Source organism: Aulostomus chinensis, chromosome 1, assembly GCF_037954235.1.
Source record: "Aulostomus chinensis isolate RoL2024-O1b breed Wild chromosome 1, RoL_Achi_v1.0, whole genome shotgun sequence".
In the NCBI taxonomy this organism is placed as follows: domain Eukaryota; kingdom Metazoa; phylum Chordata; class Actinopteri; order Syngnathiformes; family Aulostomidae; genus Aulostomus; species Aulostomus chinensis.
In genome coordinates, this window is record NC_141320.1 from 9,743,098 (window position 1) to 9,808,919 (window position 65,822).

Genomic DNA, 65,822 nt, shown 5'->3' on the forward strand with positions numbered 1-65,822 from the left:
ACTCTTACTACATAACTGTCAGCATCACTTTGAAGGTTTTCGAAACACTTACTACATTACTGTAAGCATCACTGAGTTTATTAGCAACTTTTACTACATGACTGTCAGCATCACTTTGAGGTTGTTCGAAACTCTTACTACATTACTGTAAGCATCACTGAGTTTATTAGCAACTTTTACTACATGACTGTCAGCATCACTTTGAGGTTGTTCGAAACTCTTACTACATTACTGTTAGCATCATCTTGAGTTCATTAGCAATTCTTACTACAAGACTGTCGCATCATTTTGAGATCATTAGCAATTCTTCCGACATCACTGTCGCAATATTTTGAGTTTCGTATTAACTCTTACTACATGACTGTCAGCATCAATTTGAGGTTATTCGAAACTTTCACTCCATTAATGTTAGCATCATTTTGAGTTCATTAGCAATTCTTACTTAATCACTGTAGCATCATTTTGAGATCATTAGCAATTCTTCTGACATCACTGTCGCATTTTTTTGAGGTTCGTAGCAACTCTCACTACATTACTGTCAGCATCACTTTGAGGTTGTTCGAAACTCTTGCTACATTACTGTAAGCATCACTGAGTTTATTAGCAACTATCACTACATTACTGTTAGCATCATCTTGATTTCATTAGCAATTCTTACGAAATCACTGTCGCATCATTTTGAGTTCATTAGCAATTCTTCCGACATCACTGTCGCAATATTTTGAGGTTCGTAGCAACTTTTACTACATTACCGTTGCATTATTTTGAGGTTCGTAGCAACTCTTACTACATGACTCTCAGCATCACTTTGAGGTTATTCGAAACTTTCACTCCATTACTGTTAGCATCATTTTGAGTTTATTAGAAATTCTTACTAAATCACTGTCGCATCATTTTGAGATCTTTAGCAATTCATCTGACATCACTGTCGCAATATTTTTAGGTTTCTTAGCAACTTTTTCTACATTACTGTCGCATTATTTTGAGGTTCGTAGCAACTCCGACCACATGATCGTCAGCATCACTTTGAGGTTATTCGAAACTTTCACTCCATTACTGTTAGCATCATTTTGAGTTCATTAGCAATTCTTACTACATCACTGTCGCATCATTTTGAGATCTTTAGAAATTCTTCTGACATCACTGTCGCATTATTTTGAGGTTCGTAGCAACTCTTACTGCATGACTGTCAGCATCACTTTGAGCTGTTCGAAACACTTAGTACATTACTGTAAGCATCACTGAGTTGATTAGCAACTATCACTACATTACTGTTAGCATCATTTTGAGTTCATTAGCAATTCTTCCGACATCACTGTCGCAATATTTTGAGGTTCGTAGCAACTTTTACTACATTACTGTCGCATTATTTTGAGGTTCATAGCAACTCTTACTACATGACTGTCAGCATCACTTTAAGGTTATTCGAAACTTTCACTCCATTACTGTTAGCATCATTTTGAGTTCATGAGCAATTCTTCCGACATCACTGTCGCAACATTTTGAGGTTCGTATTAACTCTTACTACATGACTGTCAGCATCACTTTGAGGTTATTCGAAACGTTCACTCCATTACTGTTAGCATCATTTTGAGTTTGTTAGCAATTCTTACTAAATCACTGTCGCATCATTTTGAGATCTTTAGCAATTCATCTGACATCACTGTCGCAATATTTTGAGGTTTCTTAGCAACTTTTTCTACATTACTATCGCATTATTTTGAGGTTCGTAGCAACTCTTACCACATGACCGTCAGCATCACTTTGAGGTTATTCGAAACTTTCACTCCATTACTGTTATCATCATTTTGAGTTCATTAGCAATTCTTACTACATCACTGTTGCATCATTTTGAGATCATTAGCAATTCTTCTGACATCACTGTCGCATTATTTTGATGTTCGTAGCAACTCTTACGACATTACTGTCAGCATCACTTTGAAGTTGTTCGAAACACTTACTACATTACTGTAAGCATCACTGAGTTTATTAGCAACTCTTACTACATGACTGTCAGCATCACTTTGAGGTTGTTCGAAACTCTTATTACATTACTGTAAGCATCACTGAGTTTATTAGCAACTATCACTACATTAATGTTAGCATCATCTTGAGTTCATTAGCAATTCGTACGACATCACTGTCGCATCATTTTGAGATCATTAGCAATTCTTACTAAAAACTGTCGCATCATTTTGAGATCTTTAGCAATTCATCTGACATCACTGTCGCAATATTTTGAGGTTCGTCGCAACTTTTTCTACATTACTGTCGCATTATTTTGAGGTTCGTAGCAACTCTTACTACATGACCGTCGGCATCACTTTGAGGTTATTCGTAACTTTCACTCCATTACTGTTAGCATCATTTTGAGTTCATAAGCAATTCTTACGACATCAGTGTCGCATCATTTTGAGATCATTTGCAATTCTTCTGACATCACTGTCGCATTATTTTTTAGGTTCGTTGCAACTCTTACTACATGACTGTCAGCATCACTTTGAGGTTGTTCGAAACTCTTACTACATTACTGTAAGCATCACTGAGTTGATTAGCAACTATCACTACATTACTGTTAGCATCGTTTTCAGTTCAATAGCAATTCTTCCGACATCACTGTCGCATCATTTTTTATTTACTCGCAACTCAAACCACATGACTGTCAGCATCACTTTGAGGTTATTCGAAACTTTCACTCCATTACTGTTAGCACCCTTTTGAGTTCATTAGTTGTTCTTACTAAATCACTGTAGCATCATTTTGAGTTCATTAGCAATTCTTACTAAATCACTGTAGCATCATTTTGAGATCATTAGCAATTCTTCTGACATCACTGTCGCATTATTTTGAGGTTCGTAGCAACTCAAACCACATGACTGTCAGCATCACTTTGAGGTTATTCGAAACTTTCACTCCATGACTGTTAGCACCCTTTTGAGTTCATTAGTTGTTCTTACTAAATGACTGTAGCATCATTTTGAGTTCATTAGCAATTCTTACTAAATCACTGTAGCATCATTTTGAGATCATTAGCAATTCTTCTGACATCACTGTCGCATTATTTTGAGGTTCGTAGCAACTCTTACTGCATGACTGTCAGCATCACTGTGAGGTTGTTCGAAACACTTAGTACATTACTGTAAGCATCACTGAGTTGATTAGCAACTATCACTACATTACTGTTAGCATCATTTTGAGTTCATTAGCAACTCTTCTGACATCACTGTCGCATTATTTTTTAGTTTCGTCACAACTCTTACTACATGACTGTCAGCATCACTTTGAGGTTATTCGAAACTTTCACTCCATTAATGTTAGCATCATTTTGAGTTCATTCGCAATTCTTACTAAATCACTGTAGCATCATTTTGAGATCATTAGCAATTCTTACTAAATCACTGTAGCATCATTTTGAGATCATTAGCAATTCTTCTGACATCAATGTCGCATTATTTTGAGGTTCGTAGCAACTCAGACCACATGACTGTCAGCATCACTTTGAGGTTATTCGAAACTTTCACTCCATTACTGTTAGCACCCTTTTGAGTTCATTAGTATTTCTTACTAAATCACTGTTGCATCATTTTGAGTTCATTAGCAATTCTTACTAAATCACTGTAGCATCATTTTGAGATCATTAGCAATTCTTCTGACATCACTGTCGCATTATTTTGAGGTTCGTAGCAACTCAAACCACATGACTGTCAGCATCACTTTGAGGTTATTCGAAACTTTCACTCCATTACTGTTAGCACCCTTTTGAGTTCATTAGTTGTTCTTACTAAATCACTGTAGCATCATTTTGAGTTCATGAGCAATTCTTCTGACATCACTGTCGCATTATTTTGAGGTTCGCAGCAACTCTTACTGCATGACTGTCAGCATCACTTTGAGGTTGTTCGAAACACTTAGTACATTACTGTAAGCATCACTGAGTTTATTAGCAACTATCACTACATTACTGTGAGCATCATTTTGAGTTCATTAGGAATTCTTCCGACATCACTGTCGCAATATTTTGAGGTTCGTAGCAACTTTTACTACATCACCGTCGCATCATTTTGAGATCATTAGCAATTCATCTGACATCACTGTCGCAATATTTTTAGGTTTCTTAGCAACTTTTTCAACATTACTGTCGCATTATTTTGAGTTTCGTAGCAACTCCTACCACATGATCGTCAGCATCACTTTGAGGTTATTCGAAACTTTCACTCCATTACTGTTAGCATCATTTTGAGTTCATTAGCAATTCTTACTACATCACTGTCGCATCATTTTGAGATCATTAGCAATTCTTCTGACATCACTGTCGCATTATTTTGAGGTTCGTAGCAACTCTTACTGCATTACTGTCAGCATCACTTTGAGGTTATTCGAAACGTTCACTCCTTTACTGTTAGCATCATTTTGAGTTTATTATCAATTCTTACTAAATCACTGTCGCATAATTTTGAGATCTTAAGCAATTCATCTGACATCACTGTCACAATATTTTGAGGTTCGTAGCAACATTTTCTACATGACTGTCGCATTATTTTAAGGTTCGTAGCAACTCTTACTACATGACCATCAGCATCACTTTGAGGTTATTCGAAACACTTACTACATTACTGGAAGCATCACTGAGTTGATTAGCAAATATCACTGCATTACTTTTAGCATCATCTTGAGTTCATTAGAAATTCTTCTGACATCACTGTCGCAATATTTTGAGGTTCGTAGCAACTTTTACTACATTACTGTCGCATTATTTTAAGGTTCGTTGCAACACGTACTACATGACTGTCAGCATCACTTTGAGGTTGCTCGAAACTCTTACTACATTACTGTAAGCATCACTGAGTTGATTAGCAACTATCAATACATTACTGTTCGCATCGTTTTGAGTTCAATAGCAATTCTTACGACATCACTGTCGCATCATTTTGAGATCATTAGCAATTCTTCCGACATCACTGTCGCAATATTTTGAGGTTCGTATTAACTCTTACTACATGACTGTCAGCATCACTTTGAGGTTGTTCGAAACGTTCACTCCATTACTGTTAGCATCATTTTGAGTTTATTAGCAATTCTTACTAAATCACTGTCGTATCATTTTGAGATCTTTAGCAATTCATCTGACATCACTGTCACAATATTTTTAGGTTTCTTAGCAACTTTTTCTACATTACTGTCGCATTATTTTGAGGTTCGTAGCAACTCCTACCACATGATCGTCAGCATCACTTTGAGGTTATTCGAAACTTTCACTCCATTACTGTTAGCATCATTTTGAGTTCATTAGCAATTCTTACGACATCACTGTCGCATCATTTTGAGATCTTTAGCAATTCGTACGACATCACTGTCGCATCATTTTGAGATCATTAGCCATTCTTCCGACATCAGTGTCGCAATATTTTGAGGTTCGTATTAACTCTTACTACATGACTGTCAGCATCACTTTGAGGTTATTCGAAACTTTCACTCCATTCATGTTAGCATCATTTTGAGTTCATTAGCAATTCTTACTAAATCACTGTAGCATCATTTTGAGATCATTCGCAATTCTTCTGACATCACTGTCGCATTTTTTTGAGGTTCGTAGCAACTCTTACTACATTACTGTCAGCATCACTTTGAGGTTGTTCGAAACGTTCACTCCATTACTGTTAGCATCATTTTGAGTTCATTAGCAATTCTTACGACGTCACAGTAGCATTAAATTGAGTTCATTAGCAACTCTTACTACATTACTGTAAGCATCACTGAGTTGATTAGCAACTATCACTACATTACTGTTAGCATCGTTTTCAGTTCAATAGCAATTCTTCCGACATCACTGTCGCATCATTTTTTATTTACTCGCAACTCAAACCACATGACTGTCAGCATCACTTTGAGGTTATTCGAAACTTTCACTCCATTACTGTTTGCACCCTTTTGAGTTCATTAGTTGTTCTTACTAAATCACTGTAGCATTCAATTGAGTTCATTAGCAATTCTTACCAAATCACTGTAGCATCATTTTGAGATCATTAGCAATTCTTCTGACATCACTGTCGCATTATTTTGAGGTTCGTAGCAACTCTTACTGCATGACTGTCAGCATCACTTTGAGGTTGTTCGAAACACTTAGTACATTACTGTAAGCATCACTGAGTTGATTAGCAACTATCACTACATTACTGTTAGCATCATTTTGAGTTCATTAGCAATTCTTCCGACATCATTGTCGCAATATCTTGAGGTTCGTAGCAACTTTTACTACATTACTGTCGCATTATTTTGAGGTTCGTAGCAACTCTTACAACATGACTGTCAGCATCACTTTGAGGTTATTCGAAACTTTCACTCCATTAATGTCAGCATCATTTTGAGTTCATTCGCAATTCTAACTAAATCACTGTAGCATCATTTTGAGATCATTACCAATTCTTTTGACATCACTGTCGCATTACTTTGAGGTTCGAAGCAACTCTTACTACATGACTGTCGCATCATTTTGAGATCATTAGCAACTCTTCTGACATCACTGTCGCATTATTTTTTAGGTTCGTAGCAACTCTTACGACATGACTGTCAGCATCACTTTGAGGTTATTCGAAACTTTCACTCCATTAATGTTCGCATCATTTTGAGTTCATTCGCAATTCTTACTAAATCACTGTAGCATCATTTTGAGATCATTAGCAATTCTTCTGACATCACTGTCGCATTATTTTGAGGTTCGTAGCAACTCTTACTGCATGACTGTCAGCATCACTTTGAGGTTGTTCGAAACACTTAGTACATTACTGTAAGCATCACTGAGTTGATTAGCAACTATCACTACATTACTGTTAGCATCATTTTGAGTTCATTAGCAATTCTTCCGACATCAGTGTCGCAATATTTTGAGGTTCGTAGCAACTTTTACTACATTACTGTCGCATTATTTTGAGGTTCGTAGCAACACAAACCACATTACTGTCAGCATCACTTTGAGGTTATTCGAAACTTTCACTCCATTACTGTTAGCACCCTTTTGAGTTCATTAGTATTTCTTACTAAATCACTGTAGCATCATTTTGAGTTCATTAGCAATTCTTACTAAATCACTGTAGCATCATTTTGAGATCATTAGCAATTCTTCTGACATCACTGTCGCATTATTTTGAGGTTCGTAGCAACTCAAACCACATGACTGTCAGCATCACTTTGAGGTTATTCGAAACTTTCACTCCATTACTGTTAGCACCCTTTTGAGTTCATTAGTTGTTCTTACTAAATCACTGTAGCATCATTTTGAGTTCATTAGCAATTCTTCCGACATCACTGTCGCATTATTTTGAGGTTCGTAAAAAGTCTTACTACACTACTGTCAGCATCACTTTGAGGTTATTCAAAACTTTCACTCCATAACTGTTAGCATCATTTTGAGTTCATTCGTAATTCTTACGACATCACAGTAGCATTAAATTGAGTTCATTAGCAACTCTAACGACATAACTGTCAGCATCTCTTTGAAGTTTTTCGAAACACTTACTACATTACTGTAAGCATAACTGAGTTTATTAGCAACTTTTACTACATGACTGTCAGCATCACTTCGAGGTTCGTAGCAACTCTTACTACATTACTGTCGCATTATTTTAAGGTTCGTTGCAACACGGACTACATTACTGTCAGCATCACTTTGAGTTTGTTGGAAACTCTTGCTACATTACTGAAAGCATCACTGAGTTTATTAGCAATTATCACTACATTACTGTTAGCATCATCTTGAGTTCATTAGTAATTCTTACGACATCACTGTCGCATCATTTTGAGATCATTAGCAATTCTTACTAAATCACTGTAGCATCATTTTGAGATCATTAGCAATTCTTCTGACATCACTGTCGCATTATTTTGAGGTTCGTAGCAACTCAAACCACATGACTGTCAGCATCACTTTGAGGTAATTCGAAACTTTCACTCCATTCATGTTAGCATCATTTTGAGTTCATTAGCAATTCTTACTAAATCACTGTAGCATCATTTTGAGATCATTCGCAATTCTTCTGACATCACTGTCGCATTTTTTTGAGGTTCGTCGATACTCTTACTACATTACTGTCAGCATTACTTTGAGGTTGTTCGAAACGTTCACTCCATTACTGTTAGCATCATTTTGAGTTCATTAGCAATTCTTACGACGTCACAGTAGCATTAAATTGAGTTCATTAGCAACTCTTACTACATTACTGTAAGCATCACTGAGTTGATTAGCAACTATCACTACATTACTGTTAGCATCGTTTTCAGTTCAATAGCAATTCTTCTGACATCACTGTCGCATCATTTTTTATTTACTCGCAACTCAAACCACATGACTGTCAGCATCACTTTGAGGTTATTCGAAACTTTCACTCCATTACTGTTAGCACCCTTTTGAGTTCATTAGTTGTTCTTACTAATTCACTGTAGCATTCAATTGAGTTCATTAGCAATTCTTACTAAATCACTGTCGCATCATTTTGAGATCTTAAGCAATTCTTTTGACATCACTGTCGCATTATTTTGAGGTTCGTAGTAACTCTTACTGCATGACTGTCAGCATCACTTTGAGGTGTTCGAAACACTTAGTACATTACTGTAAGCATCACTGAGTTGATTAGCAACTATCACTACATTACGGTTAGCATCATCTTGAGTTCATTAGCAATTCTTCCGACATCACTGTCGCATTATTTTGAGGTTCGTAGCAACTCTTACAACATGACTGTCAGCATCACTTTGAGGTTATTCGAAACTTTCACTCCATTACTGTTAGCATCATTTTGAGTTCATAAGCAATTCTTACTACATCACTGTCGCATCATTTTGAGATCATTAGCAATTCTTCTGACATCACTGTCGCATTATTTTGATTTTCGTAGCAATTCTTCTGACATCACTGTCGCATTATTTTTTAGGTTCGTAGCAACTCTTACTACATGACTGTCAGCATCACTTTGAGGTTGTTCGAAACTCTTACTACATTACTGTAAGCATCACTGAGTTGATTAGCAACTATCACTACATTACTGTTAGCATCGTTTTGAGTTCAATAGCAATTCTTATGACATCGCTGTCAGCATCATTTTTTATTTCCTCGCAACACAAACCACATGACTTTCAGCATCACTTTGAGGTTACTCGAAACTTTCACTCCATTACTGTTAGCATCATTTTGAGTTCATTAGCAATTCTTACTAAATCACAGTAGCATCATTTTGAGATCATTAGCAATTCTTCCGACATCACTGTCGCAATATTTTGAGGTTCGTAGCACCTTTTACTATATTACTGTCGCATAATTTTAAGGTTCGTTGCAACACTTACTACATGACTGTCAGCATCATTTTGAGGTTATTCGAAACTTTCACTCCATTACTGTTAGCAGCCTTTTGAGTTCATTAGCAATTCTTACTACATCACTGTCGCATCATTTTGAGATCATTAGCAATTTTTGCGACATCACTGTCGCATTATTGTGAGGTTCGTAGAAACTCTTACTACATTACTGTCAGCATCACTTTGAGTTTGTTCGAAACGTTCACTCCATTACTTTTAGCATCATTTTGAGTTTAATATCAATTCTTACTAAATCACTGTCGCGTCATTTTGAGATCTTTAGCAATTCATCTGACATCACTGTCGCAATATTTTGAGGTTCGTAGCAACTTTTTCTACATTACTGTCGCATTATTTTGAGGTTCGTAGCAACTCCTACTACATGACCGTCAGCATCACTTTGAGGTTATTCGAAACTTTCACTCCATTACTGTTAGCATCATTTTGAGTTCATTAGCAACTATCACTACATTACTGTTAGCATCATCTTGAGTTCATTAGCAATTCTTACGACATCACTGTCGCATCATTTTGAGATCTTTAGCAATTCTTCCGACATCACTGTCGCAATATTTTGAGTTTCGTATTAACTCTTACTACATGACTGTCAGCATCACTTTGAGTTTATTCAAAACTTTCACTCCATTAATGTTAGCATCATTTTGTGTTTATTAGCAATTCTTACTAAATCACTGTCGCATCATTTTGAGATCTTTAGCAATTCTTCTGACATCACTGTCGCATTATTTTGAGGTTCGTAGCAACTCTTACTACATGACTGTCAGCATCACTTTAGGTTGTTCGAAACACTTAGTACATTACTGTAAGCATCACTGAGTTGATTAGCAACGATCACTACATTACATTTAGCATCATCTTGAGTTCATTAGAAATTCTTCCGACATCACTGTCGCAGTATTTTGAGGTTCGTAGCAACTTTTACTGCATTACTGTCGCATTATTTTGAGGTTCTTAGCAACTCTTTCTACATTACTGTCAGCATCACTTTGAGGTTATTTGAAACTTTCGCTCCATTACATTTAGCATCATTTTGAGTTCATTAGTAATTCTTACTACATCACTGTCGCATCATTTTGAGATCATTAGCAATACTTCCGACATCACTGTCGCATTATTTTGAGGTTCTTAGAAACTCTTACTACATGACTGTCAGCATCACTTTGAGGTTAATCGAAACGTTCACTCCATTACATTTAGCATCATTTTGAGTTCATTAGCAATTCTTACTAAATCACTGTCGCATCATTTTGAGATCTTTAGCAATTCATCTGACATCACTGTCGCAATATTTTGAGGTTCGTAGCAACTTTTTCTACATTACTGTCGCATTATTTTGAGGTTCTTAGCAACTCTTACTACATTACTGTCAGCATCACTTTGAGGTTGTTCGAAACTTTCACTCCATTACTGTTAGTATAATTTTGAGTTTCCTAGCAATTCTTACTAAATCACTGTCGCATCATATTGAGATCTTTAGCAATTCTTCTGACATCACTGTCGCATTATTTTGATGTTCGTAGCAACTCTTACTACATTACTGTTGCATTATTTAAAGGTTCGTAGCAACTCTTACTACATTACTGTCAGAATCACTTTGAGTTTATTAGCAACTATCACTACATGACTGTCTGCATCACTTTGAGGTTATTCGAAACTTAACTAACATAACTGTTAGCATCATTTTGAGTTCATTAGCAATTCTTACGACATCACAGTAGCATTCAATTGAGTTCATTAGCAACTCTTACTACATGACTGTCAGCATCACTTTGAGATTGTTTGAAACTCTTACAACATTACTGTAAGCATCACTGAGTTTATTAGCAACTATCCCTACATTACTGTTACCATCATCTTGAGTTCATTAGCAATTCTTACGACATCACTGTCGCATCATTTTGAGTTCATTAGAAATTCTTCCGACATCACTGTCGCAATATTTTGAGGTTCGTAGCAACTTTTACTACATTACTGTCGCATTATTTTAAGGTTCGTTGCAACACTTACTACATGACTGTCAGCATCACTTTGAGGTAATTCGAAACTTTCACTCCATTACTGTTAGCATCATTTTGAGTTCATTCGCAATTCTTACTACATCACTGTCGCATCATTTTGAGATCATAAGCAATTCGTCTGACATCACTGTTGCATTATTTCGAGGTTCGTAGAAACTCTTACTACATGACTGTCAGCATCACTTTGAGGTTATTCGAAACGTTCACTCCATTACTGTTAGCATCATTTTGAGTTCATTAGCAATTCTTACTAAATCACTGTCGCATCATTTTGAGATCTTAAGCAATTCTTTTGACATCACTGTCGCATTATTTTGAGGTTCGTAGTAACTCTTACTGCATGACCGTCAGCATCACTTTGAGGTTGTTCGAAACACTTAATACATTACTGTAAGCATCACTGAGTTGATTAGCAACTATCACTACATTACAGTTAGCATCATTTTGAGTTCATTACCAATTCTTACTGACATCACTGTCGCATTATTTTGAGGTTCGTAGCAACTCTTACTACATGACTGTCAGCATCACTTTGAGGTTGTTCGAAACTCTTGCTATATTACTGAAAGCATCACTGAGTTGATTAGCAACTATCACTACATTACTGTTAGCATCGTTTTGAGTTCAATATCAATTCTTACGACATCACTGTCAGCTTCATTTTTTATTTACTCGCAACTCAAACCACATCACTGTCGCATCATTTTGAGTTCATTAGCAATTCTTACGACATCACAGTAGCATTCAATTGAGTTCATTAGCAACTCTTACTACATGACTGTCAGCATCACTTTGAGATTGTTCGAAACACTTACTACATTACTGTAAGCATCACTGACTTGATTAGCAACTACCACTACATTACTGTTAGCATCATCTTGAGTTCATTAGCAATTCTTCCGACATCACCATCGCATTATTTTGAGGTTCGTAGCAACTCTTACTACATTACTGTAAGCATCACTGAGTTGATTCTCAACTATCACTAAATTACTGTCAGCATCACTTTGAGGTTATTCGAAACTTTCACTCCATTAATCTTCGCATCATTTTGAGTTCATGAGAAATTCTTCTGACATCACTGTCGCAATATTTTGAGGTTCGTAGCAACTCTTACTACATGACTGTCAGCATCACTTTGAGGTTGTTTGAAACTCTTACTACATTACTGTAAGCATCACTGAGTTGATTAGCAACTATCACTACATTACTGTTGGCATCATTTTGAGTTTAATAGAAATTCTTACATCACTGTCGCATTAAATTCAGGTTAGTAGCAACTCTTACTACTTTACTACTGCATGATTTTAAGGTTTGTAGCAACTCTTACTACATGACTGTCAGCATCACTTTGAGGTTATTCGAAACTTTCACTACATTAATCTTAGCATCATTTTGAGTTCATTAGCAATTCTTCCGACATCACTTTCGCATCATTTTGAGATCATTAGCAATTCTTCTGACATCACTGTTGCATTATTTTAAGATTCGTAGGAACTCTTACTACATGACTCTCAGCATCACTTTGAGATTGTTCGAAACGTTCACTCCATTACTGTTAGCATCATTTTGAGATCATTACCAATTCTTCTGACATCACTGTCGCATTATTTTGATGTTCGTAGCAACTCTTACTACATGACTGTCAGCATCACTTTGAGGTTGTTCGAAACACTTACTACATTACTGTTAGCATCACTGACTTGATTAGCAACTATCACTACATTACTGTTAGCATCATTTTGAATTCATTAGCAATTCTTCCGACATCACTGTCGCAATATTTTGAGGTTCGTAGCAACTTTTACTACATTACTGTCGCATTATTTTGAGGTTCGTAGCAACACTTACGACATGACTGTCAGCATCACTTTGAGGTTATTCGAAAGTTTCACTTCATTACTGTTAGCATCATTTTGAGTTCATTAGCAATTCTTACTACATCACTGTCGCATCATTTTGAGATCATTTGCAATTCTTCCGACATCACTGTCTTATTATTTTGAGGTTCGTAGCAACTCTTGCTACATGACTGTCAGCATCACTTTGAGGTTATTCGAAACACTTACTACATTACTGCAAGCATCACTGAGTTGATTAGCAACTATCACTACATTACTGTTAGCATCATTTTGAGTTCATTAGCAATTCTTACTTCATCACTGTCACATCATTTTGAGATCATTAGCAGTTCTTCCGACATAACTGTCGCAATATTTTGAGGTTCGTAGCAACTCTTACTACATTATTGTTGCATTATTTTAAGGTTCGTAGCAATTCTTACTACATTATTGTCAGCTTAACTTTGAGTTTATTAGCAACTATCACTACATTACTGTTAGCATTATTTTGAGTTCATGAGCAATTCTCACGACATCACTGTAGCATTATTTTGAGGTTCGTCGCAATTCTTACAACATCACTGTAGCATTATTTTGAGGTTCGTAGCAACTCTTAGTACATGACTCTCAGCATCACTATGAGGTTATTCGAAACGTTCACTCCATTACTGTTCGCATCATTTTGAGTTGTTGAGCAATTCTCACGACATCACTGTAGCATTAAATTGAGTTCATTAGCAACTCTTACTAAATGACTGTCAGCATCACTTTGAGCTTGTTCGAAACTCTTACTACATTACTGTAAGCATCACTGAGTTTCTTAGCAACTATCACTCCATTACTGTTAGCATCATCTTGAGTTCATTAGCGATTCTTCCGACATCACTGTCACAATATTTTGAGGTTCCTAGCAACTTTTACTACATTACTGTCGCGTTATTTTGAGGTTCGTAGCAACTCTTACTACATGACTGTCAGCATCACTTTGAGGTTATTCGAAACTTTCACTCCATTACTGTTAGCATCATTTTGAGTTCATGAGCAATTCTTCCGACATCACTGTCGCAATATTTGAGTTTCGTATTAACTCTTACTACATGACTGTCAGCATCACTTTGAGGTTATTCGAAACATTCACTCCATTACTGTTAGCATCATTTTGAGTTTATTAGCAATTCTTACTAAATCACTGTCGCATCATTTTGAGATCTTTAGCAATTCATCGGACATCACTGTCGCAATATTTTTAGGTTTCTTAGCAACTTTTTCTACATTACTGTCGCATTATTTTGAGGTTCGTAGCAACTCTTACTACATGACTGTCAGCATCACTTTGAGGTTCTTCGAAACTTTCACTCCATTACTGTTAGCATCATTTTGAGTTCATAAGCAATTCTTACTACATCACTGTCGCATCATTTTGAGATCATTAGCAATTCTTCTGACATCACTGTCGCATTATTTTGATGTTCGTAGCAATTCTTCTGACATCACTGTCGCGTTATTTTTTAGGTTCGTAGCAACTCTTACAACATGACTGTCAGCATCACTTTGAGGTTGTTCGAAACTCTTACTACATTACTGTAAGCATCACTGAGTTGATTAGCAACTATCACTACATTACTGTTAGCATCGTTTTGAGTTCAATAGCAATTCTTACGACATCACTGTCAGCATCATTTTTTATTTCCTCGCAACACAAACCACATGACTTTCAGCATCACTTTGAGGTTACTCGAAACTTTCACTCCATTACTGTTAGCATCATTTTGAGTTCATTAGCATTTCTTACTAAATCACAGGAGCATCAATTTGAGATCATTAGCAATTCTTCTGACATCACTGTCGCATTTTTTTGAGGTTCGTAGCAACTTTTTCTACATTACTGTCGCATCATTTTGAGGTCCGTAGCAACTCTTACGACATGACCGTCAGCATCTCTTTGAGGTTATTCGAAACTTTCACTCCATTAATGTTAGCATCATTTTGAGTTCATTGGCAATTCTTACTAAATCACTGTCGCATCATTTTGAGATCATTAGCAATTCTTCCGACATCACTGTCGCAATATTTTGAGGTTCGTAGCACCTTTTATTATATTACTGTCGCATAATTTTAAGGTTCGTTGCAACACTTACTACATGACTGTCAGCATCACTTTGAGGTTGTTCGAAACTCTTACTACATTACTGTAAGCATCACTGAGTTGATTAGCAACTTTCACTACATTACTGTTAGCATCGTTTTGAGTTCAATAGCAATTCTTACGACATCGCTGTCAGCATCATTTTTTATTTCCTCGCAACACAAACCACATGACTTTCAGCATCACTTTGATGTTATTCGAAACTTTCACTCCATTACTGTTAGCACCCTTTTGAGTTCATTAGCAATTCTTACTACATCACTGTCGCATCATTTTGAGATCATTAGCAATTTTTCCGACATCACTGTCGCATTATTATGAGGTTCGTAGAAACTCTTACTACATGACTGTCAGCATCACTTTGAGGTTATTCGAAACTTTCACTCCATTACTGTTAGCATCATTTTGAGTTTATTAGCAATTCTTACTAAATCACTGTCGCATCATTTTGAGATCTTTAGCAATTCTTCTGACATCACTGTCGCATTATTTTGAGGTTCTTAGCAACTCTTACTACATGACTGTCAGCATCACTTTGAGATTGTTCAAAACACTTACTACATTACTGTAAGCATCACTGACTTGATTAGCAACTACCACTACATTACTGTTAGCATCATCTTGAGTTCATTAGCAATTCTTCAGACATCACCATCGCATTATTTTGAGGTTCGTAGCAACTCTTACTACATTACTGTAAGCATCACTGAGTTGATTAGCAACTATCACTACATTACTGTTGGCATCATTTTGAGTTTTATAGAAATTCTTACATCACTGTAGCATTAAATTCAGGTTAGTAGCAACTCTTACTACTTTACTACTGCATGATTTTAAGGTTTGTAGCAACTCTTACTACATGACTGTCAGCATCACTTTGAGGTTATTCGAAACTTTCACTCAATTAATCTTAGCATCATTTTGAGTTCATTAGCAATTCTTCCGACATCACTGTCGCATCATTTTGAGATCATTAGCAATTCTTCTGACATCACTGTTGCATTATTTTAAGATTCGTAGGAACTCTTACTACATGACTCTCAGCATCACTTTGAGATTGTTCGAAACGTTCACTCCATTACTGTTAGCATCATTTTGAGATCATTACCAATTCTTCTGACATCACTGTCGCATTATTTTGAGGTTCGTAGCAACTCTTACTACATGACTGTCAGCATCACTTTGAGGTTGTTCGAAACACTTACTACATTACTGTAAGCATCACTGACTTGATTAGCAACTATCACTACATTACTGTTAGCATCATTTTGAATTCATTAGCAATTCTTCCGACATCACTGTCGCAATATTTTGAGGTTCGTAGCAACTTTTACTACATTACTGTCGCATTATTTTGAGGTTTGTAGCAACACTTACGACATGACTGTCAGCATCACTTTGAGGTTATTCGAAAGTTTCACTTCATTACTGTTCGCATCATTTTGAGTTCATTAGCAATTCTTACTACATCACTGTCGCATCATTTTGAGATCATTTGCAATTCTTCCGACATCACTGTCTTATTATTTTGAGGTTCGTAGCAACTCTTGCTACATGACTGTCAGCATCACTTTGAGGTTATTCGAAACACTTACTACATTACTGTAAGCATCACTGACTTGATTAGCAACTATCACTACATTACTGTTAGCATAATTTTGAGTTCATTAGCAATTCTTACTTCATCACTGTCACATCATTTTGAGATCATTAGCAGTTCTTCCGACATAACTGTCGCAATATTTTGAGGTTCGTAGCAACTCTTACTACATTATTGTTGCATTATTTTAAGGTTCGTAGCAACTCTTACTACATTATTTTCAGCTTAACTTTGAGTTTATTAGCAACTATCACTACATTACTGTTAGCATCATTTTGAGTTCATGAGCAATTCTCACGACATCACTGTAGCATTATTTTGAGGTTCGTCGCAATTCTTACAACATCACTGTAGCATTATTTTGAGGTTCGTAGCAACTCTTACTACATGACTGTCAGCATCACTATGAGGTTATTCGAAACGTTCACTCCATTACTGTTCGCATCATTTTGAGTTGTTGAGCAATTCTCACGACATCACTGTAGCATTAAATTGAGTTCATGAGCAACTCTTACTAAATGACTGTCAGCATCACTTTGAGCTTGTTCGTAACTCTTACTACATTACTGTAAGCATCACTGAGTTTCTTAGCAACTATCACTACATTACTGTTAGCATCATCTTGAGTTCATTAGCGATTCTTCCGACATCACTGTCACAATATTTTGAGGTTCGTAGCAACTTTTACTACATTACTGTCGCGTTATTTTGAGGTTCGTAGCAACACTTAGTACATGACTGTCAGCATCACTTTGAGGTTGTTTGAAACAGTTACCACATTACTGTAAGCATCACTGAATTTATTAGCAACTATCACTACGTTACTGTTAGCATCTTTTTGAGTTCATTAGCAATTCTTACGACATCACTGTCAGCATCATTTTTAGGTTACTCGCACCTGTAGCCACATGACTGTCAGCATCACTTTGAGGTTATTCGAAACTTTCACTACATTACTGTTAGCATCATTTTGAGTTCATTAGCAATTCTTACTCCATCACTGTCGCATCATTTTGAGTTTATTAGCAATTCTTACTCCATCACTGTAGCATCATTTTGAGATCATTAGCAATTCTTCCGACATCACTGTCGCATTATTTTGAGGTTCGTAGCAACTCTTACTACATTACTGTCAGCATCATTTTTAGCTTACTCACAACTCGAACCACATGACTGTCAACATCACTTTGAGGTTATTCGAAACTTTCACAACATCACTTTTGGCATCATTTTGAGTTCATGAGCAATTCTTCAGACATCACTGTCGCATTATTTTGATATTCGTAGCAACTCTTACTACATTACTGTTGCATTATTTTGAGGTTACTAGCAGCTCTTACTGCATGACTGTCAGCATCATTTTGAGGTTATTCGAAACTTTCACTCCATTACTGTTAGCATCATTTTGAGTTCATTAGCAATTCTTACTCCATCACTGTCGCATCATTTTGAGTTCATTAGCAATTCTTACTCCATCACTGTAGCATCATTTTGAGATCATTACCAATTCTTACTACATCACTGTCGCATCGTTTTGAGATAATTAGCAATTCTTCGGACATCACTGTCGCATTATTTAGAGGTTTGTAGCAACTCTTACTACATTACTATTGCATTGTTTTGAGGTCAGTAGGAACTCTTACTACATGAATGTCAGCATCACTTTGAGGTTGTTCGAAACTCTTACTACATTGCTGTAAGCATCACTGAGTTTATTAGCAACTATCACTACATTACTATTAGCATCTTTTTGAGTTCATTAGCAATTCTTACTACATCACTGTCGCATCATTTTGAGATCATTAGCAATTTTTCCGACATCACTGTCGCATTATTATGAGGTTCGTAGAAACTCTTACTACATGACTGTCAGCATCACTTTGAGGTTATTCGAAACTTTCACTCCATTACTGTTAGCATCATTTTGAGTTTATTAGCAATTCTTACTAAATCACTGTCGCATCATTTTGAGATCTTTAGCAATTCTTCTGACATCACTGTCGCATTATTTTGAGGTTCTTAGCAACTCTTACTACATGACTGTCAGCATCACTTTGAGATTGTTCAAAACACTTACTACATTACTGTAAGCATCACTGACTTGATTAGCAACTACCACTACATTACTGTTAGCATCATCTTGAGTTCATTAGCAATTCTTCAGACATCACCATCGCATTATTTTGAGGTTCGTAGCAACTCTTACTACATTACTGTAAGCATCACTGAGTTGATTAGCAACTATCACTACATTACTGTTGGCATCATTTTGAGTTTTATAGAAATTCTTACATCACTGTAGCATTAAATTCAGGTTAGTAGCAACTCTTACTACTTTACTACTGCATGATTTTAAGGTTTGTAGCAACTCTTACTACATGACTGTCAGCATCACTTTGAGGTTATTCGAAACTTTCACTCAATTAATCTTAGCATCATTTTGAGTTCATTAGCAATTCTTCCGACATCACTGTCGCATCATTTTGAGATCATTAGCAATTCTTCTGACATCACTGTTGCATTATTTTAAGATTCGTAGGAACTCTTACTACATGACTCTCAGCATCACTTTGAGATTGTTCGAAACGTTCACTCCATTACTGTTAGCATCATTTTGAGATCATTACCAATTCTTCTGACATCACTGTCGCATTATTTTGAGGTTCGTAGCAACTCTTACTACATGACTGTCAGCATCACTTTGAGGTTGTTCGAAACACTTACTACATTACTGTAAGCATCACTGACTTGATTAGCAACTATCACTACATTACTGTTAGCATCATTTTGAATTCATTAGCAATTCTTCCGACATCACTGTCGCAATATTTTGAGGTTCGTAGCAACTTTTACTACATTACTGTCGCATTATTTTGAGGTTTGTAGCAACACTTACGACATGACTGTCAGCATCACTTTGAGGTTATTCGAAAGTTTCACTTCATTACTGTTCGCATCATTTTGAGTTCATTAGCAATTCTTACTACATCACTGTCGCATCATTTTGAGATCATTTGCAATTCTTCCGACATCACTGTCTTATTATTTTGAGGTTCGTAGCAACTCTTGCTACATGACTGTCAGCATCACTTTGAGGTTATTCGAAACACTTACTACATTACTGTAAGCATCACTGACTTGATTAGCAACTATCACTACATTACTGTTAGCATAATTTTGAGTTCATTAGCAATTCTTACTTCATCACTGTCACATCATTTTGAGATCATTAGCAGTTCTTCCGACATAACTGTCGCAATATTTTGAGGTTCGTAGCAACTCTTACTACATTATTGTTGCATTATTTTAAGGTTCGTAGCAACTCTTACTACATTATTTTCAGCTTAACTTTGAGTTTATTAGCAACTATCACTACATTACTGTTAGCATCATTTTGAGTTCATGAGCAATTCTCACGACATCACTGTAGCATTATTTTGAGGTTCGTCGCAATTCTTACAACATCACTGTAGCATTATTTTGAGGTTCGTAGCAACTCTTACTACATGACTGTCAGCATCACTATGAGGTTATTCGAAACGTTCACTCCATTACTGTTCGCATCATTTTGAGTTGTTGAGCAATTCTCACGACATCACTGTAGCATTAAATTGAGTTCATGAGCAACTCTTACTAAATGACTGTCAGCATCACTTTGAGCTTGTTCGTAACTCTTACTACATTACTGTAAGCATCACTGAGTTTCTTAGCAACTATCACTACATTACTGTTAGCATCATCTTGAGTTCATTAGCGATTCTTCCGACATCACTGTCACAATATTTTGAGGTTCGTAGCAACTTTTACTACATTACTGTCGCGTTATTTTGAGGTTCGTAGCAACACTTAGTACATGACTGTCAGCATCACTTTGAGGTTGTTTGAAACAGTTACCACATTACTGTAAGCATCACTGAATTTATTAGCAACTATCACTACGTTACTGTTAGCATCTTTTTGAGTTCATTAGCAATTCTTACGACATCACTGTCAGCATCATTTTTAGGTTACTCGCAACTGTAGCCACATGACTGTCAGCATCACTTTGAGGTTATTCGAAACTTTCACTACATTACTGTTAGCATCATTTTGAGTTCATTAGCAATTCTTACTCCATCACTGTCGCATCATTTTGAGTTTATTAGCAATTCTTACTCCATCACTGTAGCATCATTTTGAGATCATTAGCAATTCTTCCGACATCACTGTCGCATTATTTTGAGGTTCGTAGCAACTCTTACTACATTACTGTCAGCATCATTTTTAGCTTACTCACAACTCGAACCACATGACTGTCAACATCACTTTGAGGTTATTCGAAACTTTCACAACATCACTTTTGGCATCATTTTGAGTTCATGAGCAATTCTTCAGACATCACTGTCGCATTATTTTGATATTCGTAGCAACTCTTACTACATTACTGTTGCATTATTTTGAGGTTACTAGCAGCTCTTACTGCATGACTGTCAGCATCATTTTGAGGTTATTCGAAACTTTCACTCCATTACTGTTAGCATCATTTTGAGTTCATTAGCAATTCTTACTCCATCACTGTCGCATCATTTTGAGTTCATTAGCAATTCTTACTCCATCACTGTAGCATCATTTTGAGATCATTACCAATTCTTACTACATCACTGTCGCATCGTTTTGAGATAATTAGCAATTCTTCGGACATCACTGTCGCATTATTTAGAGGTTTGTAGCAACTCTTACTACATTACTATTGCATTGTTTTGAGGTCAGTAGGAACTCTTACTACATGAATGTCAGCATCACTTTGAGGTTGTTCGAAACTCTTACTACATTGCTGTAAGCATCACTGAGTTTATTAGCAACTATCACTACATTACTATTAGCATCTTTTTGAGTTCATTAGCAATTCTTACTACATCACTGTCGCATCATTTTGAGATCATTAGCAATTCTTCCGACATCACTGTCGCATTATTTTGAGGTTGGTAGCAACTCTTACTACATTACTGTTGCATTATTTTAAGGTTCGTAACAACTCTTACTACATTACTGTCAGCATCACTTTGAGTTTGTTCGAAACACTTACTAGATTACTGTCATCATCACTTTAAGTTTATTAGCAACTATCACTACATTACTGTTAGCATCATTTTGAGTTCATTAGCAATTCTTCTGACATCACTGTCACTTTATTTTTAGGTTCGTAGCAGCTCTTACTACATTACTGTAAGCATCACTTTGAGGTTATTCGAAACTTTCACTACATTACAGTTAGCATCATTTTGAGTCCATTTCAATTATTACTACGTCACTGTCGCATCATTTTGAGATCATTAGCAATTCTTCCGACATCACTGTTGCATTATTTGGAGGTTCGTAGCAACTCTTACTACATTACTATTGCATAATTTGGAGGTAAGTATCAACTCTTACTACATTACTGTCAGCATCACTCTGAGTTTATAGCAACTATCATGACATTACTGTTAGCATCATTTTGAGTTTATTAGCAATTCTTCTGACATCACTGTCGCATTATTTTTATATTCGTAGCAACTCTTACTACATTACTGTTGCCTTATTTTAAGGTTCGGAGCAACTCTTAATACATGACTGTCAGCATCACTTTGAGGTTGTTCGAAACACTTACTACATTACTGTAAGGTTACTCGCAACTCTAACCACATGACTGTCAGCATCTTTTTGAGATTAGTATCAACTCTCACTACATCACTGTCGCATCATTTTGAGATTTTAAGAAACTCTCACCACATCACTGGAGCATCATTTTGAGGTTCGTAGCAACTCTTACTACATCACTGTAGCATCAATTTGAGATTTTTAGTAACTCTTACTACAGTACTGTAGCATAATTTTGAGGTTCGTAGCAACTCTCACTACATTACTGACAGCATCATTTTCAGGTTAGTAGCAACTCTTACTACATCACTGTAGCATCATTTTGAGATTTTTTGCAACTCTTACTACATCACTGTAGCATCATTCTGAGGATAGTAGCAACTCTCACTACATGACTGTCAGCATTATTTTTTAGCATAGTAGCAACTCTCATTACATCACTGTAGCATCATTTCTTAGGTTAGTAGCAACTCTCATTACATCACTTTAGCATCATTTTGAGGTTAGTAGCAACTCTCACTACATCACAGTCAGCATCATTTTGAGCATAGAAGCAACTCTCACTTCATCACTGTAGCATCATTTCTTAGCTTCGTAGCAACTCTCATTACATCACTTTAGCATCATTTTCAGGTTAGCAGCAACTCTCACTACATCACTGTAGCATCATTTCTTAGGTTAGTAGCAACTCTCACTACATCACTGTCGTATCATTTTTGATTTCATAGCAACTGTCACAACAAAAATGTAAGCATCATTTTGAGGTTTTTAGCAACTCACTACATGACTGTAAAACTGACCGTTACCATAGAGATGGGAACAGAAAACTCAAATGGAAGCTCAAAAGGGGACTTAGCTCCAATGGTAGAGTGCTAGCTTAGCATGTGAGAGGTAGAGGGATCGATGCCCTCCTTCTCAGAATACTTCAGCTTGTTCTGTTGATCAGAGGAGCTGTTGGGTGATGAATGCTGATGTTTGTCCACTGCTGTGATAAAGTGTCCCCTGTTACTGAGATGTGGATGAACACCTGCTCAGGTCAAAGCTGCAATGAAGTCAAGTCATCACCCTGTGAAGCACCAAATAACAACAAAAGTTACACTTTACAAGAAGAACAGGTCCAGTTCAACACTCCCTAAATGAATTTACACCCAACAATTCCCACGGACGCTTATTAAGTTCTATCTTTGATCAAATATAAGAAATGTAAAATAATTCAACATTGATTGCATTTCCCTCCTTTCTTTGGTGCCCTCAGACTTTCTGAGAACTGTAGGGAGAACTGCTCTCTTTTCTGTGTTTGTTCTGCTCAATGGAGGAAGGAACGGAGCTCTAAGTTTTCCAGTTCCTACATCAGTGAATGGACTTTCTGTGCTGCAAGGAGCCAAAGCTACTAAGGAGGATTACAGAGTTTGTCCTTGCAGGAGTCAGTGACTTAATAGAGTCTAACTAAGGGTTGAACCTGAATGAGACAGTCACCCTTCAACATGGGGCCATGGCAGAGTGAACCAAGAACACTACAATGGGGGTGAGAGTGGAGCCATGATGGATTCACAGTTCATCACCTCCACCATCATGTGGACCACCTGATCACCTCTCCCTCAACCTCTAAATAACTCATTCCCTGACCGGGAATCGAACCCAGGCCGCGGCGGTGAGAGCGCCCAAACCCATCCTTGACCCACTCAGACACAGTCACCCATTCAAGCTGGGCCTGGTACCACACTGCTGTACAGACAGAGAGAAAGAAGACACACGGGATCCTTTGAAGAAAATGCATTAAAGACAGGAAGCCCCATCACATTGTCAGTGTTTCAGTGACTGGCATTGTGAAGAGACTGAGACAAAGTCAGTTATGAATGGAGGGCTGAGTTGGAGCAGAGGGGGGCAGGATCCTGGGGGTGCACTGGTTTTAGGAGGCTGAGGTGTCTGGTGGTCTTGGTGGACCCTCTGCATCTCAAGCTGAGACCACAGAGTCCTGTGTTCTTGAGTCATTGTCTTTAGTATAGACAATGACTCAAGAACACATTGTCTATAGTATAGACAATGTGTTCTTGAGTCATTGTCTATAGTATAGACACTGAAGTCACTAGTCACTGAAACACTGACAATGTGATGGGGCTTCCTGTCTTTATTACATTTTCTTCAAAGGATCCCGTGTGTCTTCTTTCTCTCTGTCTGTACTGGAGTGTGGTACCAGGCCCAGCTTGAACGGGTGACTGTTGTCTGAGTGGGTCGAGGCTGGGCTGCAGGTATTGGGAGGTTAGAACCCATCTGTGAGGCTCCAGGTGGAGCGATCACCTGTGAGGGTCCAGGGACAGCAGGAAGCTGCACAGATGGTAAAGACATGGAGGGGAGACAGGTGGTGCTGGAGCAGTGACAGGAAGTGTCTGGCATTTTGGTTCATCCTGTGAGATGACGTGAGGTTGTGGTTTTGCCTCCAGCCTCACCTCCTCATCAGTGTTCAAAAGGTTCAAAGGTGAAAAAATGGGATTCAACCAAACAGCTGGAATGAAGAGTTGGTAACACTTGCAGAGCTGCAGGGAGCTGGACAGGTCTCACCGTGGGGGGATTTGTCCCACAGATCCTGCTGAAGTGGCTCCTTCTCCTGAGACCTGCAATGCTGGCTGGACATTTGGAAAAAGAACACAACAAATCTTCATAAACATTTACTTCAGCAGGAACACACAAGAAGGTGGGACTGGTTCCTTTTTCATGTTCACTATTTTGTCGTCTTGGTTCATGTTTTGGTTGTCAAAGTTAATTCTGAATATTTGTGGAAAGTTCGCCTGCCTTTACTTGTACCAATACTTCCTTTTGTAACAAATTAAAAAGCTCAAGCTAAACTTCAGTTGGGTCAGTTTAGAGCTGTCAATCAATGTTAATAATTGATCTTAGCATCTGGAGATTATTTTAGGAACACAAATACTTTACTTCATTCTGAGGATGAGCAGACGTTCAATATCATGATTATTTATTCGTCAAAGACTCCTGCCAGTCAGAGAGGATCTGGGCTGGATTGTAAAGCTTCTGAGAGGGAAACCTTCACTCTGGACTGGACTGAGAACGGAGCAGCCTCAGCTTCCTGGAGCCTGACTTGCCTCTGTGGTCTAAGGTTGTGTGGGCTGACATCACAGTGAAACTACTGAGATCACAGAGCCTTTGAGATCACAGGCTGACTTCCTTTTTAATCCCTAAAATGAAGAATAAAAATGTTGTGTCTGTGTTTGTGTTGCTGCATCAGTTAAACAGTGACTGTGACAGAGGGGGTGTAGCTCAGTGGTAGAGCGCATGCTTTGCATGTATGAGGCCCCGGGTTCAATCCCCGGCATCTCCAGCTGGTCCTTTGGAGCCTTCATCTTATCAGCTCAAGTGATCCATAAATGTGACAACAGTTGATAACAAACTACCAGAAGAGAAACCAGTCTGTTGCATATCAAAGTATTTGTTGCAGGGTCAGTGTGACTGTGAGCCTTCATAGCCAGCATGAAGGAGCTGGTTTTATCTTTGCTGAGGAAATCCCACACACAGCTGCTCTCAGTTCCAAAAGTGTGTGTCCTCACTCCTCCGTCCTCCTGCTGCCCTCAGAATACAGACACAATTCAACCTGGCAAGTTTGGAGCATAGAAGTGCTCCTGAAGAGATGTGTGTCAGCCCACAGCTGGCTGTTCTTACCTGGAACCTCAAGATGAAACTGCTTCCACAGATTGGAAATGAATCTGATGTTGACTTTTGGACAAATCACCTGTTCATCAGTTCATCATCACTTCCATCCATTTCTACTGCTTATCTTGTTATAGAAAGGAGTCTATCTGCTGTGTGACTGAGGCAGTTACTGTGAGCTGCTGCATGTCTCAGTGTGTGTGTGTGGGGGGGGGGCTGTGTGTGACTGGTCGGCTGCCAAGGATTATTGATGAGATCAATCATGATCAGCTCAGAGATCACGGCACAGAAGAAGGAGACTTTTTGATTTTTGGGGGTTCAGTTTCTAAGTCAGACACATCATCACAATTTGAAGTTTTCCTCCAGTAAAAAACAAAACAACACAAAACCAAACAAAAACATGATTTGACTTTTGATGTCTACAATTTTTGGAAATTGTGAGTCCAACAAGCAGGAGGCCGTTTGAGCTTGGAAACTGTGAAGCATCACCAGTAACTGCTGGTTAATTTACAGGTGTTTCCTCCAAAAAGTTTAAAATGAACTCAATGCTGAATCCCTCGTCGTCATCACTGAGCTGCAGAACTGGTCCATGCAGGAGGCTGAGCAGGTCTTCCTCTCTGGTCCAGTGTCTCAGCACAGGTCAGAGTAGAGAACTAAAACATGAACACAAATCTTTATCAGCTATTTACTGACATCAGTGACTACCTTCAAGTAAGAGTGTTAGTGAATGGACCCTTTTTAAAGTTTATGTTATAATGTTTGAAAAATGATGCTCACAAAAACACAATAAAAGTGTTTGTGGTAAAATGATTCCAGTAGATTTTATTGCCATTTTAAGAGTTCAAGCATATTTTGATGACATTGTTTGATGTCATGACTCTCAGTTACTTTAGCAGGACCATCGTGACATGAAATCTTCCTCATCATCCCATATCGACCCTCAACCCCTCACACAGAACCAGGAGCCCTCAACTGAAGGAACCTTTAAAACTGAGAAGTTGGACAGAAAGCAGTATTTTGGTGGAATGAACCTTTAAAACTATAAATTAGAAAGTATTTTGGTGGAATGAACCTTTAAAACTATAAATTAGAAAGTATTTTGGTGGAATGAACCTTTAAAACTATAAATTAGAAAGTATTTTGGTGGAATGAACCTTTAAAACTATAAATTAGAAAGTATTTTGGTGGAATGAACCTTTAAAACTATAAATTAGAAAGTATTTTGGTGGAACGAACCTTTAAAGCTCTCTGGTGCTGCAGGATCTCCTCTTGAAAAGCCTCACAGTTCAGAGTCGTTCCAGAATCTAGGAGCAGAAACCAAAGTCTCCTACGACAAGGATGGGATTGGAACCCACGCCTGCAGAGCTCAATGGATCAGCAGTCCATCACCTTAACCACTCGGCCACCTCGTCTCCTGACCACCATGATGTGCTGCTTTCTCTGAGCCTTTGAAACAGTGAACTCTTTGGAGCCCATTTGTCAGAAATGGACCCAGCAGGAGCCACTGAACACAACTCTGACATCATCAGGCTTCTTCCCAGCAGCTTGGTGCTCCAGAAGGAAGAATCCAGACCATCGCTACATCATCAGAGTGAACACCAGCTGATGTTGACCAGTTTAACAAGCCTTTGACTGCTAAATGACATCCAAGCTCAGATTCTCTTGTCCTGGTAGAACAAGTCAGTGTTGAAGAAGATGAGAGCACCAGTCTCTTTCATCCAATGCTGGAACAGCGTTAGACTGAAGGTCTGAAGGTCCCTGGTCTGGTCCAGGTTTCAACAGGGGACCAGCATCAGCCAGCATTTAAATGTGGACAGCAGTGGAGGTGAAGCCCACATCAAGGAAACCAGCCTCCTATCACTGTCCTGTGCTGAGTTTCTTTATAAAATGTGAGACAACCTCAAGAGTTTCTGTTTCCTGTGTTGGACTTTGCCTCAGAGAATCAGAGACAATCAAAAGCTTGTTGGTCTTGGATGCTGGTCATCAGGAGCAATGAGGGGCTCAGTGTCTTGCTCAAGGACACTTCAACATGGTCACCAGCTGAAGTGAGAACTGAACCAGCAACTCTGCTAGACGGCCACTCTGCCTCCAGGCCGTGCCCCCTAACCTGAATCATCATGATGTCATTATTTGTTGCTTTAATTCACCAAATGTGTGACGTGGTGAGTTTGTCAGGAGTTTAAAGACCAAAGTTGTGAACACACAGAGAAGTAAACCTGTCAAAGCTGCTTCACTTGATGAGTGAAACTGAGGAACTGATAGAAGAGCAACAAAGAAAATGGAGTCAGAAGGTCGTCTTCTTCACTGCTCAGTCACAACACTGGCACACACACACACACACACACACACACACACACACACACAAATAGTTTGTCTTTGAGAGAGGACAAAAAATATTTGACTGTGCTGACATGAACTTTCATTGTCTAATTTCAGTCTCCTACAAAAGTGTGTGAATGTGGTCGTTGTGGCCGAGTGGTGAAGGCGATGGACTAGAAATCCATTGGGGTCTCCCTGCTCAGGTTGGAGTCCTGCCAACAACGTTAAACTGTGGACAATTTAAATTTGACTCATTTTTCCTCCACACTGTCCTTCATCACAGCATTTAACATCAGGACTGCTCCCAGATCAGCTCCATGACCTCATCCCTGCACCAGAGTACCGCCCAAGTTCATCAAAAACGGCCAAGCATAAATATATCATATGTATATAATGTGAACACACCTGTACAGGTGCGTTAACGTGCTTAATAATAGAGAATGAGTGAAGGGTTTGTTCAGAGTGGAGTGCAGTACCACAGTCAGGCCAGCAGGTGGGGCTTTCGTTGGTGCTGTCTACCTAATTGCGGTATCTGTACTCTGCCAGCAGAGTTCGTGCTTCACCACCAATCTTCTCGGGTGTCTGAGTGGTGCCGCCATGTTTAGGTCGTAGCAGGAGGACGTAGCTGTAGGTCGTAGCAGGAGGACGTATGTTGGTACTTGGCAGTTCGGATGTAGCGAAAGTCACGTTATGAATGGAGGGCTGAGTTGGAGCAGAGGGGGGCAGGATCCTGGGGGTGGACTGTCTTTAGGAGGCTGAGGTGTCTGGTGGTCTTGGTGGACCCTCTGCATCTCAAGCTGAGACCACAGAGTCCTGTGTTCTTGAGTCATTGTGTATAGTCTCTGTTGTTGGAGAGCTCAGTGTGGTCCCTGATGGTCTAGTGGCTAGGATTCGGCGCTCTCACCGCCGCGGACCGGATTTGATTCCCGGTCAGGGAATGAGTTATTTAGAGGTTGAGGGAGAGGTGATCAGGTGGTCCACATGATGGTGGAGGTGATGAACTGTGAGTCCATCATGGCTCCACTCTCACCCCCATTGTAGTGTTCTTGGTTCCCTCTGCCATGGCCCCATGTTGAAGGGTGACTGTCTCATTCAGGTCCAACCCTTTGTTAGACTCTATTAAGTCACTGACTCCTGCAAGGACAAACTGTAATCCTCCTTAGTAGCTTTGGTTATTGATGATCTGCAATGTAAGTTTATCTTGAAGACGTTTCACCTCTCATCCGAGAGGCTTCTTCAGTTCTAGTGAAGAGTGTGGAAACTCCAGCTTATAAACCTATGTGGGAGTGGTCAGTGCTATTGTGGTGGAAACGACCCTCCCGAGACTCACCTGGCCTCTCCAAACGACAGTCGTTGTGCGGTGTCAGGGAGTTTCAGGGGTGGTCGTTAGGGGGTATCACCGACCACTCAGATGCTAATGGGCTGTGCTGGCAGCAGCCGTTCCACATGGGTCTTTCAGCTGAACTCTTTGGGGAAGCTTTGAAAGGACTTGAGAAATTAAGGAGAATCTATAATAAGCACCGCATCCCTGTGTCTTTTAAACCAGACAACACTCTGAGACAAAGGCTGGTTCACCCCAAAGATCCCACCCCTCACAGCCAGAAAAGCAATCTGGTATACGCTGTCAGATGCAGTGAGGCCTGCACGGATCTCTACATAGGGGAAACCAAACAGCCCCTCAACAAGCGCATGGCCCAACATAGAAGAGCCAACTCTGGAGGACAGGACTCAGCGGTTTTCCTCCACCTCAAGGAGGAAAGCCACTCCTTCCAGGACGACCATGTCCAAATACTCGACAGAGAGGACAGATGGTTTGAAAGAGGAGTTAAAGAAGCCATCCACGTCAGGATAGAGAAACCATCTTTGAACAGAGGAGGTGGACTGCGACATTTCCTTTCACCTATTTACAACCAAGTCCTTTCAAAACTTCCCCAAAGAGCTCAGCTGAAAGACCCATGTGGAACGGCTGATGCCAGCACAGCCCATTAGCATCTGAGTGGTCGGTGAAACTCCCTAACGACCACCCCTGAAACTCCCTGACACCTCACAACGACTGTCGTTTGGGGAGGCCAGGTGAGTCTCGGGAGGGTCGTTTCCACCACAATAGCACTGACCACTCCCACACAGGTTTATAAGCTGGAGTTTCCACACTCTTCACTAGAACTGAAGAAGCCTCTCGGATGAGAGGTGAAACGTCTTCAAGATAAACTTACGTCCAGTTGACCAGATTTTACTTCGCTTCGATCTACGATGACCTGGATGAATGAGAACCTACACAGACATCTTACTACATTACTGTCGCATTATTTTGAGGTTCGTAGCAAATCTTCTTAAATTACTGTCAGCATCACTTTGAGGTTATTCGAAACTTTCACTCCATTATTGTTAGCATCATTTTGAGTTCATTAGCAATTCTTACGACATCACTGTCGCATCATTTTGTGATCATTACCAATTCTTACTACATCACTGTCGCATCATTTTGAGATCATTAGCAATTCTTCTGACATCACGGTCACATTATTTTAAGGTTCGTAGTAACTCTTACTACATTATTGTTGCATTATTTTAAGGTTCGTAGCAACTCTTCCTACATTACTGTCAGCATCACTTTGAGGTTATTCGAAAGTTTCACTCCATTACTGTTAGCATCATTTTGAGTTCATGAGCAATTCTTCCGACATCACTGTCGCAATATTTTGAGTTTCGTAGCAACTCTTAGTACATGACTGTCAGCATCACTTTGAGGTTATTCGAAACTTTCACTCCATTACTGTTAGCATCATTTTGAGTTCATTAGCAATTCTTACTACATCACTGTCGCATCATTTTCAGATCATTAGCAATTCTTCTGACATCACTGTCACATTATTCTGAGGTTCGTAGCAACTCTTACTACATTATTGTTGCATTATTTTAAGGTTCGTAGCAACTCTTACTCAATTACCGTCAGCATCACTTTGAGGTTGTTCGAAACACTTACTACATTACTGTAAGCATCACTGAGTTTCTTAGCAACTATCTCTACATTACTGTTAGCATCATCTTCAGTTCATTAGCAATTCTTTCGACATCACTGTCGCAATATTTTGAGGTTCGTAGCAATTTTTACTACATTACTGTCGCATTATTTTGAGGTTCGTAGCAACACTTACTACATTATTGTTGCATTATTTTAAGATTCATAGCAACTCTTACTTCATTACTGTCAGCATCACTGTGAGTTTATTAGCAACTTTCACTACATTACTGTTAGCATCATTTTGAGTTTATGAGCAATTCTCACAACATCACTGTAGCATCATTTTGAGTTCATTAGCAATTCTTACTAAATCACTGTCGCATCATTTTGAGATCTTCAGCAATTCTTCTGACATCAATGTCGCATTATTTTGAGGTTCGTAGCAACTCTTAGTACATGACTGTCAGCATCACTTTGAGGTTATTCGAAAGTTTCACTCCATTACTGTTAGCATCATTTTGAGTTCATTAGCAATTCTTACTACATCACTGTCGCAATATTTTGAGGTTCGTAACAACTCTTACTACATTACTGTCGCATTATTTTGAGGTTCATAGCAACACTTACTACATGACTGTCAGCATCACTTTGAGGTTATTCGAAACTATCACTCCATTACTGTTAGCATCATTTTGAGTTCATTAGCAATTCTTACGACATCACTGTCGCATCATTTTGAGATCATTACCAATTCCTAATATATCACTGTCGCATCATTTTGAGATCATTAGCAATTCTTCTGACATCACGGTCACATTATTTTAAGGTTCGTAGTAACTCTTTCTACATTATTGTTGCATTATTTTAAGGTTCGTAGCAACTCTTCCTACATTACTGTCAGCATCACTTTGAGTTTATTAGCAACTATCACTACATTACTGTTAGCATCATTTTTAGTTTATTAGCAATTCTTACGACATCACTGTAGCATTAAATTGAGTTCATTAGCAACTCTTACTAAATGACTGTCAGCATCACTGTGAGGTTGTTCGAAACTCTTTCTACATTACTGTAAGCATCACTGAGTTTCTTAGCAACTATCACTACATTACTGTTAGCATCATCTTGAGTTCATTAGCAATTCTTACGACATCACTGTCCCATCAGTTTGAGATCATTACCAATTCTTCTGACATCACTGTCGCATTATTTTGAGGTTTGTAGCAACACTTACTACATGACTGTCAGCATCACTTTGAGGTTATTCGAAAGTTTCACTCCATTACTGTTAGCATCATTTTGAGTTCATTAGCAATTCTTACGACATCACTGTCGCATCATTTTGAGATCATTAGCAATTCTTCCGACATCACTGTCGCATTATTTTGAGGTTTGTAGCAACTCTGAGTACATGACTGTCAGCATCACTTTGAGGTTATTCGAAACACTTACTACATTACTGTAAGCATCACTGAGTTGATTAGCAACTATCACTACATTACTGTTAGCATCATTTTGAGTTCATGAGCAATTCTTCCGACATCACTGTCGCAATATTTTGAGTTTCGCAGCAACTCTTACTACATGACTGTCAGCATCACTTTGAGGTTATTCGAAACTTTCACTCCATTACTGTTAGCATCATTTTGAGTTCATTAGCAATTCTTACTACATCACTGATGCATCATTTTCAGATCATTAGCAATTCTTCTGACATCACTGTCACATTATTTTGAGGTTCGTAGCAACTCTTCCTACATTATTGTTGCATTATTTTAAGGTTCGTAGCAACTCTTACTACATTACTGTCAGCATCACTTTGAGTTCATTAGCAACTATCACTACATTACTGTTAGCATCATTTTAGTTTATGAGCAATTCTCACGACATCACTGTAGCATTGAATTGAGTTCATTACCAACTCTTACTAAATGACTGTAAGCATCACTTTGAGGTTGTTCGAAACTCTTACTACATTACTGTAAGCATCACTGAGTTTCTTAGCAACTATCACGACATTACTGTTCGCATCTTCTTGAGTTCATTAGCAATTCTTCCGACATTACTGTCGCAGTATTTTGAGGTTCGTAGCAACTTTTACTACATTTCTTTCGCATTATTTTGAGGTTTGTAGCAACACTTACTACATGACTGTCAGCATCACTTTGAGGTTATTCGAAAGTTTCACTCCATTACTGTTAGCATCATTTTGAGTTCATTAGCAATTCTTACGACATCACTGTCGCATCATTTTGAGATCATTAGCCACTCTTCCGACATCACTGTCGCATTATTTTGAGGTTTGTAGCAACTTTTAGTACATGACTGTCAGCATCACTTTGAGGTTATTCGAAACACTTACTACATTACTGTAAGCATCACTGAGTTGATTAGCAACTATCACTACATTACTGTGAGCATCATTTTGAGTTCATGAGCAATTCTTCCGACATCACTGTCGCAATATTTTGAGTTTCGCAGCAACTCTTACTACATGACTGTCAGCATCACTTTGAGGTTATTCGAAACTTTCACTCCATTACTGTTAGCATCAAATTGAGTTCATTAGCAATTCTTACTACATCACTGTCGCATCAGTTTGAGGGTCATACCAAGTCTTCCTACATTATTGTTGCATTATTTAAAGGTTCGTAGCAACTCTTACTACATTACTGTCAGCATCACTTTGAGTTTATTCGCAACTATCACTACATTACTGTTAGTATCAGTTTGAGTTTATTAGCAATTCTTTCGACATCACTGTAGCATTGAATTGAGTTCATTTGCAACTCTTACTACATGAATGTCAGCATCACTTTGAAGTTGTTCGAAACTCTTACTACATTACTGTAAGCGTCAATGAGTTCATTAGCAATTCTTACTACATCACTGTCGCATCACTTTGAAGTTGTTCGAAACTCTTACTACATTACTGTAAGCGTCAATGAGTTCATTAGCAATTCTTACTACATCACTGTCGCATCATTTTGAGGGTCGTACCAACTCTTACTACATTACTGTCAGCATCACTTTGAGGTTGTTTGAAACTCTTACTACATTACTAGTTTATTAGCAACTATCACTACATTAGTGTTAGCATCATCTTGAGTTCATTTGCAATTGTTACGACATCACTGTCCCATCAGTTTGAGATCATTACCAATTCTTCTGACATCACTGTCACATTATTTTGATGTTCGAAGCAACTCTTACTACTTTACTTTTGCATTTTTTAAGGTTCGTAGCAACTCTTACTACATGACTGTCAGCATCACTTTGAGGTTATTCGAAACTTTCACTCCATTACTGTTAGCATCATTTTATGTTCATTAGCAATTCTTACTACATTACTGTTGCATTATTTAAAGGTTCGTAGCAACTCTTACTAAATTACTGTCAGCATCACTGTGAGTTCATTCGCAACTATCAGTACATTACTGTTAGCATCATCTTGAGTTCATTAGCAATTCTTCCGACATCACTGTCGCAATATTTTGAGGTTCGTAGCAACTTTTACTACATTACTGTCGCATTATTTTGACGTTCGTAGCAACACCTACTACATGACTGTCAGCATCACTTTTAGGTTATTCAAAACGTTCACTCCATTACTGTTAGCATCATTTTGAGTTCATTAGCAATTCTTCCGACATCACTGTCGCAATATTTTGAGGTTCGTAGCAACTTTTACTACATTACTGTCGCATTATTTTGACGTTCGTAGCAACACCTACTACATGACTGTCAGCATCACTTTTAGGTTATTCGAAACGTTCACTACATTACTGTTAGCATCTTCTTGAGTTCATTAGCTATTCTACCGACATCACTGTCGCAATATTTTGAGGTTCGTAGCAACTTTTACTACATTACTGTCGCATTATTTTGAGGTTCGAAGCAACTCTTACTACATGACTGTCAGCATCACTTTGAGGTTATTCGAAACTCTCACTCCATTACTGTTAGCATCATTTTGAGTTCATTAGCAATTCTTACTACATCACTGTCGCATCATTTTGAGATCATTAGAAATTCTTCCGACATCACTGTCGCATTATTTTGAGGTTCGTAGCAACTCTTACGACATGACTGTCAGCATCACTTTGAGGTTGTTCGAAACACTTACTACATCACTGTAAGCATCACTGAGTTGATTAGCAACTATCACTACATTACTGTTAGCATCATTTTGAGTTCATTTGCAATTCTTCCGACATCACTGTCGCAATATTTTGAGGTTCGTAGCAACTTTTACTACATTACTGTCGCATTATTTTGAGGTTCGTAGCAACTCTTAGTTCATGACTGTCAGCATCACTTTGAGCTTATTCGAAACGTTCACTCCATTACTGTTAGCATCATTTTTATTTTATTAGCAATTCTTACTAAATCACTGTCGCATCATTTTGAGTTCATTAGCAACTCTTACTACATGACTGTCAGCATCACTTTGAGGTTTTTCGAAACACTTTCTACATTACTGTAAGCATCAATGAGTTTATTAGCAACTATCACTACATTACTGTTAGCATCATCTTGAATTCATTACCAATTCTTCTGACATCACTGTCGCATTATTTTGAGGTTCGAAGCAACTCTTACTACATGACTGTCAGCATCACTTTGAGTTTATTAGCAACTATCACTACATTACTGTTAGTATCAGTTTGAGTTTATTAGCAATTCTTACGACATCACTGTAGCATTAAATTGAGTTCATTAGCAACTCTCACTACATGACTGTCAGCGTCACTTTGAAGTTGTTCGAAACACTTACTACATGACTGTCAGCATCACTTTGAGGTTGTTCGAAACTCTTACTACATTACTAGTTTCTTAGCAACTATCACTACATTACTGTTAGCATCATCTTGAGTTCATTAGCAATTCTTACGACATCAGTTTGAGATCATTACCAATTATTCTGACATCACTGTCGCATTATTTTGAGGTTCGAAGCAACTCTTACTACTTTACTGTTGCATTTTTTAAGGTTCGAACTGTGGCAAGGCGAGCGGTGGGGAACAGTTGCCAACAACGCCACCTGGGGGCTTTCACCCCAGTATATAAACAAAATTTCAAAATGACCAGGCTTCCACTTGAACAAAGGCACACAGTTCGAGAGATACAACAGGACAGGACCGTGATTTCCAATTATAAAAATACTTTTATTAGAAAAATAGTTTAAAATGAGCAACAGACTAAATGAATACCAATGGATATAATAAGGAGTGCAAGAGGAATTACCGAAAGGAAAAGGGGACAGGGCTGGGGCTTACCACGACAGCGGTCACGAAAAGGGAGGGATCCAAAAAAACTACACTGCACCCGTGACACAGCAAACCAAAAAAACATGAATAAGGAACCACCACCAGGGGGACCGCTGCCGATCTGGGCCCTCCACACCTGTAAAAGAAAAGAAAAGAACACCATCAAAAACATGAAATCAAGGCAACCCTCACACACGAACTAAATATCACTACCACAAATAACCCAGCAGAAACTGTTTTAAATCCAAATGATCAAAATGGGGAGCAAAAGGCTATGATAATAATAATAATAATAATAATAATAATAATAATAATAATAATAATAATAATAATAAGGGTTCTAAACAATAAATCAAATGTAACCCACAAAAACTAACAGTAATAATTCAAAGAAAGAAATAACAAATAGAAAAGGAATAAACTCAAGTAATTAAGGAAATGTCTGCCCCTCTAAGTAAAACCAGTCTCCAAGGGGGATGGCTCAGCGCCGATGAGGGTCGGGATGCCCTCTCTTGGCCCACGTTGAGGCTCTTATAAAGGCCGTAGTGCACGGCTTTAACCGCCGTTACTGGGATCAGAGCCGTTATGAGCCGAATCAGCAAGAATCCAGACTGAAGAAGAAGAGGAAGAACCAAAACAGCAGCGAGGCTCACAGCAGCAATTGACGGCTGCGCACTGCAAAATAAACAAGTTAACCTAATTAAAATGTGGATGAAGGTCATTACAGAATAACAAAAGCTAAGAATAAACATTTCCTACCGGAGAGCAGAATCGTGGCGTCAGACGAGGTAGGAGGAGGAAGTCCGCAGCCCAGACTACACAAACGATGGCCGGGAGAGGATAATCAGAACACCACAGATCATCGGCAGCTTGATATGAAAGGCAGACAACTACGCGTCTTACCCACAGAAAGCGCACCACGCACACACTGGCCCAAGGGAGACAGCCCAGCTCCCAGTAACACCACACCGCTGGACGGAGCAAAACTGGAGTAAACAGGGGGCCCATGACACTGAATAATGGAGCAGAGCAAGCATGCATACCTTTGTTTGTAACCAATCTGCTGACCAGCGAGACGCCACCACGCACGGCTGTCGGCTCCGTAAAGGAGGGAGAGGAAGTGGAAAAGACGAAGAAGGGTCGGACCAGGTCTACTTCTAGGTGACCACTCACTATCGTCTGCCACACTGCCCCTCACGGTGGGGAGTGTGGCGCTATCCTGCCACAACACACACACTCACACACACACACACACACACACACTGAGACATGCAGCAGCTCACAGTAACTGCCTCAGTCACACAGCAGATAGACTCCTTTCTATAACAAGATAAGCAGTAGAAATGGATGGAAGTGATGATGAACTGATGAACAGGTGATTTGTCCAAAAGTCAACATCAGATTCATTTCCAATCTGTGGAAGCAGTTTCATCTTGAGGTTCCAGGTAAGAACAGCCAGCTGTGGGCTGACACACATCTCTTCAGGAGCACTTCTATGCTCCAAACTTGCCAGGTTGAATTGTGTCTGTATTCTGAGGGCAGCAGGAGGACGGAGGAGTGAGGACACACACATTTGGAACTGAGAGCAGCTGTGTGTGGGATTTCCCCAGCAAAGATAAAACCAGCTCCTTCATGCTGGCTATGAAGGCTCACAGTCACACTGACCCTGCTACAAATACTTTGATATGCAACAGACTGGTTTCTCTTCTGGTAGTTTGTTATCAACTGTTGTCACATTTAATGATCAATTTAGCTGACAAGATGAAGGCTCCAAAGGACCAGCTGGAGATGCCGGGGATTGAACCCGGGGCCTCATACATGCAAAGCATGCGCTCTACCACTGAGCTACACCCCCTCTGTCACAGTCACTGTTTAACTGATGCAGCAACACAAACACAGACACAACATTTTTATTCTTCATTTTAGGGATTAAAAAGGAAGTCAGCCTGTGATCTCAAAGGCTCTGTGATCTCAGTAGTTTCACTGTGATGTCAGCCCACACAGCCTGAGACCACAGAGGCAAGTCAGGCTCCAGGAAGCTGAGGCTGCTCCGTTCTCAGTCCAGTCCAGAGTGAAGGTTTTCCTCTCAGAAGCTTTCCAATCCAGCCCAGATCCTCTCTGACTAGCAGGAGTCTTTGACCAGGAAATGAGAATTATATTGAACGTCTGCTCATCCTCAGAATGAAGTAAAAGTATTTGTGCTCCTAAAATAATGTACAGATGTTAAGATCAATTATTAACATTGATTGACAGCTCTAAACTGACCCATCATCACTATACAGTTGCAAACTGAGGACTGAAATATTTAGAAATCCACAGATGCTCATAACAACTGGTAGTACAAGTACACAGTAGAGACGACTGTAGGAAGTAGCAGTAGTGAGCCTTGAAGAAAATGCAGTAAAGACAGGAAGCCCCCATCACATTGTCAGTGTTTCAGTGACTGGCATTGTGAAGAGACTGAGACAAAGTCAGTTATGAATGGAGGGCTGAGTTGGAGCAGAGGGGTGCAGGATCCTGGGGGTGGACTGTCTTTAGGGGGCTGAGGTGTCTGGTGGTCTTGGTGGACCCTCTGCATCTCAAGCTGAGACAACAGAGTCCTGTGTTCTTGAGTCATTGTCTATAGTCTCTGTTGTTGGAGAGCTCAGTGTGGTCCCTTATGGTCTAGTGGCTAGGATTCGGCGCTTTCACCGCCGTGGCCCGGGTTCGATTCCTGGTCAGGGAATGAGTTATTTAGAGGTTGAGGGAGAGGTGATCAGGTGGTCCACATGATGGTGGAGGTGATGAACTGCGAATCCATCATGGCTCCACTCTCACCCCCATTGTAGTGTTCTTGGTTCACTCTGCCATGGCCCCATGTTGAAGGGTGACTGTCTCATTCAGGTTCAACCCTTTGTTAGACTCTATTAAGTCACTGACTCCTGCAAGGACAAACTCTGTAAAGTATATCCATGGTGAGGCCTCCCTCAGGAACTAGAACACCAAAGATGAACTGCACTTCATCCGTCAAGCTCAGTTGTGTTGGTGTTCTATGAAGTACTGCCTTCAGAAAGGCACCAAGGATGTCTTGTTGGTCCTCACTGTCCAGGTAGACAGGCTCAGGAAGAGGATCACACAACTAAAATACAGTACAAATAAATACATCCATCCATCCATTGTCTTCCGCTTATTCCTACACATTAAGGGTCACGGGGGGGCTGGAACCTATCCCAGCGTCAACGGGCGAGAGGCGTGGTTCACCCTGGACAGGTCGCCAGTCCATCGGTGGGCCAACACATAGAGAAACGAACAACCATTCACACTCACATTCATACCTACGGTCAATTTAGAGTAGTCAAAGTACAAATACATATTTATTTTTAAGAATCAATGTATTCCAAGTACGTTCAGGAAAAAACTAACCAAAATGTTCTTAAAAAAACAAAACAAAAATGTTCTTAAAAAAACAAAACAAAAATGTTCTGAGCAAAAACCTCTTCACCGTGTGTGTACCGCACATCTGTAAAGTGAGTGTGTGAGAGTGTGTGAGCGTAAGTGTGTAACAGTCAGTGAGCGTGACAAGAACTCCTGAAACGCTTCATCAAAGTGCTTTCAAATCTTCGTCAACTGCAACATCGTCCATTCAAACCTGACCTCATCGGTTTGGCATTGTGACGTTTGTCACTTCAAATCTTCATTCAAGACAATTTCACCTTTAATGCGTGGACTTTGGGGGACAGTTGAAGTCCATCCAGATCCAAGAGAAGTTTTTGAAACACTTCAGAAGTGTAGCACAGTCGTGGGGGACATGCAAGGTTGAGGGCACCCATCAGTCCCATTAGCAGTGCACAGGCCTGGGCAGCATTCCTGCATGTAGGCAAAGTCAGAGTAGTCAAAATAGTACATCCAACTCTGTAGCGCCACCTAAGTAGAATACCAATGTTTGAGATCCTGCTTGTTCAGCATGAATGTTCCAGCAGTGGTCACCTACCTGTGTACTTTCCAATAGTCACCAGTCGCTCTTGGTGCCACCCCTGCTTGCGCCAGTGTCTCCAACAGTGTCTCAGCAGCGCCCGTGATCTTAGCAGGACTGATGAGCCTGTGGTTCAGGAACAGGTCCTTTCTAATTGTGCAGATGAGGTTTCTGTTCCAAAGCCTGGATCGTATGTTTTCATGCAAGAAGACACATCACCTCCAGCTGAGACCTGCCAGGTGGTCCTGCTTCATTCAACTCTGCTGCCTCTGCCACTGCCCTGACTGGTGAGGCTGACAGCAGGTTCTCTCTCATCTAAACTCTCTGTTTACAATGGAGGCTGAAATCCTTGTGATTGGTGGTTCAATCATCAGGTCTGTTGAACTCCCAGGTGCCATCACCTGCTGTCTTCCTGGTGCCAAAGTTGTGGACATTATTGAACGTCTCCAGGACTCATCGATCTCCACCCCTCCTGCAGGTTTTCCCAGTCTCTGTGTGGGTTCTCTCTGGTACTCCAGCTTCCTCCCACAGTCCAAAGACATCAAGAGGGTAGTGGTTACCTGAACACTCTAAATGACTGTTAGAGTGAATGGTTGTCTGTCTGTGTGTGTTGGTCCTGGGATGGACTGGCGACCCATCAAGGGTGAACCCCCTCCTCACCTGATGTCAGCTGGGATAGGCTCCACCCCCATGAACCATTGCAGACAATCAGTATAGAAATGGAAACTTAGCTGCTATGTTGAATCACTAAAACCTTCTGAAGACTACTTTTGCTTCAGTGGTAAAGTAGAATGTTATTAACTCTCCCAATGGTTTGAATTCTGATTTCCACCTCTTTTTAACAGATTCACATTTCAAAACAACCAGGTTTATTTGGCTCCTTTCTTTTAGCAGAGGACAGTTTTGATCCATCAACCTCTGGTTCTGGTCCCAGCTGTCTTCCTCTGCTCCTCTCTGCTCTACCATCTATTGAACAGGCCTTGATTTAGGAGAGCAGGACTGAGACAAGAACAGTAATGTGAGAGTTGAAGGTTCACAATTTGGCTCTGAAGCATCAGCAGGTAAAGATTCATCTCTTATTGCAGAGGTGATTTGAAGAATTCATTGTTGCTGAACTGTTGATGCTTCAGTTTCTGGACGTTCACTGGTGGAATGTTTGAGGGTCAGAGGTGAAAAGAGGACAAGTGCACCTGTTGTGTGTGATGGGATCACCAGCATGGAGGAAGTTGTCAAACATTTCCAGCTAAACAGCAGGAAACTTCAAGTAAAGAATTAAAATGATTTAATTCAGTGTTTGACTCCCAGGCCTCTGGAATAAAACCCAAGGAACAACTGACCACCTCACCATGACTTCACCCTGATAACCAGGAGGTAACCTGGTAGTCAGAGCAGCGGTGCTCAGGTCTGTGGACTCAGAGGAGGGTTCTTCTTCTGGTCCTGGGTTTGAAGACATCAGCAGCCTTGTTGGAGTCAACTGGGATGTTCCTCTCAATATCCAGCAGCATTAAATCAGAGAGCCTGTCTGCTCCATGGCTCCTCCTGAGCTGGTCCTGGATCAGCTTCAGTTTGGAGAGTCACCGTTACACTGAAGCAGAGGTCACTGGCAGTGCTGCATATACTGGGAGGAGCCTGTGGCTCTGGGTACACTGTGCCCATGTTGTTGGCTTGAAGGCAGCTCAGCATTACTGCACATTGTTGTTTTGGAGAGTTCAAGATGAGGAGAACTCCTCAAGTTCAGGACATTTTCTTCCCAGAGTGATAAAAGCAGCCAACACCTCCAGCACAGAGAGGCTGGGAGAGACCTGCCACACCTCTCCAGAGACCTGGGACATGACGGCAGTGGTGGGATTTGAACCAACACCTCCTCAGAGACTGGAGCCTAAATCCAGCACCTTAGACCGCTCAGCCACACTACCTCACTGAGCTAGTCACTGAGTTGGTCTGCTAAAGGCATGATGAAGAGGAAGTAACAATGATTTCAAACTTATTCTGAAGGGGGACCCCTTCCCTCCCACGGTCACAGGAAGTGATGACAGCACCGCTTGAAGAAGCCGGGAAAAAAATGGTAAAAGGACCCAATTTAAACAGAGCCTTTCTACCTCAGCAGCCACGCTAGCAAACCCCCTTTGTTTGGTTGTTGTTGTTTAGTGGCTGTGGATGAACACACAGGAGAAGTTGAGCATGAATCTGTGTTCCTGTTCACTTGAATACATGCAGGAGTAGCAGGTGGAAATACTACTGTTTATTTTTGTTCTGATTTCAGAACTGTTGACACAACGGTGTCAGATTAAAGCATCTCCACCTTCCAGATGCTGGTCTCCTTCTGGGGTCCTGACTGACCTCCATCTTGTGTTCTGGGTCCACCTGAACCCAGCAGCTCCAGATCCCTGAACTCCTTACAGGGATAGAAAATGGCTGCTGGATGGAAGTCCCCCAACTGTGGCTTTTCTGAAACTCTTCTCCTCAGTCACTCCTGAGTTGACACTGAGATGGAAACTCTGAGTATCAGGTTCAGAACAGCTGATCTGAGTTGGTCCAATCAGCTGTGAGTACGTTCACCTTGAGTGTCACACGTGCACAACCACGACAAAATGACATCATCAAAGGAGCCCCGATACCACGAGTCACCATGACAACCAAGAACATAATAACAAGTTACTTTGAAACAAGACCTTCATATATTTATGATGACATCACCAATAGGAGCCTTCCCAGTCTGTCAGGTGGTAGAATTCAGTCACCACCAATGACATCAGAGTCAGAGTTTAGACATCAAAGACAGACATTAAAGCCTCTCTGATAAAACAAAAATATAGTGTAGTACACTGGAAAAGAATATTGCAGTATATTAAATATGATGTTTCCATGGAGGGGCAGTTCAACATTTTTATTCTTGGATGCATTTATATTTTAGAATCAGAAAGGCAGTGACAATGACATCATCAAGACAAAACCTGGTGTTACAAAGGTGAGGTGAGCAATTTTAACAATCAATCCAAAATTTAGGCCTGAAGTTAGAAAATAATATTCGCTAGCTGGCTACGTTAGCTAGTTAACGTTAGCAAGCTGGTGATATTTAGCACCACCAACTAGTTAAACAAGGTCAACAGCTGTTATGATGATGGTCACATGATTTAACCTTCCTCCTGTGGGACCTGTTGGAGGTTCTAAATGCATCAAACAAGCACATCAACTTGTTGACTGCATCAAGGCTTTCTGACTTTGTCAGGAACCTCTAGTTCAACCAAATCAAACCAACAAATGTTGTTCACTGAATGATCAAATAGTGAGGGTCTGTCTGGACCAGTGATCAAAATAGGATGATAAAGCAACAATCAGAGCCAAACCTGAAGTCAGAAGTGCACTGTCAGCAACACTGCCAGCAGCTCCTCTCCCAGACATGGGAGCTTCAGGGACTCTCATCAGCCTCGTTCTCCCATCGACCTGCACAACAACACAACAAACAAAGACGGCAGGTCCAGTGTGGTCCTGATAAGACCACTGGACTGCAGGGTCCCAGTATCACTGGTGACAATGGTTTTACCAGCTGGGACCTTGGACAAGAACTTCTCAGAGGAAACTCATCATGGTGGCTCAGTGAAGAAAACTAGACCTGAGCTGCCTGCTGGAACCTAGCAGGTGAAGGACAGAGCTCCACCTCTTTAGAGACACCACCACTGTGGGCTCATGTTGGCAAAAGAAGTGGGTCAGTTTTTGACACACACACACACACACACACACACACACACACACACACACACACACACACACACACACACACATGCATGTTCTTACACACAGAGACTTTTCCTCTGTTTTTGTTTTTTACTGGTTTTGAACCAGTAACTGGTTTCTGTTGGTTTGGTTTGCTTGACTGGTTGTTGTTTGTTGACCTTCCAAATCCATATTTTGGGTTCTGGCTTGTTCTCCTTTTCATTTTGTGTTTGTATTAAAGTTCTGTTGATGAAAAAGAGACTTTTTTCTCTTTTTCTTGAAGTAAATATGAGGGTCTAAACTGACCCATAACACCATGGATGTTCCAATAGTTAATGATATTAAAATGAATACTAAATCAAACCAGTCCATGTCAGAGATGTGTTCTAACACCCTCAGTAACGGTCAGGAAACACAACAACCTTTGGTTTATTTCTAGGATTTTCTTGAGGTTCATTTTACCATTTTTTTTTAACTGAAATTGAAGATTTAGTGACGAAAAAGAGGTCCAGAGGCCCACAACTAAATATTCAAACCAATATTTCCATGGATAAGGAAGCCTAACAAGGTCACCAAGAGATGGAAACAACTTGGAGGATAGAAAATTGTTTTAGTGTATTTGACAGCTGATTGAAGACGTGGGTCAAAACTTACCGTTACCATAGAGATGGGAACAGGAAGCTGACACAAGAGGAAGGTTCCAGCTCTGAAAAAGGAGTTTGATCAAAATCTTGAACTGACAGTAGAAATATCCTTTTGTATATTGACCTTTGTTGACAGAAGTCAATTTAGCTTGGCAGTGACAAGAATGGCTGCTAGCTTGACAAAGAACTGCACAAACCAGGTTCAAGCTGGACTTTGGACCCTGGTATCTGCAACGACTCCATCAACTCCTAATCTAGCAGCTCTGCTGGGTCCAACTATTTTACAGAACATTTGACAGACCTGTGGAGCAGTGAGGACACACATGAGTTGATCACATGATCCACTGAAGCGCCATTTTACCTGCCACTGAGGTCACCAACATGAGCTGGAGTTGGGAATCTTGAACTGAACCTGGTATCACAGCGACACCTGCAGCTGAAAAATGGAACAGCAACACTGAACCCAAGTACAGGATTGCAGGGAGACTTTTTGAAGAACAAGGAGGGCGTGGCTTCAAGCTGGATTCTCAGAGACTATTTCCCAAACCTCTACATTGGCATCTACACTGTCATCCAGTCACGTGACTGAAGTCATCCAGTCACGTGACTGAAGTCATCCAGTCATGTCAGTGATGTCACTTGGCAGGACTGTCACTGCCGTCTCATTCTAGAAAAGAATCCAGACTCCACCTGTGGCTCCATGATAACTGATGGACCTCTGGTTGGAGGCTGGACGATGATGTTTGGACTGGAAGGAAAACTCCTTGTCCAAATTCCATTGTGTTCAAATTTAAAGTCCCACAATAAGAAGTAGCTGAATCTGACAGGTGGAGGTTTGGAACTACAAGATGGTGATGTTTTCTTGACTTGATGCTCTGACTGTCAGGGTGGATGACAGCTTCTTCTGCTGCTGCATCTGAGTGGCTATGATTGGAGGTTTTACCCTCCAAGGTTGTTTGGTTCCAGGGGAAATTTTAGAATTCCAGTCCCCAACCTTGGCTGTTCTGAAACTCTTCTCCTGAATCACTCCTGAGCTGCAGCAAGAACAAATACCAGTGCCAACCAGATCAACTTAATGGCTGCTAACAGCCTCAGACACTTGATTTCCATTAATCTGGAGCCAAGAAGGCCCTCACCTGTGGTTCTCCTCCAGGAGGGTCCAGGTTCTGCCATTGGGGCTCCTGGTGCCACTGCCAGAGAGCCTCAGCTGCACACTGCAACATTTCAACAGGAGATTGACATTCCTTCAAATGTCCTGACATCTGATTCCAATGGTTCTGTTCCATATTTATATTTTAAAATGAATCACACAATGAAAGCTGCCACAGCTGGTTTAAGAGAGAGAACAAGCTAAGAGATCTGAAACCAGTAAAATATGCTTTTCTGTGTGCAAACTAGTGAGGGGCATGGAAGGATATTTTACCACCAATACAGAACCCAGACTTTAGTCATGTGATGAGATGGCGTCTCTGATTATGAAGTTAATGGACAAAATGTGAATTGAAAGAAAACACATTAAAAAATACTAACTAAACTTAATAAATAAATAAAGAAGCAGCACAAATAACGTTTTCTTCTGCACAAATTTACTGGTATTAGACTGTATTTTTGGTCAATGAGTAGATGAAAGAGTGTCACATATATATTATATACATGTGATACATGAACGTGGCTTTGGACAAAAGCTCAGTGAAACTGTAGGATTGTAGAATTATTTAAACGTTCCAAGTGGACTGTTTCAGGTTTCTAGAAGACGCTTCAGCTCTCATCCAAGAGGTGTCTTCAGTTTTCTTCACTGATGGCAGGATTTTTGCTCTAAGGGGGCGGGACCTTCTCCAGAGGTGATTGACACATGCAAGCTCTGGGTGTCAGAGTTGTTTTGGTCAGGTTATGAAAGGGAAGTTGACTCAACTGGTGTCTGTCAGTTAAAAGCCTCACAGTAATTCCATAATCTAGGAGAAGAAAGTCTCCTACGACGGGATTCGAACCCACGCGTGAAGAGCTCAATGGATCAGCAGTCCATCACCTTAACCACTCGGCCACCTCGTCTCCTGACCACCATGATGTGCTGCTTTCTCTGAGCCTTTTAAACAGCTGAACTCTTTGGAGCCCATTTGTCAGAATTGGACCCAGCAGGAGCCACTGAACACAACTCTGACATCATCAGGCTTCTTCCCAGCAGCTTGGTGCTCCTGAAGGAAGAATCCAGACCATCGCTACATCATCAGAGTGAACACCAGCTGATGTTGACCAGTTGAACAAGCCTTTGACTGCTAAATGACATCCAAGCTCAGATTCTCTTGTCCTGGTAGAACAAGTCAATGTTGAAGAAGATGAGAGCACCAGTCTCTTTCATCAAGGAAACAAGCCTCCTGTCACTGTCCTATGCAGTTTCTTTTAAAAAAAAAAGTGAGACAACCTCAAGATTTTCTGTTTCCTCTTGTAGGATTTTGCCACAGAGAATCAGAGACAATCAAAAGCTTGTTGGACTTTAACGTTGGAGGACTGAACAAGTCATGACATCATCAGTTTTACCTTCACAGGTGCTCCATTTACTTTACTTTCAATTTTACAGAGGTAGAACCTGAAATCAAAGCTGTCTGTCCAAAGAAGTGAAAGCTTCCCAGGTTGTGATGTTCTTGTCTACAGACTCTGTCTTGTATGGAGCTTCAGTCTTTAATGAAAAGACTCCTCCATTAATAACATCACTGTGCCTCTGCAGTGAATCAGTCACTCCATCCATTTTCTATACCACTGATTTGTGAAAGGTTATGGGGGGGGGGGTGACATTTGGTGAGAGCAGGGTTCACCCTGAACAGGTCACCAGTCCTCAGGTCCACTGAACAGGTCCCCCATGTGGGATGATGGCGTTGAAGCAGAGGAGAAGTCCAGGAAGAAAAGGCGGACATAGGAGTTCCTGCTCTCCAGATGGGTGAGGGCTGTGTGGACCACTGGTGAAATGGCGTCATCAGTGGAGCGGTGTTGCCTGTAGGCGTACTGGTGGGGGTCCACAGAGACGTCGATGGAGGCCTCTATGTGGGCCTTGACCAGCCTCTCAAAGTACTTCATGACTACTGGGGTGAGTGCAATGGGTCGGTAGTCATTTAGGCCTGTCACTGTGGAGCACTTGGGGACAGGGACAATAGTGGCAGTCTTTAGGCAGGTGGGGACAGATGACAGCGCCAGTAAGGTGTTGAAGATGTCCGCCAGCACCTCGGACAGCTGTTGTGCTCAGTCCTCACCCTGGGATGTTGTCAGGGCCTGCAGCTTTGCGAGGGTTGATTCCCTGAAAGGTCTTCCTCACGTCTGCTGTGGTCACACTGAGGGGCGTGTCGTCAGGTGGTGGTGTGAGTCTGGTGCTGGGGGGGGGGGGTGTCAGGGTCCTCGAAGCAGAGAAGAAACTCATTGAATGAGTGAGGCGCTGGACCTGCTCTACTTGTGAAGTGTCATGAGATAACATTTGTTGTGATTTGGCGCTGTACAAATAAAACTTATGACTTAAATGGAAACTGTCTGGGAGGGGGGGGTGTAGCCTCCATCAGGGATGTGTTTGATGTCTGAATTCTGTCTTTGATGTCTGAATTCTGTTCATTGATCTCCTGCTTCAGTCTTTGATCTCTGACTGATCCTAAACTCATCAAAGGATCACATCACCTTCACAATCTGTAAAGAACCTGGGCGTCATTTTTGACTCTGAGCTGAATTTCATTCCACATGTCAAGAACATAACTAAGAGAGGTTTTTATCATCTTAAGAACAGAGCCAGAGACGCCCGTTCCTCCCAGGCCAACACGGAGGTGCTGATGCATGCTTTTATTTCCAGTCCTTCAGATTCTTGTAGTGCCCTGCTGCTCTCTGGTCTCCCCAAAACAACCATCTATAATCTACAATGACTCCAGAATTCTGCAGCACGTGTGCTGACGAGGACCAGAGGGCGGGAGCTCATTACACCAGTTTTAAAGTCGCTGCATCGGCTCCCCGTGTGTTTCAGGATCGATTTTAAGGTTCTTTTAGTAGTTTTTAAGTGTCTTAATGGTCTTGGCCCACCTTATTTATCTGAACTGCTTTTATCATATCAACCATCGCGGACCCTGAGGTCCTCTGGCACCGGCCTTTTAGTCGTTCCAAGAGTCAGAACTAAAATCCACGGGGAGGCTGCATCCAGCCATTATGGCCCAAAGTTCTGGAACAGCCTGCCAGAGAACATCAGGACCGCAGAGACTGTTGATGTTTTTAAAAGGAGGCTCAAGACTCCCCTTTTTAGCTTAGCTTTTAACTGACTTAGTCTCTCTTATCCTTTAATTTTATCACGATATCTTACTGTTACTTTTGTCTTTTAATTATTTTATTCTACTTTTTTATTAGCTTTTAAAACTTTTAGATTTTATATATATTTTATGTCATTCTGATATTTTAATATGATTGTAATTTCTGTTCTTTCCTATTCTACCTTCTTTTAGTCTTTTAGTTTTTAGCTCCAGTGTTTCCTGGTGGGGGCCCTCCACACTGGGAGGTGTGTCTGGTCCGCCCGCGGGAGCGTCGTCCTTGGGATCGTCCAGGCCTGGAGAGCTGGGGGGCTCTGCATGATATGTGGAGTGTACCCGTCTGTCCGGGTCGGGGGGGTCTGGGTGGCGGCGCTCCCTGTGGTTGTGGGCTGTGGCACCTCCTGGTGAGGATGGCCCCCCATAGGTGGTCTTTCCTCACTAGGATTTTCAGTGCCCTGCCATGTTCCTACTGACAGTCAGTGTGTGGTTGTGTGTGTGTGTGTGTGGGAGGGGGGGGGGGTGTGTGCATGTATGAGGTCATGTGGGTTGGGAAGGCCGGGTTCTTAACATGTATTTATTGTATTGTTTTATATTTTATTAAACGTTGCCTGTTTTCTCTCAGTTCTGTGAAGCACTTTGTGTTGCAGTCTCTGCATGAAAAGTGCTGTACAAATATAAATAAAGTAAACTAAAGCAGACGGACGACTCGAGAATGAGAGAGGAAAGAGTAAACAAAGCAGACTCTTTTGAGGTTTTCTCCTTGGTTCCTTCATTTTTTGAGAAGACACTGGACTCAACTGCTGTCCATGATTCTGGATTGTGTTGATTGCGTTGTGAACGAGGATTTGGCCAGGTTTTGTAGGCGGGATCACTGGTGTGCGAACACACCTGACGCTGTGGAGAAAAGATGGCGAGCCACCCACAGGAGAGAGAGAGAGTCGGAGTGGAAAATGGCGCTGCAAACCTCACCCACCCAGGTGACACTGACCCTGACGGTGGGATTGTGGTAGGACAGAACTGACAGGTTTCACAGAGACACCTTGAATTTCTTTTGGACTGATAACGGACTGAACGAAAAGACTGGTGATGAACGGGAGAGACTCTGATTATTGATTTGTGAGATTGAGTTGTAAATTGAAATACTTTGGCACTGAGTTTTATTTTTATAACTTTGTTTTGTTCACGTTTCCTGATTGTGTGCCAAATCGGTGTTACATGAGTGGGTTGTTGAAAGGGAGTTCAAGCTTGGATAGAGCCGGTGAAACAACCCAACAGGAAGAGGGAACGTAGAACTAAAACTCATCAATAGGCTGAACCAAGATCAAATGAGAACCTAGACTGAGGAAACTCAAATAGACACCGTGAAGTAAACAAACAATCATAGAAATCCAGCCACCAAATTAAACCTCAACTCAAATAAGTCGGGTTAACTTCAAATAAGACTCAAAAGAGGTCAATAACCTGATTCTCCTGAGGTCTGGTTTCTGTCTGTTGGTTGGAGGGAGACTCCTTTATTGAATGTGTGTGGATGTAAAGGGTTTGGTACCAATAGTTTTTGTTTTTCTGACATTTTCTGTCTATAAAGAAGTCGGCAGTTTTATTCACTGACTAGTCTGTGGTCTGTTATTCTTGCATTAGAATCAACCACTCACATGAGCCTAAAATCTCTGGTCCTCCACCTGAAGTGAGACACATGGGAACTTTGACCCTCATCAACCATGCAGGGAGGAGTTCTCAGAGTTTGATTGTGCTGATGAATCATCAGAACTCTCCATCACGCCGTGACGAGGACATCTCAGTGTCAAATCTGTCATTTCCTGCTGCCAGTAGGTGGCGCTGTGGTCACTACTGACCTGTAGATGTGTTCAGACTGGGATGTTGATCAAACCTGGAAGTTTCAAACAGATCTGACAGGTGGAGAGGATTCAGAAGAGTTGAAGCTTCATTTTAGTTGGAGCCTGAAAATGAGGTGAGACTGAGGGCTCCCAGGAGTTGCAGGTAGGTGCTGCCCCCTAGTGACCCAATGGAGAACGACATGTAATGACATGAACGTTCTCCATTTTTCCAGTTCTTGACTTCATTCATCCTCAGACTTCTTCAAGCTGGAAGAGAGTGAGATCATTTAAAGTAGAGAGTAAATAATCAGCATCTCATCACTCATTTGTTCTCTGGTGGTGACCTCACGACTCAGCAGTGTGACATCACACATTTCGCTGATGTCATCCTCAAGTGTGTCACTCAGTTCATGCAGCCTTCATTGTTTTATTTTATTATTTCCTTTCACTTTGATCTTCACAAAGACAAAGTGCGTCTGATGGAGGCACCACTGATAGAGTGGAATGTTTCCATGTTGCCATGACAACGTGAGGCCCCTCACCTCCTCTGTTCCTTCTGCCGGTCGGCGTCAGAAGAGCAAGATGGCTGCTTCTCCATCTGGGTGGATGAGCAGCTCCTCCCATCTCAGGCAGACGCTCCCTGGCTGCATGTCAGCAGCTCCTCAAAGCTCCTTCTGGTTTCTTTGCTCTCCTGATGCTGCGCTGGTGGATTTGTCCACCTCTCATTCTCCAGGGTTCTCAGCCTCATGTTCTCCCCCTCCTGTTCCAGCTCCTCCAAGTTTCCAGTGGAAGTTTGGCTTTTGTTTGCTACTTTGTCTTTTCTCCTCTGTTGGTGCTTTGAGTTCCTTTGTTGTTCTTTGTCTTTTCATCATTCAAGCCTCCTTTTGTTGAACGCTCCTCTCCCCCGTCTGTATTTGGGTCCTGTTCTCCTCCACCTTGGCCAAGAAGGCGGCCCAACAAGAGTCACCAGTGATGTCACAGCTCCTGGATGCCCCGCCCCTTCATCTGGTGCAGGTTGTGTGATGTCACTGAATCCCACTCAGACCAAACCAGTCAGAGATCAGTGTGTTTGTGTCAGTGATGTCATCGCTGCTGACATCACAGCCCTCCATCCACACACGCCAGACTGAGGTGGAGGAGGTGATGTTGGGGTTTTCAAGGTCTTCGTCATGAGTGGGAGGGGCTGAGCTGGTGAATGATCAGCTGACCAGGTCTGGGCTCAGTTCAGATGTTGAGCCACTGCTGACTGCCGTTTGCCTGAGGAAGACCCAACGTTCCCCTCAAGAAATGGAGGGCAGTTTTTAGTGCAGCGTTCATTCTGGTTGGAGTTTTCCTTTCCTTTGCCCTGCACCTCTCTGGTGGGGAGGTGCTCCCTGTTGACGAGGACTCAGTGGAGAAGACTGGACCAGGACCTTCACTGGTTCAAGGAGCACCGAGGCAAAGGGAGGCCCAGACCAGCAGCCAGGGTGACCAGTTTGAAAAGCTGCTCCTCTTCCATGCTGACTTGTTGGTGTCTCCTCTTTTATTCCTGAGTGATTTTAATCTCAGCTCTCTGAACCTGAATGGAGCAGAACCAGGAAATCATTGCAGGAAATCATGGAGGAGAAATGAATGAATGAGACTTCCAGTCAAACTGAGACAAACGTCCAGGTTTGGTCATCAAAGATATCTGACATTCATCAGTAGACTGACAAAGATGCTCATTATTATTGCAGCAGATTAAACTAGAGAATAAAGAGGGTCTCACTTTGGAAACAAATATTGCAGGATATTTTTGTTTTATCAGAGAGGCTTTAATGTCTGTCTTTGATGTCTAAACTCTGACTCTGATGTCATTGGTGGTGACTGAATTCTACCCCCTGACAGACTGAAGGCTCATATTGGTGATGCAGGTAGGTGCTGCCCCCTAGTGACCCAATGGAGAACGACATGTAATGACATGAAGATTCTACATTTTTCCACTTGTGAGATAAAAATACCTCACAGCAAGAAGGTTCAGGGTTCCAGTCCCGGCTCCAGCACAGGATCTTTCTGTGTGAGTCTCCATGTTCTCCCTGTTCCTGTGTGGGTTCTCTCTGGTACTCCAGCTTCCTCCCACAGTCCAAAGACATCAAGAGGGGACGAGGCTGCTTGATACTCTAAATTAACTGTAGGTGTGACTGTGAGAGTGAATGGTTGTCTGTCTCTATGTGTTGGTCCTGTGATGGACTGGTGACCTGTCCAGGGTGAACCCCGCCTCTCACCTGTAGACGCTGGGATAGGCTCCACCCCCCATGACCCTTAACATTAGGAATAAGTGGAAGACAATGGATGGATGGATGTTGGAAACGACTGCAATACAGTATATAAATATTCTAGTTCCATACATGGGAACCTGGTTCTTCTGCTCTTTAACATCCTCCAATAGGAATGGACCGTCTATGACAAAGTATCAATAAATCTATCAAGGAGGAAGAAGAATTCTGATCAAAGAATTGAAGTCAATCTGGAGATCAGTTGATCTCTGGAAGGAGGAGGAGGAGGCATCCTGTGCTTTTATCTCTCTGTTCATGTTTCCTGCTGTGTGTGTGTGTGTGTGTGTGTGTGTGTGTGTGTGTGTGTGTGTGTGTGTGTGTGTGTGTGTGTGTCCCAGCTGCAGCAGTCAGTTCAGGTTCCTTCAGTGTGACTGAGGGAGGTTTCTGTCCGATGGTTTCTCCCAGTGTGAACACAGCCTGACTGCTGATGCTGTGCCGACTCTGACAGTGGTTCAGTTTTTCTCAGTGGCTTTGTTGCTGCTCTCAGATCAGAATGAAAGTTCTCTCAGGCAGCACACACACACACACACACACACACACACACACACACACACACACGTGTCAGCAGTCTCTCTGTCTCCTGCAGCAAGTCACATGATATCCAAATGAGTCCCGTCAGAATGAACCAATGTTACAGCAGCTTTAGGGGACAAAATACAAAGGCAAACCTCCTGCAGACACCAGTGAAGCTCTGTTGTTTCATTTCAATGCAGTTTCAGTCCAGATCAGTGAGTCCAGAGCTGCTAGCTTGACAGCTAAACACGGAGCATCACAACACTCAGCAGGACCAGAGCTTTTCTTTAATCTCTTCTTTTTCATCCTCCCTTTTCTTTCTCACCTGTCTTCATTCTTTTTGACAGTTTTTCCACACTATCATCACGTTCAAGTCAATTTTATTTATATTGCGCCAAATCACAACAAAGTTCTCTCATGACTCTTTACTAGAAGAGCAGGTCCAGAACCAAACTCCTTCAATGAATCTACACCAACAATTCTCCACCAGCAGCACATCCTGCAACAGTGGTGATGAAAACCTTCCTTTTAACAGGCAGGAACGTCGAGCAGATCCAGGATCAGTGGGGACGGCCTTCTGCTTTGACCGATTGGGGGGAAAGAGAGCAGGAGAGCGGGGCAGAGACAAAGACAGAGAATGGAGGAAGACAGATATGCAGAAGGAAAGAGTGGGACAGAGATAAAGAGAGAGAGAAAGGAAGAGACTGATGGACAGACGAGGACGTGAGCAGGTGGAGCTACGGGTGGCAGCTTGAGCCTCTTCAGGTCTGCAGCCTCCTCAGCAGCATCCGGGATCTGGGATGAGGGGAGAAGAGGAATTAGTAACATGTATGAGTACAGGAGGACAGAGAGGAGGAGAGAGAAGCCCAGTGCCCAGTTCTGTGTTGAGGGAATGCGTTGCTCTGCAGCTCACCTCCAAGCTGCTAGGGGGGTGTGGCTGTGTCTTTCTATGGTTTTGGGGGCTCTTGTCAGATTCCAAAACAAAACTATTTCCAACAGAAAGTCCAGTGCTTTTCTTTGAACGACTTTGTTTTCATGAATCAAACTGAAAACTTTGAACATGACAAACACGACTTGTGGCCATTTTCTTCCGGAGACGCACATTTTGTCGTGGAGGTTCTTCCTCCTCTAAATGCATTCGGCGACCTCCTCTGAACGGACCAATCACAGTCCTTGATGTTCACGTCACGACGTGTCGACACAATGCATAGTCAGGATATTTTGGAGGTGCACGTCTGCTGCGGCGTAGGGTCCACGTAGGTCTGCGTCGACAGTGTAGGTACGGCGTTGATGCTATGCAGAAGCATAAACCAGGTTGAAGCCTATAGCAGCATATCGAAGGGCCGGTTTAAGCTGTCCTAACTATAAGCTTGATCAAAAAGGAAGGTCTTGGGGGGGGGGGGCGCATCCCGGACTCAAACTGTTCCACAGGAGGGGAGCCTGATAGCTGAAGGCTCTGGCTCCCATTCTACTTTTAGAACTCTAGGAACCACCAGTAACCCTCCATCCTGGGAGCGAAGGGTTCTAGCTGGATAATAGGGGACTAGGACTGCTTCACTCAGCCTTGCCGTGTCGTGTGTGTGTGTGTCAGGCTGGCCCAGGATGCTGTGCATGTTGCTTCTTTTGTGACATTAAGATGTAGGCTGACACGGAAATTATAAAGGCCTACTTTAAAAAAGAAAGATTTTTCTTGGCGACCTTGGGTTGGACCGGCCTTTCAAGAATTGTCCATTTGTCCCATTATAGACACTAACATTCCAACGAGTGAATGTGATTATGAATGGACAAAGGCATTCAGTGGAGGGGACCAGTGACCTTTGACCTGGGTGACACAACGTTGATCCAAGCATCTGAAGCCAGCGTTTCTGTTCCCAGTTTTCTGACTGGTCGTCGGTAGCAGGACGTCTCTTTTCATTGAGTTGATTTCTGTTTCTGTCTGTTGCTCCGCTGTTTCAGAGTCAAATGAAGAGATTTCTGATGTTGCTGTTTGTGTCCTGCAGATGTGGAGCAGCTGCTGGTGATTAAAGAAGAGGTTCCCCCTGAGCTGCAGGACCCAGAGCCCCCGCTCATTAAAGAGGAGTCAGAGGAGCTCTGGACCAGTGAGGAGGGAGGGCAGCTTCAAGGACAGGAGGAGGCTGATATCACCACGTTCCCCTTCACTCTGGTCCCTGTGAAGAGTGAAGGGGACGAAGAGAAACCTCAGTTCCCACAGCTTCACCAGAGTCTAACTGAGGAGAACTTGAAAGAAGAGTCTCTGAGCAGCAGCCCAATTCATCCTCTGAAAACAGAAGCTGATGGAGAAGAGAGTGGAGGACCAGAACCAGAACCAGCCAGCAAGGTAGATCCAGATCCACTTGTACAACCTAAGACTGAAGACCAGATGTCAGACTCTTCTGAAGCTGAGACTGAAGTCAGTGAGGATGATTGGGTCAGACCTGATAACACGGCCACCTCTGAGCACAAGGAACCCTTTGGCTCAAGGAGGAATTTGCTTCAGAAACTGAGCCCAGGACAGGAAGTTACTCATTGCAGCTCAAAAGAGCAAAAAGCACAGACTGAAAGAGAATCAGAAATCATCAGGAACGTGACCTTTGGTCCTTCTGAATCTCAGACAGAAGTCAGTGAGGATGAGCATCCATTTAGGTGCTCAACATGCAGTAAAGGTTTTAGTTACAGAAGTAGTTTGAATAGTCACATGAGAACACACACTGGTGTGAAACCATTCCCATGCTCAGTGTGTGGCAAAAGATTCTCAGAAAAGTGACATCTTAAAACGCACATGAGAACACACACTGGAGAGAAACCATTCCCCTGCTCAGTTTGCGGCAAAAGATTTTCTGTAAAGGGATGTCTGAATAGACACATGAGAACACATACTGGAGTGAAACCATTCCCATGCCCAGTTTGTGGTAAAAGATTCTCAACGGGGAATCTGAAATCACACATGAGAACACACACTTTGGAGAAACCATTCCCCTGCTCAATTTGTGGCAGAAGGTTTTCAGAAAAGGGATGTCTGAAAAGACACATGAGAACACACACTGGAGAGAAACCTTTTCCATGCTTACTTTGTGTCAAAAAATTTTCAGAAAAGGGATGTCTGAAAAGACACATGAGAACGCACACTGGGGAGAAACCATTTCCCTGCTCTTTTTGTGGCATAAAATTTTCAGATGAGGGATGTGTGAAAAGACACATGAGAACACATACTGGGGAGAAACCATTCCCTTGCTCGGTTTGTGGCACAAGATTCTCAGTGAAGGCACATCTAGAATTACACATAAAAATACACACTGGGGAAAAACCATTCCCCTGCTCAGTGTGTAGTAAAAGATTCTCAGAAAAGGGACATCTGAAAAGACACATGAGAATGCACACTGGGGAGAAACCATTCCCCTGCTCAGTTTGTTGCAAAAGATTTTCAGAAAGGGGATGTCTGAAAAGACACATGAAAGTGCACACTGGGGAGAAACCATTCCCTTGCTCAGTGTGTCATAAAAGATTCCCAGAAAAGGGACATCTGAAAAGACATATGAAAATGCACACTGGGGAGAAACCATTCCCCTGCACTGTGTGTGGCAAAAGATTCTCAGAAAAGGGATGTCTGAAAAGACACACGAGAATGCACACTGAGGAGAACCCTTCCCCTGCTCAGTTTGTGGTAAAAAATTCTCAGAATAGGGATATCTGAAAAGTCACATGAGAACCCACACTGGGGAGAAACCATTTCTCACGACGTGGCTCTGAAGCAATGGCAAAACAGTGGGAGATGTGGGTAGGAAGCCAAATAATTTTTTTTAACCAAGAAAACAACAACAAAACAAAATAGAACAAAAAGAGCCATGGGATTTGACAGGCAATGGAGTCAATGTTATGGTTGCATGAGTGTAAGGGAGCTGTAAGGAAGAGATGTTGGCTGCTGAAAATCAAAGTGACAATGGATGAGGAGGAAGAGAGGCTCCTGGCCGGCAAGGCGGGTTCTGTATGAAGAGAGCAACTAACCAACTAGGAGGAATGAACAGCTCCCCACTCTCCAGCTACCTGCTGCAACACAAGAAACATCATGAAAGACACCAGCCAAGGGACCATCACACCCCCCTACAAGAACAGGGTCCTGAAGGGAATCCCGCTACCAAAATACCATGAATGCAATTTTTCTTGAATCCCAAAATGATAATTCACTAAACCTCTAAAAACCACATACGTCCCCCATTGGACTGCTCAGATAAGGTCAAACTATCAGGAGGGGAACCAGTGGCCTGCTCCGGTGGTCCAGCATCTCTTGTTGCAATTTAAGAGGCTAGGAAAAGACAAGAGGAGAACCAGAGAGAGGAAAACAGCTCACAATCAATTACCACACTGAGGAACTCTAGACAACACGTCCACCACCACTTTGTCGGTCCCCTTCACATAGCGAATATCCAGTATGACTGCAGGAACAGAGACCACCTGACTGGTCTCTGGTTGGGACACTGCAACGAATGAAGGAAGGTGAGTGGATTATGGTCAGTGTAGACAACGTGTCTACATGGAGAACAATGATGAGAACACACAGCTGAGAGACATCAGTCTTGCTGAGTTAGTTAACAAAGCTTCTCAGGTCAGGAAAACTTGAGACGACACAACAGAGAAACTTCCTTTGTCCATCCTGTGTTGTGTGACTGAAGCTGAGGAGAAACTGAAACTAATCATGGTGGTGGAGGCCAGACATGAAGGTTGTGGGTGTAAAGAGTTTTTGAAAGCAGAAGGGAAAACACATCAGGAAAGAAACAGGATGAAGCTGAAATCATGGAGCCACCATTGGACAGGAGGGTGTGAGGGCTGATCTGATTTCTCTGAGGTCACCATCAAAGATCCACTTGGCACCAAGTACTGATCTTTATATTGATGTATTGATCCCTGATCAAACACTGAATTGTCTTTGAGATGTGTGAAAATAAATGAGTGGGCGGAGTCTCTGATATCAGTGATGTCATCCAGCTGATGGAGAAATATGGGACATCAGCTGGAGCCTCAGGTGAAGTACCTTTAGTAGTAGTACACCTGCAGTATACGCTCAGTACCGGTTCCTACACAGACACAGCGAGCGCTGCTTTAACAAATACATGGCTCCTATGGGAGAGATTGGTTGGATTTCCGGTGTATCAGGACCAGGACTGAAGTTGGTCCCTGACCGTCCTGGAGGGGCGGCTGTAACACAGGATGAGTTTTCACAGTGAGGGTCTTCTTCTTCTACAGCTGAATTAAAGTGTAAACAGTCATCTACACACCTTTTAACTGTCCTTATAAACTTGTCTTTTAATAAACTTTCTGTTCTCTTTTAAAGTTTTCAGTGCTTTTGTTTCCATGTAGAGGCTCTACTTGATCACCACAGAGGTGTTCTGCCATTTTGAGTGGATGTTGTTGTTATCATTTGTCTGTTTATCTGCTGCCCCCACGACCTGCGGTGGGGGCTAATTAGCAGTATGCACCAAAACCTAGTTAGACATGGATGCTCTCAAACCAAATCCCTGCCATCATTCGAAATAATAAAAACACAAGAACACATCTGAGGTTCCTTTTTAGCTGGAATGTTCCTTTCAGAGCTTTAAGAGTGAGGAGAAGGATTTTAAACTCTGTTCTGGATTGGTGATGTGGTCTCTCCTCCTAGTTCCTGTCCATGCACGTGCAGCTGCATTCTTGAGCAGCTGCAGTCTTGAAGGGGAGGTTCACTTTTTTGGACCTTTGGCCTTCCAAGCTCACCAGGGTGCTACCAGCAACTGGAGACAGTTTTGGACCCATTGGGTCTGGTCCTGCTGACGCTATCTGCAATGCTAGTGCTAGCGCGAGTGGATAGGCCTGCCATTTAAATACCATCTTACTCACTCCACAGCACATTCCAGGCAACTGAAATAAAACTCCAGAATATCAATTTAAAGTGTTTGTTGATAGAATCATTCTGGGGAGGAAACTTTTAGTACATCGCGGTTCTTTTTGAGGGACAAACCTCAGATTTCAGGTGTAATTTTACCTCTCCTCTCGTCGGTAGAAGTGGGCTCAAGTTACAGCTTCAGAGGACTGATACGCTACTGACTGAATGTATTCCTCAGCCATTGATGAGTCGGCCGATATTTATCTATAATATATATTTATATATCCAGTGACTTCTACCAGTGCTGTCTCTGTGCTGGGCTCCAAAACCAGGCTGAAACCCTCAAATCAACTCTTGTTATGGAGGAAGTCACTAAGCTGATTAGCAGCTGCTTTCTCCAGGATTTTAGAGAGGAGGGGAGGTTAGCTATCAGTCCATAGTTGGCTAGAACCTCAGGGTATCCACAACTTCCCTGACCAGGACTTGAACCCGAGGCTGTGGCAGTGAGAGCACCAATCCTAGACACTGGACCATCAGGGACCACACTGACCAGAGTTTGTCCTTGCAGGAGTCAGTGACTTAATAGTGTCTAACAAAGGGTTGAACCTGAATGAGACAGTTATCCTTCAACATGGGGCCATGGCAGAGTGAACCAAGAACACTACAATGGGGGTGAGAGTGGAGCCATGATGGATTCACAGTTCATCACCTCCACCATCATGTGGACCACCTGATCACCTCTCCCTCAACCACTAAATAACTCATTCCCTGACCGGGAATCGAACCCGGGCCGCGGCGGTGAAAGCGCCAAATCCTAGCCTCTAGACCATCAGGGACCACACTGGACTCTCCAACAACAGAGACTATAGACAATGACTCAAGAACACAGGACTCTGTTGTCTCAGCTTGAGATGCAGAGGGTCCACCAAGACCACCAGACACCTCAGCCCCCTAAAGACAGTCCACCCCCAGGATCCTGCCCCCCTCTGTTCCAACTCAGCCCTCCATTCATAACTGACTTTGTCTCAGTCTCTTCACAATGCCAGTCACTGAAACACTGACAATGTGATGGGGCTTCCTGTCTTTACTGCATTTTCTTCAAGGCTCACAACTGCTACTTCCTACAGTCGTCTCTACTGTGTACTTGTACTACCAGTTGTTATGAGCAACTGTGGATTTCTAAATATTCCAGTCCTCAGTTTGCAACTGTATAGTGATGGTGGATCAGTTTAGAGCTGTCAATCAATGTTAATAATTGATCTTAGCATCTGGAGATTATTTTAGGAACACAAATACTTTTACTTCATTCTGAGGATGAGCAGACGTTCAATATAATTCTCATTTCCTGGTCAAAGACTCCTGCCAGTCAGAGAGGATCTGGGCTGGATTGGAAAGCTTCAGAGAGGGAAACCTTCACTCTGGACTGGACTGAGAACGCAGCAGCCTCAGCTTCCTGGAGCCTGACTTGCCTCTGTGGTCTAAGGTTGTGAGGGCTGACATCACAGTGAAACTACTGAGATCACAGAGCCTTTGAGATCACAGGCTGACTTCCTTTTTTTCCTAAAATGAAGAATAAAATGTTGTGTCTGTGTTTGTGTTGTTGCATCAGTTAAACAGTGACTCTGACAGAGGGGATGTAGCTCAGTGGTAGAGCACATGCTTTGCATGTATGAGGCCCCGAGTTCAATCCCTGGCATCTCCAGCTGGTCCTTTGGAGCCTTCATCTTGTCAGCTAAATTGATCCATAAATGTGACAACAGTTGATAACAAACTACCAGAAGAGAAACCAGTCTGTTGCATATCAAAGTATTTGTAGCAGGGTCAGTGTGACTGTGAGCCTTCATAGCCAGCATGAAGGAGCTGGTTTTATCTTTGCTGGGGAAATCCCACACGCAGCTGCTCTCAGTTCCAAATGTGTGTGTCCTCACTCCTCCGTCCTCCTGCTGCCCTCAGAATACAGACACAATTCAACCTGGCAAGTTTGGAGCATAGGAGTGCTCCTGAAGAGATGTGTGTCAGCCCACAGCTGGCTGTTCTTACCTGGAACCTCAAGATGAAACTGCTTCCACAGATTGGAAATGAATCTGATGTTGACTTTTGGACAAATCACCTGTTCATCAGTTCATCATCACTTCCATCCATTTCTACTGCTTATCTTGTTATAGAAAGAAGTCTATCTGCTGTGTGACTGAGGCAGTTACTGTGAGCTGCTGCATGTCTCAGTGTGTGTGTGTGTGGGGGGGGGCTGTGTGTGTGAGACTGGTCGGCTGCCAAGGATTATTGATGAGATCAATCATGATCAGCTCAGAGATCACGGCACAGAAGAAGGAGACTTTGATTTTTGGGAGTTCAGTTTCTAAGTCAGACACATCATCACAATTTGAAGTTTTCCTCCAGTAAAAAACAAAACAACACAAAACCAAACTAAAACATGATTTGACTTTTGATGTCTACATTTTTTGGAAATTGTGAGTCCAACAAGCAGGAGGCCGTTTGAGCTTGGAAACTGTGAAGCATCACCAGTAACTGCTGGTTAATTTACAGTTGTTTCCTCCAAAAAGTTTAAAATGAACTCAATGCTGAATCCCTCGTCGTCATCACTGAGCTGCAGAACTGGTCCATGCAGGAGGCTGAGCAGGTCTTCCTCTCTGGTCCAGTGTCTCAGCACAGGTCAGAGTAGAGAATTAAAACATGAACACAAATCTTTATCAGCTGTTTACTGATATCAGTGACTACCTTCAAGTAAGAGTGTTAGTGAATGGACCCTTTTTTAAGTTTATGTTATAATGTTTGAAAAATGATGCTCACAAAAACACTATAAAAGTGTTTGTGGTAAAATGATTCCAGTAGATTTTATTGCCATTTTAAGAGTTCAAGCATATTTTGATGACATTGTTTGATATCATGACTCTCAGTTACTTTAGCAGGACCATCGGGACATGAAATCTTCCTCATCATCCCATATCGACCCTCAACCCCTCACACAGAACCAGGAGCCCTCAACTGAAGGAACCTTTAAAACTGAGAAGTTGGACAGAAAGCAGTATTTTGGTGGAACGAACCTTTAAAACTATAAATTAGAAAGTATTTTGGTGGAATGAACCTTTAAAACTATAAATTAGAAAGTATTTTGGTGGAACGAACCTTTAAAACTATAAATTAGAAAGTAGTTTGGTGGAATGAACCTTTAAAACTATAAATTAGAAAGTATTTTGGTGGAACAAACCTTTAAAACTATAAATTAGAAAGTATTTGGTGGAATTGGAAGAAACCATTTATACTATAGTTAGAAACGAAAGGACAGGAAGTAGTATTTTGGTGGAATAAACCTTTTATACTATAGTTAGAAAGGAGTATTTTGCTGTCATCTAATTCGATAGGTGGCGCTGTCACCAAAAAGCTAAAGTCCGCGGGAAAGCCGCGATTGGCTTTCCCATCCATCAATCGAACTGATCAATCAGCTTATCTACAGCTGCTTCGCATCAGCTGATCAAATCCCTCGCTTCTGATTGACCCCTCTCAACTTAAATGTCACCCGGCCTCAACGACCGCTCTGCTAGCTTCTGGCTATGCTGCTCTGCCTGCTGCTATCTGCTGCCATTTCCTGTACAGTTGCTCCTGCTCGCAACTTGCTACCCTCCACCTCCCCAGCTCCACCTTGTCGTGAATACATGGCATAGTTCGTTCCATGTCATGTTGCTGCTCTGTTCACGGGGGTATGTTTGCTCTTCCAGTCTTAAACTGGGAGAACCTTCCCTCATGCTGCTGGTCCCCTGTTTCATGGTGCTCATGAAAAATTCTCAGGGGACTCCTCTGAACAGAGCCGTACCGCCAGTTTGTGCTAGAATAAACAATCAAGCACATTATCATCCCATTGTTTCTTGATATGAAGGGAGCTGACAGAACTTGTGTTCCTCAATAAAAATGCAGAAATGAATCACTTTTTAGTCTTTTATTTTATATGATTCAACACTTAAGTTCACAAAATTCCATAGAGAAGTTGAAAATTTCAGTTCTGAATTTTTTTATAGACAAATTTGCTCCATTTTACATAGCGACTCATTTCAGCATTTACACAAACAAATTGAACAAATGAAATTCTACAATGATGAGATGATATTTGAAGGAAAGGATGAGCGATTAAATGTTATTTCACAGGCTGATGTTGGGTTAGCAGTATGGAAGCTTTTCCATCTTTTTTCAGTTTGTTTACCTGCAATGATTGAGAACTCCTGCAGGGGTCGCTATTGAGTGGCCAACACCGTGTCAAAACAGTGCCGACACAGTTAGTGTAGTGTGTCAGTTCACTCCTTAAGGGATCATCATCCAATCACTACCTTGCAGTCCTCATCCATGCTGAGGAGGACAGACCTGAATCCTGTCTCCCTTTAACGTCACATGGAGTTTGGTACTCTTTCAAGATGAACCTCACTTCTGACTTCCTTTGCTCAACGGTTCAAGGAGTTGGGAGTCCTCATCTATTTAATTCTAACATGGATAGAAAAGAGAACGTCTGCTGGCCCAAGGGATTCGTTTCAGCTCAGCTTCAACAACCTTTGACAACATGAGTTCTTGGGAATCAAACATCTGCTTCATTTTAACGTCGTTGTAAAGTCTATAAAAAAGTTCATGTCAAGAAGTTCTCTTTGAATGCAGCAGAAACCTTCATCAGGAGGGTTACCAGGGTCAGGGGTCAGCAGGAATACAAACAAGAGACAATCAGGAACAACCTTCATCAGGAGGGTTACCAGGGTCAGGGCTCAGCAGGAATACAAACAAGAGACAATCAGGAACAACCTTCATCAGGAGGGTTACCAGGGTCAGGGCTCAGCAGGAATACAAACATGAGACAATCAGGAACAACCTTCATCTGGAGGGTTACCAGGGTCAGGGGTCAGCAGGAATACAAACATGAGACAATCAGGAACAACCTTCATCAGGTGGGTTACCAGGGTCAGGGGTCAGCAGGAATACAAAAGAGACAATCAGGAACAACCTTCATCAGGAGGGTTACCAGGGTCAGGGGTCAGCAGGAATACAAAAGAGACAATCAGGAACAACCTTCATCTGGAGGGTAACCAGGGTCAGGGGTCAGCAGGAATACAAACATGAGACAATCAGGAACAACCTTCATCAGGAGGGTTACCAGGGTCAGGGGTCAGCAGGAATACAAACAAGAGACAATCAGGAACAACCTTCATCAGGAGGGTTACCAGGGTCAGGGGTCAGCAGGAATACAAAAGAGACAATCAGGAACAACCTTCATCAGGAGGGTTACCAGGGTCAGGGGTCAGCAGGAATACAAAAGAGACAATCAGGAACAACCTTCATCAGGTGGGTTACCAGGGTCAGGGGTCAGCAGGAATACAAAAGAGACAATCAGGAACAACCTTCATCAGGAGGGTTACCAGGGTCAGGGGTCAGCAGGAATACAAACATGAGACAATCAGGAACAACCTTCATCAGGAGGGTTACCAGGGTCAGGGGTCAGGGGTCAGCAGGAATACAAACAAGAGACAATCAGGAACAACCTTCATCAGGAGGGTTACCAGGGTCAGGGGTCAGCAGGAATACAAACAAGAGACAATCAGGAACAACCTTCATCAGGAGGGTTACCAGGGTCAGGGGTCAGCAGGAATACAAACATGAGACAATCAGGAACAACCTTCATCTGGAAAAGTTGAGAAAGCCTGAATCTTGAAGCTGTCTGGGGAACTGAGCCTCAGGGAATCAACCTCCGCTGGTTGGGCTCAGGAGCTGCACAGGGAAACTCAACACTCCTTTTCTGGGCAGGGAGAGACCAGCAAGGACGCACTCAAGTAGCTGGTCCTTCAGGAGACAAACTCCACATTTGAAGCACCTTCAAGTCCACCAGGCTCGTGGCTCAAGACTGGAGAAAAGAAATCACAAAGAAGTGGTGGTTATGAGCCTCAGCAGGAAGCAAACGCTCACC

At 41.5% G+C, this 65,822-nt stretch overlaps 1 long non-coding RNA gene and 3 other non-coding genes across 4 annotated transcripts; 1 reads left to right on the forward strand and 3 right to left on the reverse strand.

Moving 5' to 3' along the window:
* The first annotated feature begins 25,852 nt into the window (after nt 1–25,852).
* trnaa-ugc (transfer RNA alanine (anticodon UGC)) lies at nt 25,853–25,924 on the forward strand. The gene has a single exon. It is a non-coding gene; the product is annotated as a tRNA-Ala (tRNA).
* An 880-nt stretch (nt 25,925–26,804) lies between these two features.
* Nucleotides 26,805–37,774, reverse strand: LOC147270279 (uncharacterized). Its single transcript, XR_015115677.1, has 4 exons — nt 37,705–37,774; nt 37,561–37,616; nt 36,811–37,476; nt 26,805–26,903 (listed from the first exon to the last, which is right to left on the reverse strand). It is a non-coding gene; the product is annotated as an uncharacterized LOC147270279 (long non-coding RNA).
* Nucleotides 37,775–38,584: 810 nt separating this feature from the next.
* Nucleotides 38,585–38,656, reverse strand: trnaa-ugc (transfer RNA alanine (anticodon UGC)). The gene has a single exon. It is a non-coding gene; the product is annotated as a tRNA-Ala (tRNA).
* A 21,977-nt stretch (nt 38,657–60,633) lies between these two features.
* trnae-uuc (transfer RNA glutamic acid (anticodon UUC)) lies at nt 60,634–60,705 on the reverse strand. The gene has a single exon. It is a non-coding gene; the product is annotated as a tRNA-Glu (tRNA).
* Nucleotides 60,706–65,822: the final 5,117 nt, after the last annotated feature.